At 40.6% G+C, this 72089-nt stretch overlaps 1 protein-coding gene and 1 non-coding gene across 2 annotated transcripts; one reads left to right on the top strand and one right to left on the bottom strand.

Annotated features, from left to right (window-relative positions):
- Positions 1-18744: 18744 nt before the first annotated feature.
- LOC148919348 (uncharacterized) lies at positions 18745-24205 on the top strand. The gene is given in 7 exon segments (XM_089048850.1): positions 18745-19184; positions 19245-20122; positions 20125-20172; positions 20175-21524; positions 21527-21656; positions 21753-22661; positions 22797-24205. Coding segments are annotated over 7 exon segments (4743 nt in total). The 3' UTR covers positions 23785-24205.
- Positions 18880-18986, bottom strand: LOC148919349 (small nucleolar RNA R71). Its single transcript, XR_016125728.1, has one exon. It is a non-coding gene; the product is annotated as a small nucleolar RNA R71 (small nucleolar RNA).
- Positions 24206-72089: the final 47884 nt, after the last annotated feature.

Raw genomic sequence — 72089 nt, 5'->3', positions numbered from 1 at the left:
ATAATATGGTGGGAGGAGTCTTTTGGTGGTTTTGAAGTGAAATCAATGGCTAAACTATACAATACACCAACCACTCTATTTAAGCAAAAGACTTCCTCTGAACTAGATTGTCGATTCATGGACCAATCGATATCAGATTGAGTCAAAACTTGGGAACATCGTAATATGGTGGGAGGAGTCATTTGGTTGGTTTTGAATGAAATCCAATCTCTAGAACTATGGAATACCATGGCTCCATTTGAACAGCTGAACAAGCTGCGTCGAACACACAGGTGTCGATTCATGGACCAATCGATATCGGATCAGTCAAAACTTAGGGAAAAACATAACATGGTGGGAGGAGTCTTTTCGGTGGGTTTTGAGTGAAATCCAATGGCTAAAACTATACAATACACGAACCACTCCATTTGAGACTTCGAACTTCTCATATTGTCCGATTTCATGGACCAATCGATATCGGATGAGTCATTTGTGGTTGAGGATACATAATATGGTGGAAGAAAACTCCACTTGAATTTGAGCGAACTTCTCTGAACTTAGATTGTCAGATTTCATGGACCAATCGATATCGGATTGAGTCCAAAACTTGGGAACATCATAATATGGTGGGAGGAGTCATTTGGTTGGTTTTGAATGAAATCCAATCTCTAGAACTATGGAATACACCAACCACCATTTCAAGCAGCGCACAAACGAACTGAATTGTCGATTTCATGGACCAATCGATATCGGATCGGAGTCAAAACTTGGGGAAAAACATAATATGGTGGGAGGAGTCTTTTGGTGGGTTTTGAGTGAAATCCAATGGCTAAAACTATACAATCACGTGAACCACTCCATTTCAGAACGAACTTCCCATGAACCTGAATTGTCCGATTTCATGGACCAATCGATATCGGATTGAGTCCAAAACTTGGGGAACATCATAACATGGTGGGAGGAGTCATTTGGTTGGTTTTGAATGAAATCCAATCTCTAGAACTATGGAATACCAACCACATCATTTCAATGAATGAACTGCGTACTGAACTTTTGTCAGATTTCATGGACCAATCGATATCGGATGAGTCAAAACTTGGGGAAAACATAATATGGTGGGAGGAGTCTTTTGGTGGGTTTAGTGAAATCAATGGCTAAAACTATGGAATACACCAACCACTCCATTTCAAGCAGACTTCCTCTGAACTTGAATTGTCGATTTCATATGGACCAATCGATATCGGTTGAGTCAAAACTTGGGGAACACATAATATGGTGGGAGGAGTCATTTGGTTGGTTTTGAATGAAATCCAATCTCTAGAACTATGGAATACACCAACCACTCCATTTCAGAACGAACAGCTGCATACGAACTGAATTGTCGATTTCATGGACCAATCGATATCGGATTGAGTCAAAACTTGGGAAAAACATAATATGGTGGGAGGAGTCTTTTGGTGGGATTTGAGTGAAATCAAATGGCTAAAACTATGCAATACACCAACCACTCCATTTTAACGAACTTCCATGAACTGGATTGTCGATTTCATGGACCAATCGATATCGGTTGAGTCCAAAACTTGGGAACATCATAATATGGTGGGAGGAGTCATTTGGTTGGTTTTGAATGAAATCCAATCTCTAGAACTATGGAATACATAACCACACCATTTAGCGTCACGAACTGGTTGTCCGATTTCATGGACCAATCGTATCGGATGAGTCAAAACTTGGGAAAAACATAATATGGTGGGAGGAGTCTTTTGGTGGGTTTTGAGTGAAATCAATGGCTAAACTATACAATACACAGAACTCCATTTGAAACAGGCTTAGCGTACAAACTGAATTGTCGATTTCATGGACCAATCGATATCGGATTGAGTCCAAAACTTGGGAAAAACATAATAATATGGTGGGAGGAGTCTTTTGGTGGGATTTGGTGAAATCCAATGGCTAAAACTCTACAATAAACCACTCCATTTGGAGCAACTTCCTCTGAACTTTAATTGTCCAATTCAGAACCATCGATATCGATTGAGTCCAAAACTTGAACATCGTAATATAGTGGAGGAGTCATTTGGTTTTGAAATCCAATCTCTAGAACTATGAATACACCAACACCATTTGAGCAGTGCGTCCGAACCTGAATTGTCGATTTCATGGACCAATCGATATCGGATGGAGTCAAAACAGGAAAAACATAATATGGTGGGAGGAGTCATTTGGTGGGTTTTGATGAAATCAATGGCTAAACTATGCAATACCAACCCTCCATTTAGACGGACTTCTCATGAACTGAATTGTCGATTTCATGGACCAATCGATGCTCGGATAGAGTCAAAACAGGAAAAAACATAATATGGTGGGAGGAGTCTTTTGGTGGGTTTTGAGTGAAATCCAATGGCTAAAACTATACAATACGAACCACTCCATTTCAGCAGAACTTCCCATGAACTTGAATCAGATTTCATGGACCAATCGATATCGGATCAGTCAAAACTTGGGAAAAACATAACATGGTGGGAGGGGTCTTTTGGTGGGTTTTGAGTGAAATCCAATGGCTAAAACTATACAATACACGAACCACTCCATTTCAGAACGAACTTCTCATGAACTTAAATTGTCCGATTTCATGGACCAATCGATATCGGATCGAGTCCAAAACTTGGGAAAAACATAATATGGTGGGAGGAGTCATTTGGTGGGTTTGAGTGAAATCCAATGGCTAAACTATACAATACACGAACCACTCCATTTGAGAACGAACTTCCCATGAACTGAATTGTCCGATTTCATGGACCAATCGATATCGGATTGAGTCCAAAACTTGGGGAAACATCATAATATGGTGGGAGGAGTCATTTGGTTGGTTTTGAATGAAATCCAATCTCTAGAACTATGGAATACACCAACCATCCATTTAAGCAGAGTACTTCCCTGAACACAATTGTCGATTTCATGGACCAATCGATATCGGATGAGTCCAAAACTTGGGGAAAAACATAATATGGTGGGAGGAGTCTTTTGGTGTTTGAATGAAATCCACTTAGAACTTGAATACACCAACCATCCATTTCAAAAGAATCTGCATTTAACTCAATTGTCCGATTTCATGGACCAATCGATATCGGATGGTCCAAAACTGGGGAAAACATAATATGGTGGAGGAGTTTTTGTGGTTTTGAGTGAATCCAATACAAACTATGGAATACACCAACCACTCCATTTGGAGCAGACTTCCCATGAACTGATTGTCGATTTCATGGACCAATCGATATCGGATTGAGTCAAAACTTGGGAACATCATAATATGGTGGGAGAGTCATTTGGTTGGTTTTGAATGAGCAATCTCTAGAACTATGGAATACACCAACCACCATTTGAGCAAATTGCGTATGAACCTGTATTGTCGATTCATGGACCAATCGATATCGGATTGAGTCCAAAACTTGGGAAAAACATAATATGGTGGGAGGAGTCTTTTGGTGGGTTTTGAGTGAAATCCAATGGTAAAACTATAATACGAACCACTCCATTTCATAACGAACATCCGTGAACTGAATTGTCGATTTCATGGACCAATCGATGCTCGGATTGAGTCCAAAACTTGGGGAACATCATAATATGGTGGGAGGAGTCATTTGGTTGGTTTGAATGAAATCCAATCTCTCGAACTATGGAATACACCAACCACTCCATTTGAGCAAACGTCTGAACACGAATTGTCCGATTTCATGGACCAATCGATATCGGATTGAGTCCAAAACTTGCAAACAACATAATATGGGGGAGGAGTCTTTTGGTAAGTTTTGAGTGAAATCAATGGCTAAAACTATACAATACACCAACCACTCCATTTGAGCATAAGAACTTCCATGAACTGAATTGTCGATTTCATGGACCAATCGATATCGGTTGAGTCAAAACTTGGGAAACATCATAATATGGTGGGAGGAGTCATTTGGTTGGTTTTGAATGAAATCAATCTCTAGAACTATGGAATACACCAACCACTCCATTTGAGCAGAATCTGAACTCCGTACGAACCTCAATTGTCAATTTCATGGACCAATCGATATCGGATTGAGTCCAAAACTTGGGAAAACATAATATGGTGGGAGGAGTCTTTTGGTGGTTTTGAATGAAATCAATGGCTAAAACTCTACAATACACCAACCACTCCATTTGAGCAGAACGGTTCCTACAAACTTAGATTGTCAATTTCATAGACCAATCGATATCGGATTGAGTCCAAACTTGGGAACAATCATAATATGGTGGGAGGAGTCATTTGGTTGGTTTTGAATGAAATCAATGTCTAAACTAAGAATACACCAACCACTCCATTTGAGCGAAGCTTCATCGAACTCAATTGTCGATTTCAGGACCAATCGATTTGGATGAGTCCAAAACTTGGGGAACAATCATAATATGGTGGGAGGAGTCATTTGGTTGGTTTTGAATGAAATCAATCTCTAGAACTATGGAATACACCAACCACTCTCATTTGAACGACAGCTCATTATGAACCCTGAATTGTCGATTTCATGGACCAATCGATATCGGATTGAGTCCAAAACTTGGGGAAAAACATAATATGGTGGGAGGAGTCTTTTGGTGGGTTTTGAGTGAAATCCAATGGCTAAAACTCTATGCAATACACCAACCACTCCATTTGAGCAGAACTTCTCTACGAACTTGAATTGTCCAATTTCATGGACCAATCGATATCGGATTGAGTCCAGAACTCGTTGGACATCGTAATATGGTGGGAGGAGTCATTCGGTTGGTTTTGAATGAAATTCAATCTCTAGAACTATGGAATACACCGACCACTTCATTTCAGAACAAACTGCATACGAACTTGAATTGTCCGATTTCATGGACCAATCGATATCGGATTGAGTCCAAAACTTGGGGAACAACATAATATGGTGGGAGGAGTCTTTTGGAGGGCTTTTAGTGAAATCCAATGGCTAAAACTATGCAATACACCGACCACTCCATTTCAGAATGAACTTCCCATGAACCTTAATTGTCCGATTTCATGGACCAATCGATATCGGATTGAGTCCAAAACTTGGGGAACATCGTAATATGGTGGGAGGAGTCATTTGGTTGGTTTTGAATGAAATCCAATGTCTAGAACTACGGAATACACCAACCATCCATTTCAGAACGAATCAGCGAAGCTATACAGACCTGAATTGTCCGATTTCATGGACCAATCGATATCGGATTGAGTCCAAAACTTGGGGAAAAACATAATATGGTGGGAGGAGTCTTTTGGTGGGTTTTGAGTGAAATCCAATGGCTAAAACTATGCAATACACCAACCACTCCATTTGAAGCAGGCTACATACGAACTCGAATTGGACCAATCGATATCAGTTGAGTCCAAAACTTAGGAACATCATAATATGGTGGGAGGAGTCATTTGGTTGGTTTTGAATGAAATCAATCTTAGAACTATGGAATACACAACCACTCCATTTGAGCAATTGCGTATGAACCTGAATTGTTCGATTTCATGGACCAATCGATTTCGGATCGAGTCCAAAACTTAAGGAACATCATAATATGGTGGGATGAGTCATTTGGTTGGTTTTGAATGAAATCAATCTCTAGAACTATGGAATACACCAACCACTCCATTTCATATGACGCGTCTGTTTAACTGAATTGTCCGATTTCATGTACCAATCGATATCGGATTGAGTCCAAAACTTGGGAAAAGCATAATATGGTGGGAGGAGTCTTTTGGTGGGTTTTGAGTAAATCAATGGCTCAAACTATACAATACACCAACCACTATATTTCAGAATAAACTTCTCGAACTTGGTTTGTCGATTTCATGGACCAATCGATATCGGATTGAGTCAAAACTTGGGAAAAACATAATATGGTGGGAGGAGTCTTTTGGTAGGTTTTGAGTGAAATCCATGGCTAAAACTCTATAATCACCAACCACTCTCATTTGTAACGAACTTCCTACAAACTGAATTGTCGATTTCATGGACCAATCGATATCGGTTTGAGTCCAAAACTTGGAACATCGTAATATGGTGGGAGGAGTCATTGGTTGGTTTTGAATGAAATCAATCTCTAGAACTATGAAATACACCAAGCCTCCATTTGAGCGACCTTAAATGCGAACACAACTTGAATTGTCCGATTTCATGGACCAATCGATATCGGATCGAGTCCAAAACTTGGGGAAAACATAATATGGTGGGAGGAGTCTTTTGGTGGGTTTTGAGTGAAATCAATGGCTAAAACTATACAATACACCAACCACTCCATTTGAGAATGAACTTCTCGAACTTGAATTGTCGATTTCATGGACCAATCGATATCGGATTGAGTCCAAAACTTGGGAACATCATAATATGGTGGGAGGAGTCATTTGGATGGTTTTGAATGAAATCCAATCTAGAACTATGAATACACCAAACCCATTTTTATAGATTTAATCAATTGTCCGATTTTCACGATATCATTGAGTCCAAACTTGGGGAACTCATAATATGGTGGAGGAGTCATTTGTTGGTTTTGAATGAATCAACCTAGAACTATGAATACACAACCACCATTTGTAAGAACTTCGTGAACCTCGATTTTGACTTATCGGATTGTCCAAACTTGGGGAACATCATAATTTGGGAGGCTATTGGTTGGTTTTGAATGACCAATCTTTAGAATGGAATACACCAACCACTCCATTTCGTAACAATCGCATTTAACTGATTGTTCGAGTCATGGACCAATCTTGATTGGTCCAAAATGGAACATCATAATATGGTGGGAGGAGTCATTTGGTTGGTTTTATGAAATCCAATCTCTAGAACTATGGAATACACCAACCACTCCATTTCGAAGCGAACTACGTCCACGAACTGATGTCGATTTCATGGACCAATCGATATCGGATTGAGTCCAAAACTTGGGGACATCATAATATGGTGGGAGGAGTCTATTGGTGTTTTGAAGAAATCCAATAGAACTTGAATACACCAACCACTCCATTTTGGAATCACAGATTTGAATGAAGTGGACCTCGGATTGAGTAGAATCATAATATGGTGGGAGGAGTATTTGGTGGGTTTGAACCAATACAATCTATGCAATACCAACCAATCGAACGAATCTCTCCTTGAACCGACATCCATTTGAGTCCAAAACTTGGGAAACATAATATGGTGGGAGGAGTCATTTGTTTGGTTTTGAGGAAATTCAATCTGAACGAATTACACCAACCCATTTCGAACAAATAATTACGAACTTGTTCGATTTCATGGACCAATCGATTTTGAGTCCAAAACTTGGAATCATAATATGGTGGGAGGAGTCATTTGTTGGATTTGAGTGAAATCCAATGGCTAAAACTATACAATACCAACCACTCCATTTAAGATCGAACTACGAACTTGAATAGTTTGATTTTGTGGGACCAATCGATTTCGGATGAGTCCAAAACTTGGGGACATCATAATATGGTGGGAGGAGTCATTTGGTTGGTTTTGAATGAAATCCAATCTCTAGAACTATGGAAAACACCAACCACTCCATTTCAAGAACGAACTGCGTACGAACTGAATTGTCCGATTTCATGGACCAATCGATATCGGATTGAGTCCAAAACTTGGGGAAATCATAATATGGTGGGAGGAGTCATTTGGTTGGGTTTTGAGTGAAATCCAATCTCTAGAACTATGGAATACACCAACCACTCCATACGTACCTGAACGACACATATTTGGATTTATAATATGGTCATTTGTTGGTTTTAAGTGGACTTGATTGTCCGATTTGTGGAGCAATCGATATCTGATGGTCAAACCTAGGGAACATCATAATATGGTGGGAGGAGTCATTTCGGTTTGGTTTTGAGTGAATCAATCCTAGAACTATGGAATACACCAACCACTCCATTTCGGAAACAACGTACGAACTTGAATTGTCCGATTTCATGGACCAATCCATATCGGATTGAGTCCTAAACTTGGGGAAATCATAATATGGGGGAGGAGTCATTTCGTAGGTTTTGAGTGAAATCTAATGGCTAAAACTATGCAATACAACAACCACTCCATTTAAGAACGAACTTCCTACGAACTCAATTGTCCGATTTCGTGGACCAATCGATGCATCGGATTGAGTCCAAAATATGGGGAACACCATAATATGGTGGGAGGAGTCATTTGGTTGGTTTTGCATGAAATCCAATCTCTCCAGAACTATGGAATACACCAACCACTCCATTTCTAAACGAACGTGCGAACCTGAATTTCCGATTTCATGGACGAAACGATATCGGATTGAGTCCAAAACTGGGGAACATCATAATATGGTGGGAGGACTCATTTGCTGTTTTGAGTGAAATCCAATGGCTAGAACTACGGACTACACCAACCACTCCATTTCAGAACAAACTCCGTACGAACCTGAATTGTCCGATTTCATGGACCAATCGATATCGGATTGAGTCCAAAGCTTGGGGAACATCATAATATGGTGGGAGGATTGTCATTTGGTGGGTTTTGTGTGGAAATCAATCTAATGGCTATGATGCAATACACCAACCAATACACCAACCACTCCGATATGGATTGATTTCAAATTTGTTGGTTTTGAGTGAAACCAATTCTGAACTATGGAATACACCAACCACCCGAAACTGATTTGTCCGATTTCGACCAACGATATCGGATTGAGAACTTGGGAATTCATAATATGGTGGGAGGATCATTTGGTGGGTTTTTGTGAAATCTAATTATTTGGTGGTTTTGGTGCAATACACCAATCACTCCATCTCTCAAAACGAACTATACAACACAACTCCATGTAATCTGACGATTTCATGGACCAATCGATATCGAGTCCAAAACTTGGGGAACAACATAATATGGTGGGAGGGGAATCATTTAGTTGGTTTTGAGTGAAATCAATCTCTAGAACTATGGAATACACCAACCACGCCATTTCAAAGGAATCTGTGTAATGAACCTGAATTCTCCGTTTCATGGACCAATCGATATCGGATTGAGTCCAAAACTTGGGGAACATCATAATATGGTGGGAGGAGTCATTTGGTGGTTTTGAGTGAAACTAATGGCTAAAACTATGCAATACACCAACCACTCCATTTCTGAACGAACTTCCTACGAACCTGAATTGTCCGATTTCATGGACCAATCGATATCGGATTGAGTCCAAAACTTGGGGAACATCATAATATGGTGGGAGGAGTCATTTTGTGGGTTTTGAGTGAAATCTAATGGCTAAAACTATGCAATACACCAACCACTCCATTTGAACGAACTTCCTCTGAACTGAATTGTCCGATTCATGGACCAATCCATATCGGTTGAGTCCAAAACTTGGGGAACATCATAATATGGTGGGAGAGTCATTTGGTGGGTTTTGTGTGAAATCCAATGGCTAGAACTATGCAATACACCAACCACTCCATTTCAAAATGAACTTCCTATGAACTGAAATTGTTATTTATGGATCAATCGATATAGGACCAAGTCCAAAACATGGGGAACAACATAATATGGTGGGAGGGAGAATCATTTAGTTGGTTTTGAGTGAAATCCAATCTCTAGAACTATGGAATACCAACCACTCCATTTTAGAACAAACTGCGTAGGAACCTGAATTGTCCGATTTCATGGACCAATTGATATCGGATTGAGTCCAAAGCTTGGGGAAATTTCATAACATGGTGGGAGCTGTCATTTGGTGGGTTTCGTAGTGAAATCTAATGGCTAAAACTATGCAATACACCAACCACTCCATTTCAAAATGAACTTCCTACGAACCTGAATTGTCCTATTTCATGGACCAATCGATATAGGATTGAGTCCAAAACATGGGGAACAACATAATATGGTGGGAGGAGTCATTTAGTTGGTTTTGAGTGAAATCAATCTCTAGAACTATGAGAAATATACCAACCACTCCATTTGAGCAGCACGTCACGAACCTGATTTCTCAGTTCATGGACCAATCGATATCGGATTGAGTCCAAAACTTGGGGAACATCATAATATGGTTGGAGGAGTCATTTGGTGGGTTTTGAGTGAAATAATGGCTAAAACTATGCAATACACCAACCACTCCATTTCGAGCAGACTTCCTCTGAACTCAATTGTCGATTTCATGGACCAATCGATATCAGATTGAGTCCAAACAACATCATAATATGGTGGGAGGAGTCATTTTGTGGTCTTGGTGAAATCAATGGCTAAACCTATGCAATACACCAACCACTCCATTTTGAGCGAGACTTCCTCCCAGACTGTATTGTCAGATTTCATGGACCAATCCATATCGGTTGAGTCAAAACTTGGGAACATCATAATATGGTGGGAGGAGTCATTTTTGGGTTTTGTGTGAAATATAATGGCTAAACTATGCAATACAACAACCACTCCATTTCAAAATGAACTTCCTCTGAACACTAGATGTCCTATCAGATCGACCCGATATAGGATGAGTTCAAAACGAACAACATAATATGGTGGGAGGAGTCATTTGGTTGGTTTGAGTGAAATCAATCTCTAGAACTATGGAATACACCAACACCCCATTTCAGAACAAACGGCGTATGAACTTGAATGAATGTCGATTTCATGGACCAATCGATATCGGTTGAGTTCAAGCAGAATATCATAATATGGTGGGAGAGTCATTTGGTGAGTTTTGTGTGAAATCTAATAGCTAAAACTATGCAATACATCAACCACTCCATTTCAAAATGACTTCCTACGAACTTCACTATTTCATGGACCAATCGATATAGGATTGAGTCAAAACAAGGGAACAACATAATATGGTGGGAGGAATCATTTGGTTGGTTTGAGTGAAATCAATCTCTAGAACTATGGAATACACCAACCATCCATTTGAGCGAGCAGTCTGAACACGTTGTCGTTTCATGGACCAATCGATGTGATTGAGTCAGCTTCGTCATAATATGGTGGGAGGAGTCATTTGGCATGGCTAAAACTACAATACCAACCACTCCATTTCAGAACTTCCTGAACTGAATTGTCGATTTCATGGACCAATCCATATCGAATTGAGTCCGAAACTTGACACATCATAATATGGTAGGAGGAGTCATTTTGGGTTTTGAGTGAAATCAATGGCTAAAACTATGACTCCATTTGGAGCAGACTTCCTCAACCTAATTGTCATTTCATGGACCAATCATATCAGTTGAGTCCTAAACTTGGGGAACATCATAATATGGTGGGAGGAGTCATTTGGTTGGTTTTGAGTGAAATCAATCTCTAGAACTATGGAATACACCAACCACTCCATTTTCATAGACGAACTTCCTACGAACTGAATTGTCCGATTTCATGTGACCAGTCGATATCGGATTGAGTCCAAAACTTGGGAACATCATAATATGGTGGGAGGAGTCATTTTGTGGGTTTTGAGTGAAATTTAATGGCTAAAACTATGCAATACACCAACCACTCCATTTCAGAACGAACTTTCCTACGAACCTGAATCGATTTCATGGACCCTCAATATATATTGAGTCAAAACATGAGGCAACATCATAATATGGTGGGAGGGATCATTTGGTTGGTTTTGAGTGAAATCCAAACTCTAGAACTATGGAATACACCAACCACTCCATTTCAGAGACGAACTGCGTCGAACACGAGATTCTCCGTTTCATGGACCAATCGATATCGGATTGAGTCCAAAACTTGGGGAACATCATAATATGGTGGGAGGAGTCATTTGGTTGATTTTGAGTGAAATCCAATCTCTAGAACTGTGGACTACACCAGCGACTCCATTTCAGAACAAAGCGTCACGAACTGAATTGTCCAATTTGGTGGACCAATCGATATCGGATTGAGTCCTAAGCTTGGGGAACATCATAATATGGTGGGAGGAGTCATTGGGTTGGTTTTGAGTGAAATCCAATCCCTAGAACAATGGAATACACCAACCACTCCATTTGAACGAAGCGAACGAACCTGAATTGTTCGATTTCATGGACCAATCGATATCGGATTGAGTCAAAATATGGGGAACATCATAATATGGTGGGAGGAGTCATTTGGTTGGTTTTGAGTGAAATCTAATGTTAACTCGCAATTGTACGGGCCAATTAGTAATATAGCAAGATAAGTACGAGGTCGTACCCATGAGGACTGAGAAGTTAAAATTAGTTATGTACTTAGATTACCAAATTCGAGAAAGTAGGACGTTAAGTCTAAAATAAATTTAAAGCAGAGTGATTGTAATTGTTGAACAAATGAGGCAAAACAAGATTTCAAACAAAACCAAAATGAGCAAATGTAACAAGAGTGTTTTTGTGGGCTAGAAAGCAGATTGGGAGACTAGGACATTCGATTCACCATAACAATTCAATTACGAGTTATAAGGAGTCAAGTGACAAGTCTAATTTGGATTCAAGATTGATTCTAGCTAAAGTATGATTAGGCCATGGTGTCTGGTCCTAACCTTGTGTTCCTAATTCCTAACTGGATCATTTGTTGTCTAACCAAAATTAAGCATTAGGAACCCATTAAGCATAGAAGAACATTTAAACAACCAAGCATGTATCTAATCCTTGTTGTCGAATGTCCATACATACTTTTCCTATTCATAGTTCAATTCGAATCAAAGCATGGTGTCTACTCTTGATTCAAACCAATATAGCTAATATACAAGTTTTAATGGTGATCAATCATCCAAACAAGCATATTCACTTATAAGCGTAATGAATAAGAACATGAATCATGAATCAAACTTGAAACTCAAAAATTCAACTTATAAACCTGAATATTCATGTTAGGTTACATGAAGTCCTAGTTATGATTAGCTACTCATAATGGAAATGAAACTTAAACAGAAATGAGAAAACATAATGAATGCAATAAAGAGTAGAAAAACCCATTTCAAGTTACTTGTGGTGTCTAAGGCTTCTCTAAGTGCTTCTCCCGCCTAATGCTGTCGCTCTAAGCGCTTCCTCACATCAAGTATGGCAACTAAAGAGGTGATTTGGGATGATTTTGGGTGAGTGGTGATGGCAGAGAAAGAGAAATTTGTAGGAAATAGAAGAAGCCTTGTTGGAGCTGTTTTTGTGATTTGGGACTGAATGGAGTGTTTGGGGAACGATGGGAGTGTTAGAGGATGGCTGAAGTGAATTTTAGGATGAATGGAGTGACTCCCCTTGAATGAGTGTGCATCTCTATTTATAGAGTGCATTTCGTGCTCCCCTTTGGCTGGTGAAGCACACACAAATTCCTTGCTCCCAATTGTCTGAGCTGCCTATTAGGTTCCCATGCTGCTTTGTCTCCCATGTGTGGCTGATTTGATGTGTAGCCCATGCCTCTAGGAATGTCAATGCCCATTCTTACGAGTTTCCATGCTGTCTTGTCTCCCATGTGGCTGATTTGATAGGCCCACGGTTGGGGTCAATTTAATCAATTAATACATTTAGTAGTCCATTTTGAATTTCAGACTCTCATCTTTCCAACCCAATTTATTTAGGCCAATCCAAGTTTGGAGAAAGGCGTTAAGGCAATGAGTTTGCTAACTACTGCTTATTTTGCACCATTTTGCATCTTTTCTTATCCAAAGGCACCATTGCTACCTAAGGCCCAATGAATGAATGATGTGAAAAGGGATTAAAATCACAAGTTTGACTCAATAACATAACCAAATCATAAGCTAGAAGGGTAAAAAATGATATGCAATTGTGAGAACTGATCAAATACCCCAGACCTAGATTTTGCTAGTCACAAAGCAAAACAAAAAAACAAAGTTAAAAACAAAACAAGAAGTTAACTAAACCACTTCTGCATGTAACTCGATTGCATTGAGCATATGCAACAAGCCTTTAAACCTCTAGGCATCCTAGTAGGAGGAGTTGTGTCTCCTGAGGTTTATGACAGCGATACCCACAAACGCATGGACTCTACAAAACAAAGGTTAGAAACTAACTTTGAAAACAACTAATGAAAATGAGAAACTTTAATCATACTTCCAACACCATAGAGTTTGCCAAGATAGGTGATCAATAAGTGTGTAAAGTGGAAGCTATAGCTCAAAGGCACACTGGCTTCAAAGTAAACATACTCAAATCTTGAAGGAAGAACATGCTTCAACTCTAATTCTCACATATAGCACTCAATCACTGGAACCTATGGTTTTATTCTCTCAAACAAGCATAAGTGAGTATATAAAATAGAAAGAGAATATTTGGTTAGATCTCATGAAGAATCAAATACTAAGAATGAGAGATACACACATACATACCAGCACCCATGAATACATCCTCAAAGATCAGCTAGGTCTTTCACAAGGTTGTAATGAAAGGCTAAGGTTAGGGAAATGGAAGAGTTGGAAGGAACACGATTAACTTAAGAACATACCAAGGTTGCATTCTTCATTGATCTGCAAGGTATCATTGATTTAGAATGGTATGGTTGCAACTTCATAGCATCATGGTATAGACCTTATATTTCACATTTAGATCAAATTGAAACACTTTCTCTTTATCTTTCTTATTTGCTGACTTGATCTACTTCTTCTTTAACTTCATATACAGATTCACACCAATTTACATTTAGGCATGTGGCAGCAACTTCCTTGCTTCAAACTTTATCTTGGCACACCTTGGTATATTTCTAAGCTACAGGTATGGCTATAATAGGTTAAATATCTCAGATTGAGATACAAGGTTAGGGGAATTATGAGGGTGATAGAAGAAAAAAGCTTGAAGTGTTTGCTGCAAGAGGCGATGGAACACACGAATGGTGTAGGGTGAAAGAAAGCAGAGAATGGTTATACACACAGCCTAGCATCACTTCAATCAGTTCATTCATGAATGAGAGCACGCACTGATATCCAAAGAGAATCATCCTTAGTATTCAATCAAATGGAACAATGAGATCATCTAAGGCAGCCATCACTTCTTGGAACTCCTGATTCATAGAGATCTTCCTATTCTTGTGTTAGGACCGCTTCTCACATCATTAGACTTTTTCTGCACAATTTCATGGACCAATCGATATCGGATTGAGTCCAAAACTTGGGGAACATCATAATATGGTAGGAGGAGTCATTTGGTTGGTTTTGAGTGAAATCCAACCTCTAGAACTATGGAATACACCAACCACTCCATTTTATAACGAACTTCCTCTGAACCTGAATTGTTCGATTTCATAGACCAATCGATAACGGATTGAGTCCAAAGCTTGAGGAACATCATAATATGGTGGGAGGAGTCATTTGGTTGATTTTGAGTGAAATCCAATCTCTAGAACTATGGAATACACCAATGACTCCATTTCGAACAAATGAACTGAATTGCGATTTCATGGACCAATCGATATCGGATTGAGTCCTAAACTTGGGGAACATCATAATATGGTGGAAGGAGTCATTTGGTGGGTTTTGAGCGAAATCTAATGGCTAAAACAATGCAATACACCAACCACTCCATTTGAGCAGACTTCCTACGAACTTGAATTGTGATTTTGGACCAATCAATATAGGACCGAGTCCAAAACATGGGGAACAACATAATATGGTGTGAGGGGAATCATTTGGTTGGTTTTGAGTGAAATCCAATCCCTAGAAATATGGAATACACCAACCACTCCATTTTAGAACGAACTACATACGAACCTGAATTGTCCGATTTCATGGACCAATCAATATCGGATTGAGTCCAAAACTTGGGGAACATCATAATATGGTGGGAGGAGTCATTTGGTTGGTTTTGAGTGAAATCCAATCTCTAGAACTATGGAATACACCAACCACTCCAATTCAGAATGAACTTCCTACGAACCTGAATTGTCCGATTTCTTGGGCCAATCGATATAGGACCGAGTCCAAAACATGGGGTTGGTTGGTTTTGAGTGAAATCTAATCTCTAGAACTATGGAATAAACCAACCACTCCATTTCTGAACGAACTGCGTACAAACCTGAATTGTCCGATTTCATGGACCAATCGATGTCGGACCGAGTCCAAAACATGGGTAACATCATAATATGGTGCGAGGGGAGTCATTTGGTTGGTTTTGAGTGAAATCCAATCTCTAGAACTATGGAATACACCAACCACTCCATTTGAACAAGCTGCGTCTGAACTCAATTGTCCGATTTCATGGACCAATCGATATCGGATTGATTCCAAAACTTGGGGAACATCATAATATGGTGGGAGGAGTCATTTGGTTGGTTTTGAGTGAAATCCAATCTCTAGAACTAGGGAATACATCGACCACTCCATTTCAACAGAACTCGTCTGAACCTGAATTGTCCGATTTCGTGGACAAATCAATATAGGAGTGATAAGGTCATAATTTCACACATTTGCATGCCTTCTTTGCTTAGTAATTTTGTTTAGCTTCTCTCTATTTTGAGTCTCTTACCTATGTTTGTGTGTTTTGTAGGTTAAGACAGCAAGAGATCACATTTGATGCAATCCACGCTTGTTAAGGGCTGATTGGGATAAGAGGAATATGGGCTTAAAGACAAACCCAATTTGGGCCACACTCCTTGTCAGTCCAGTTTCTTAGGTCATCTTGCAGGCCTCATGTCAGCAACTTACACAGGTCGGCTGAGGAGACATCGTTGATAGAAGTTGTTCCAATGTGTGTCTATTATAACATATCCAAATTTCAGCTCAATTGCATAAATCTGGGGCCCTTAGCACGTGAAAGACTGAACCAAGTTCACAGAAATGTCATGATTGGCTGCCATCACATCTACATCCCTAGAGCCATGTGCTCAGCATGGGCAGCCATACATGGGAGTCAAATCAGCTCAGGAACTCAGAAAGATGAATAAAAGTCATGCTTTCCATAAAGAAACCATACCAAAGCATGTATTTGGAAGCTGGAGATTGGCAAGTATGGGCGGTGGAGCAAGTGGCAAGCATGGCGAAGAAGGGAGCGTTAGGGAGGCTAAGAGAGGTGTGCTTCACCAGCCAAAGGGGAGGACGAAATTTCTCTCTATAAATAGAGAGCTGCTCACTCATTCAAGGGAGATAGACAGACACACACATTCACTTCATCCATTACTCTCAAACACACATTCAGATTCACCACAAAGAGAGAAGAGAGCTGGAGTGTCCAGGAAATCCTTGCTGCCATCATCTAGTTCTTCTCCTCTCTTTATCCTATCTATGTATTTCTTATTTTCTGTACTCATAGTTATGTCTAACTAATCCATTTAGTTAGGGCTTAGGATGAAGCCCTAGTCATGAATATTCAATGTTATGGATGATTTTATAGTTAATTGATTTCCTTGCTTTCATTACCAAGTTGTTAATCTCTAGTTTATTATGTGCTTGATGTATGTTTTCTTGGAGTAGCTAACTAAGATTTTATGCATCTAGCACAGGTTGGGAAGGGGTTTAGATTCACCAATTCTACTCTCCTTTCACAAGCAACACATGAATGGCCTAAGAATCATTCAAGGGGTTAATAACCATAGGTTGACTAGGACAGATACCATGTTTAGGACTTGTGTGATTATCATATTCTCAAGGAGCTTAATGACTATTGTATGCTTTATTCTAAGTAGATACCATGCTTAGGTTGCATATTAGAGATCACGTGTTGTGTAGATACCATGCATATTCACATGCCTTAGGAGAATCATGCATCCTGCACCTAGATACCATAGGCTTGTATGCAATAATCTATTGTTGATGAAGCTTGAGTCAATTTCTATGCATTCATAACTTGGATAGGAAGACTAGTGGTAGATTCCAAGGCTCTAACACCTCTCAATCTTTGTTTCACAACTTGTTGATTGCTGCCAGTGTTTACTTTGAGCACTTTCATTTCACGTTCTTCTTTTCATTTCAACAACAAAACCCCCCATTTCGAGTGCGTGTGTGGTGCTAGGATTCTGTCCTAGACCTTGAGTAATTAGCAAGAGGCATTGTTGAATTCGACCTTGCCTTTAGCTAGTTAGTCAGTTTCTTTGTTCTATGTTTTTCTAGCATTCTAAGTAATTTAACTTGGAACCAAGTTACCATTCTCTGTGGGATCGACCTCGTATTTACATAAGCTATACTATAAACGGTTCGTGCACTTGCGAGAATTAAAGTTGCTATTTTTAATAACTCATTTTAGTTGTTAGGAATTGAATCAACAAGTTTTTGGCGCCGTTGCCGGGGAACCGTAACGTTGGTGCTATAGTTAGATTACTTTGATTGTTTTGTTTTTGTTTGTTTCATTTGTTTCTTTTCGTTGGTTTTTCTTTTAGTATTCAGTTTTTGTATTTAGTTATTATCTCCATTGAAAGCACTGAATTGAGTTCCTTGGTGTGTGCATGTCCGAATCTGACCAGGAGCAAAGTTCACCTGAGCCACTTTCACCAAGAACCGCTGCTGTACATGCTGGTTTGAGGAGGAATTATAGTTCTTCAAGCACTGATTCTAAAAGTTCCGAATATGAAGGTTCAAGCACGATGGCAAAGATTCCGAACAACAACAATAATGTTGAAGGAGGTGGTGCGCTTGTTGTCCAACCTCGGAAACCCCTGCGTGAGTTTTCCATTCCCAAAGTCACCGATCAACCTTCGTGCATCGTCTATCCTCAACTCACAGTTGACAGGTTTGAGCTTAAAAGTGGTATGATTCATCTTCTTCCAACTTATTATGGTAATACCACTGAGGATCCTTACATGCATTAAGCAATTCTTTGAAATATGTGCTACGATCAAAATTCATGGCCTTGATGATGAGCAGATTAAGATGAGGCTATTCCCATTCAGTTTAAAAGATAAAGCTAAGTCTTGGTTATACTCTTTGCCTAATGCTTCAATTCATGCTTGGGAAGAGCTTTCTAATAAGTTTTTGCAGAAATTCTTTCCGGCTCAAAAGACTAACAAGATTAGAAAGGAAATCCTTGGTTTCACACAAAAGGAAGGAGAAGCTTTTCATGAATGTTGGGAGAGGTACAAGGAGATGATAAGTTCTTGCCCACACCACAACATAGAGAGTTGGATGCAAATGCAATCTTTCTATGAAGGTTTGCTTGATTCCGAAAGGATGATGGTAGATGCAACAAGTGGAGAAGGTGATGAACAAAACAGCAGAGGAGGCTTTACTCTCTTTGAATCCTTGAGTGCTAACTCTCAACAATGGAGCCATAATAAAGGAAGAGGAGCTCCTATGAAAGTTGTGGTCTCGAGGTAAGTACTAATAATGAGATTGCTGCAAAACTTGATGTTATGTGTTCTTTGCTTCAACAGCAGTGATGGCCCTCTAGGAAACAAAGTGGAAGTTCAAGACCAATCTTTTGCAGAGCACATGCTAGAACAAGCAAATGCCCTTCAAGCAAGGAATCCTAATAATGATCCTTACTCAAACACGTACAATCCGGGGTGGAGAAATCATCCTAATTTCAAGTGGAGCAATAACTCAAATGTTCAACAATCTCAAGGACCTCCCCCAGGATTTCAAATACAACAAAGGCAATTCCAGCAAGCTCCCCAACAAGTGCAAGAGCAAAGGGGTGATCAAATGGGAGAATTGCAAGACATGTTCAAGAAGTTCATGGGGCAACAGATGCAAACCAATCAGAATCTTCAAAATGCAGTGAACAAACTAGAAGTGCAAGTTGGGCAGATTGCATCTTCCATGAGCAATAGAGCATCCGGAACTTTCCCAAGCCAAACAGAGGTGAATCCAAGGCATCAAGAGCATGCTAAAGCAGTACACATCTTGAGAAGTGGTAAACAAGTTGATAACAAGGTTGGAGATGTCAATGAAGAGCAAGAAGATGGAGAAAACGTGGAGATCATTCAGCCACCACATGGGCAGCCCACGACTTCCAACAAACAGCCCCTCAATGCTTCAGGAAAGAGCACAGGCCCTAAGGTATCATTTAATGCTAATCAAGTTCCAATTTCAACTAATGCTTTTAGGCCTATTGCACCCTTTCCCAGCAGGTTATCAAAGTCAAAGAAAGATCAAGGCTTGGATGAGATAATGGAAACATTCAAGAAGGTGCAAATCAACATCCCATTGCTCAATGCCATTGCTCAGATTCCAAAGTATGCAAAATTTTTGAAGGATCTATGCACTAACAAGAGGAGATTCAAAGAGCATGAACAAGTTGCATTGGTGAAGAGGTAAGTGCAGTGTTACAAAGAAAGCTACCTCCAAAGCTAAAGGATCCAGTTCGTTTTCTATACCTTGCATAGTTGGTGATTTTAAGTTTCAAAAAGCTTTGCTTGATCTTGGTGCTTCTATAAACCTTATGCCATATCATGTTTATGAAAAACTTAACCTTGGTGAGTTGCAAGCCACATCTGTGAGCATTCAATTGGCAGATAGAACTATTAGGTACCCTAAGGGCATTCTAGAAGATGTTTTGGTGAAAGTGGAAGAGCTAATTTTGCCAGCAGATTTCTTGGTGTTGGAAATGGAAGAAGCACCAATTCATGACAATCAGTTACCACTCATTCTAGGTCGGCCATTCATGGCAACTGCCGGTGCTATTATTGATGTGAAGAAGGGTACATTGACCATGAACGTGTTTGATGAGACAATAGCATTCAAAGTGTTTGAAGCCTCCAAGTTTCCAAGTGATGAGCATGAAGTTTTCCAGCTTGATGCAATTGATACTATGGTGAAAGAAGCACTGCCAATGAGTTATTTGGAGCCCATTGAAGCATGCATTACACAAAGCATAAGGAAAGAAGAAGTGGACAGCTTAGAGGCTGTGATATCTCCTTTACTTCTTGAGCTTGTTTGCAGCATGGATAGCTACATAGAAGTTGGAAAGAGGTATGCAAACCAATTTGAATCATTACCCCCACCTACTAATAAGGTTTTACCTTCTATTGTGCAGGCACCAGAGTTGGAATTAAAGGAATTGCCAAAACACCTTAAATATGCCTATTTAGATGAAAATAAGACTCTACTTGTTATCATTGCCTCACATCTCAAACCAAATGATGAGAAGAAGCTTTTGAGAGTTCTAAAAGAGTACAAAACTGCAATTGGGTGGAGCATTGCAGATATCAAAGGCATAAGCCCAACACTATGCATGCACAAGATATTATTGGAAGACAATGCAATGCCTAAGAGGGATGCCCAAAGACGTCTCAATCCGAACATGAAGGAGGTGGTAAGAAAAGAGGTAATGAAGCTTTTAGATGTTGGTATTATTTACCCTATTTCTGATAGTAAATGGGTGAGCCCAGTGCAAGTCGTTCCCAAAAAGTCAGGTATCACAGTGGTGAAGAATGAAGCAAATGAGCTTGTTCCTACACGGGTGACCACGGGCTGGAGAGTTTGCATCGATTATAGGAAGCTCAACATAGCAACAAGCAAGGATCACTTCCCTCTTCCATTCATTGATCAGATGCTTGAGAGATTGGCTGGCCATAGCCACTATTGCTTCCTTGATGGATATTCAGGCTACAACCAAATTGCCATAGCCCCAGAGGATCAAGAGAAGACGACCTTCACATGTCCCTTTGGCACTTTTGCTTATAGGAGGATGCCTTTTGGTCTCTGTAACGCTTGACCACTTTTCAAAGGTGCATGATGAGCATTTTCTCCGACATGGTAGAAAGGTTCATTGAGGTATTCATGGATGACTTCTCTGTCTTTGGTGATTCTTTTGATCAATGCTTGCATAACTTATCTAAGGTGTTGGCTAGATGTGAACAGACTAACCTTGTGCTTAATTGGGAAAAATGTCATTTTATGGTTAACCAAGGCATAGTTCTTGGTCATGTCATCTCTAGTAAAGGAATCGAGGTAGATAAAGCTAAGATTGATTTGATTGCCTCCATGCCTTCACCTACTTCTATCAAAGAAGTACGTCCTTTCCTTGGCCATGCAGGTTTCTATAGGCATTTCATTAAGGAATTTTCTAAGATTGGAAGGCCTTTGTGCAATCTCCTTGCCAAGGACATGGATTTTGTCTTTGATCAAAACTGTGAGAATGCTTTCAATGCTTTGAAGAAGATGCTCACAACTGCCCCAATCATTATACCACCAGATTGGAGCTTGCCTTTTGAATTGATGTGTGACGCCTCTGATTATGCCGTTGGAGCTGTTTTGGGACAGCGAGTTGATAAGAAGCCACATGCCATCTACTATGCTAGTAGAACCCTCAATGATGCCCAACTCAACTATTCCACCACAGAGAAGGAGTTATTAGCTGTCATATTTGCTTTAGAGAAGTTCAGATCATATTTGATTACTAACAAGGTTATTGTTTACACTGATCATGCAGCATTAAAATACTTGTTAGCCAAGAAGGATGCCAAGCCACGACTCATTAGATGGATTCTCTTGTTGCAAGAGTTTGACTTGGAGATAAAAGATAAGAAAGGAAGTGAGAATGTCGTGGCTGATCACTTGAGTAGATTGGTACATGTATCTAACGAAGAGGAGGATTCATTGCCATTGCGTGAAAGCTTCCCTGATGAGCAACTCTTCTCCATTTGTGCTTTGAATTCCCTCAATCCATTGCCTTGGTTTGCTGATATTGTTAACTATTTGTGCACTAATGAACTCCCTACAGGGTTATCTACGTTCCAACGTGACAAGCTTAGGAAGCAAGCAAGATACTACTTTTGGGATGATCCATATCTATTCAAGCATTGCCCAGACCAAGTAATTCGAAGGTGTGTGCCTGAAGGTGATTTTAAGAGCATTCTAGAGTTTTGTCACTCCCATGCATGCGGAGGCCATTTTGGAGCAAAGAAGACTGCCAGCAAAGTGCTACAATCAGGTTTCTTTTGGCCTACCCTTTTTAAGGATGCTTATGCTTTTTGTGCTTCATGTGATAGATGCCAACGGATGGGTAATTTAAATGCTAGAAATCAGATGCCTCTCACTAATATCTTAATCATTGATATATTTGATGTTTGGGGAATTGATTTCATGGGCCCTTTTCCTACCTCTTATGGATTTGAATATATATTAGTTGCTGTCGATTATGTTTCCAAATGGGTGGAAGCCATTGCCACTAGGACGAATGATGCTAAGGTTGTGATTGGTTTTCTCAAAGGAAATATTTTTACAAGGTTTGGCACACCTAGAGCAATCATTAGTGATGGTGGCTCCCACTTTGTTAACCAAGCTTTTGCAGCACTCTTGAAGAAATATGGAATCACGCATAAGGTGGCAACACCCTATCATCCTCAAACTAGTGGGCAGGTTGAGATAAGCAATAGGGAGATTAAGTACATACTTGAAAAGACAGTGAACACCACAAGGAAGGATTGGTCCATGCGTTTGGATAATGCACTGTGGGCTTATAGGACTGCTTATAAGACTCCTATAGGTATGTCTCCGTATAGGCTTGTTTTCGGTAAACCTTGTCACTTACCAGTGGAGCTTGAGCACAGGGCTTATTGGGCAATCAAGGCCTTCAATTTTGATATGAAAGCTGCTGGTGAGAAGAGGAGGCTTCAACTCAATGAGTTGGAGGAGTTGCGACATGAAGCGTATGAGAACGCTAAGCTTTACAAGGAGAAAACAAAGCAATATCATGACAAGAAAATTCTTAGGAAGACGTTTGAGAAAGGGCAGAAGGTTCTCCTATTCAATTCACGCCTTAAGCTCTTCCCAGGTAAGCTTCGTTCTCGGTGGATTGGCCCTTTTGTTATTACTAATGTGTTTGATCATGGCGCAGTGGAGATTCAAAATATTAAGGATGGCAGCACCTTCAAGGTGAACGGACATCGGTTGAAACCTTACTTTGATGCCAACTTTGATGCCAATATTGAGTCTCAAGCACTCAAGGAGCCTCCACCACTCTCTTGAAGCTCACCAGTGTTTGGACGTCCGGCTGAAGACATAAAACTTAGCGCTTCTTGGGAGGCAACCCAAGGTGACGAGGAGAAGATAGAATATGCGAGGAAGCTTGCTTGCGTCCTAATTGCCTCAAAGGGGAGTTTTTCTGAACTCTAACCTTTGGTTATGTCTTTCCCTTATCTTCTTTCCTTTCATTTATGAGGCATTGCTTTTTATTACACTCTAGACATTGAGGACAATGTTTCATTTAAGTTTGGGGGGAAGGATTTAGTTATGTTGTTTCAAATTGTCAAAATTTTAAAAATTTTAAAATTTTGAGTGTGTCTAATGTCTAAAAACGCAGGATTTTGTGTCTTGTTTCGTTATCCTTCCAAACACCTATGATAAGACTTGGATCTAATACTAATATGGTTTCTCAGAGATTGATAGTCATTGTTTAAGGACTTTGTGTGGTTCTGAGTTAACTCTGTCTTGCATGCCATCCTTGCACTTATTGAGCACTTTGCCGAGTTAGTCCAATTTCTTGCTACTTGGAGATGTTATGCAATTCTACTTATCTCATGATCTTGGTTTCATACTCTAGAACTTATTTGAATATCTCTTGAGACATTTTGTTGCCATACAATGCTTAGGAAGTGATTTAGGCCATGTTTGAACCGTTTGAGCTTTTCTAACCATCCCTCTACATGTATTCATCCCTACTCAACCCATTTGAGCCTGCATTAAGCCTTTCTTTGTGTAAACCATTCCCACCATAATGAACCTCTGTTTTCTTATTCTTACTTATTCTATGAGAAATTAAAGTTATCTTCAAAAAAGAGTTTTAAAGAATGCAAGGTTTTTGGAGCAAAAGTGAATCATTAGTGCCATAACCCAAGTGTTGAAAAGAAATAAGTTTGGGGGCATTGGTAACTAATCAAAAGAGGTAATGAAGTGTGACCAATGTAGTCACGGCCCTAGGGTGTTATAAAAGAGAAGATCATGGTGATCTAGGGTAAAGAGCCACAAAATTAGGCCAAATAAACAGATATGAAGGTGCTGAAATTATGTTGAAAATCTGCTCATGTATGTGTTCCTTGCTTGTTACAAAGTTCAGTAATCTCTTATGCTCTTACCTACGCTTTAATTATGCTCAAAATATTGTATATCTCATATCCCTTCTTTCATTCAACCACTACCCTAAACCTCATTACTACCCTTGTAAAGTCCTTTTGATCCTTGGTGTTGCATGGTATTATGTGGAGAGCAGATTGGATAATGAGCTTATGGGGTTCGGAATTTTTGATTTTGCTCTAAGTGTGTGCGCATGTACTTATTTGAGTTGTAGGTGTTGTTCTGATTTGGCATTCACACACTACACTTAAGGATGTCATTGTGAGCCTTGGTTACCCTTGAATCATGTGTGGAACTTAGATTGTGATTGTTGTGTTTCTTTGGAACCATATATTTCGGTGATTCTTTGAGGATATTGTTTGGAAGGCTAGCAGCTTATTTCCTATTTTCTAAATGGTATATTTCCTTTGTTTTGCTCGAGGACTAGCAAAATCTAAGTTTGGGGGTATTTGATAAGGTCATAATTTCACACATTTGCATGCCTTCTTTGCTTAGTAATTTTGTTTAGCTTCTCTCTATTTTGAGTCTCTTACCTATGTTTGTGTGTTTTGTAGGTTAAGACAGCAAGAGATCACATTTGATGCAATCCATGCTTGTTAAGGGCTGATTGGGATAAGAGGAATATGGGCTTAAAGACAAACCCAATTTAGGCCACACTCCTTGTCAGTCCAGTTTCGTAGGTCATCTTGCAGGCCTCATTTCAGCAACTTACACAGGTCGGATGAGGAGACATCCTTGATAGAAGTTGTTCCAATGGGTGTCTATTATAACATATCCAAATTTCAGCCCAATTGGATAAATCTGGAGCCCTTAGCACGTGAAAGACTGAACCAAGTTCACAGAAATGTCATGATTGGCTGCCATCACATCTACATCCCTAGAGCCATGTGCTCAGCATGGGCAGCCATACATGGGAGTCAAATCAGCTCAGGAACTCAGAAAGATGAACAAAAGTCATGCTTTCCATAAAGAAACCATACCAAAGCATGTATTTGGAAGCTGGAGCAGTTGGCAAGTATGGGCAGTGGAGCAAGTGGCAAGCATGGGCAGAAGGGAGCAGTTGGGAGCAACTAAGAGAGGTGTGCTTCACCAGCCAAAGGGGAGGACGAAATTTCTCTCTATAAATAGAGAGCTGCTCACTCATTCAAGGGAGATAGACAGACACACACATTCACTTCATCCATTACTCTCAAACACACATTCAGATTCACCACAAAGAGAGAAGAGATTTGGAGCTGTCCTGGGAAATCCTTGCTGCCATCATCTAGTTCTTCTCCTCTCTTTATCCTATCTATGTATTTCTTATTTTCTGTACTCATAGTTATGTCTAACTAATCCATTTAGTTAGGGCTTAGGATGAAGCCCTAGTCATGAATATTCAATGTTATGGATGATTTTATAGTTAATTGATTTCCTTGCTTTCATTACCAAGTTGTTAATCTCTAGTTTATTATGTGCTTGATGTATGTTTTCTTGGAGTAGCTAACTAAGATTTTATGCATCTAGCACAGGTTGGGAAGGGGTTTAGATTCACCAATTCTACTCTCCTTTCACAAGCAACACATGAATGGCCTAAGAATCATTCAAGGGTTAATAACCATAGGTTGACTAGGACAGATACCATGTTCTAGGACTTGTGTGATTATCATATTCTCAAGGAGCTTAATGACTATTGTATGCTTTATTCTAAGTAGATACCATGCTTAGGTTGCATATTAGAGATCACGTGTTGTGTAGATACCATGCATATTCACATGCCTTAGGAGAATCATGCATCCTGCACCTAGATACCATAGGCTTGTATGCAATAATCTATTGTTGATGAAGCTTGAGTCAATTTCTATGCATTCATAACTTGGATAGGAAGACTAGTGGTAGATTCCAAGGCTCTAACACCTCTCAATCTTTGTTTCACAACTTGTTGATTGCTGCCAGTGTTTACTTTCGAGCACTTTCATTTCACGTTCTTCTTTCATTTCAACAACAAAACCCCATTTCGAGTGCGTGTGTGGTGCTAGGATTCTGTCCTAGACCTTGAGTAATTAGCAAGAGGCATTGTTGAATTCGACCTTGCCTTTAGCTAGTTAGTCAGTTTCTTTGTTCTATGTTTTTCTAGCATTCTAAGTAATTTAACTTGGAACCAAGTTACCATTCTCTGTGGGATCGACCTCGTATTTACATAAGCTATACTATAAACGGTTCGTGCACTTGCGAGAATTAAAGTTGCTGTTTTTAATAACTCATTTTAGTTGTTAGGGGAGTCATTTGGTTGGTTTTGAGTGAAATCCAATCTCTAAAACTATCGAATACACCAACCACTTCATTTCAGAAGCTGCGTCTGAACCTGAATTGTCGATTTCATGGACCAATCGATATCTAATTGTGTCCTAAACTTGGGAACATCATAATATGGAGGGATGAGTCATTTGGTGGTTTTTGAGTGAAATCTAATGGCTAAAACTATTCAATACACCAACCATTCCATTTGAACGAACTTCCTCTGAACCCGAATTGACCGATTTCGTGGACCAATTGATATAGGACCGAGTCAAAACATGGGAACATCATAATATGGTGGGGGGAATCGTTTGGTCGGTTTTGAGTGAAATCAATCTCTAGAATTATCGAATACACTAACCACCCCATTTGAAAGAATTGCGTATGAAGCGAATTGTCCGATTTGAGGGACCAATCGATATCGGATTGAGTCCAAAACTTGGGAACAACATAACATGGTGGGAGGAGTCATTTGGTGGGTTTTGAGTGAAATCTAATGGCCAAAACTATGCATTACACCAACCACTCCATTTGAGCGAACTTCCTCGAACTGAATGTCAATTTGTGGACCAATCGACATAGGACCGGGTCCAAAACATTGGAACATCATAATATGGTGGGAGGAGTCATTTGGTTGGTTTTGAGTGAAATCAATCACTAGAACAATGGAATACACCAACCACTCCACTTAAGAAATAGCAGTCTGAACATGAATTGTCCGATTTCATGGACCAATCGATATCGGATTGAGTCCTAAACTTGGGGAACATCATAATATGGTGGAAAGAGTCATTTGGTTGGGTTTTAGTGAAATCCAATCACTAGAACTATGGAATACACCAACCACTCCATTTCATAACGAACTTCCTACGACTGAATTGTCCGATTTCGTGGACCAATCGATATAGGATTGAGTCCAGAACATGGGGAACATCATAATATGGTGGGAGAAGTCATTTGGTTGGTTTTGAGCGAAATCAATCTCTAGAACTATGGAATTACCAACCACTCCATTTGAACAACTGCGTACGAACCTAAATTCTCCGATTTCTTGGACCAATCGATATCGGATTGAGTCCTAAACTTGGGGAACATCATAATATGGTGGGAAGAGTCATTTGGTTGGTTGTTAGTGAAATCCAATCACTAGAACTGTAGAACACACCGACCACTCCATTTCATATTGAACTTCCTGGGAATTGTCCGATTTGGGACCAATCGAGGTAGGCGGAGTTCAAAACGTGGGAACATCATAATGTGGTGGGAGGAATCGTTTGATTGGTTTTGAGTGAAATCCAATCTTTAGAACTATGGAATACACCAACCACTCCATTTGAGCAGCATGTATCAACAAGAATTCTCCGATTCGTGGACCAATCGATATCGGATTGTGTCCTAAACATTGGGAACATCATAACATGGTGGGAGGAGTCATTTGGTTGGTTTGAGTGAAATCAATCTAGAACCATGGAATACACCAACCACTCCATTTGAGCAGAACTCGTACGAACCTGAATTGTCCGATTTCATGGACCAATCGATATCGGATTGAGTCCTAAACTTGGGGAACATCATAATATGGTGGGAGGAGTCATTTGGTTGGTTTTGAGTGAAATCCAATCTCTAGAACTATGCAATAAACCAACCACTCCATTTGAACGAGCACTGTGTATGAACCTGAATTGTCCGATTTCATGGACCAATCGATATCGGACCGAGTCCAAAACATTGGTAAGATCATAATATGGTGGGAGGGGAGTCATTTGGTTGGTTTTGAGTGAAATCCAATCTCTAGAACTATGGAATACACAACCACTCCATTTCAGAACTCTGAACTGAATTGTCCGATTTTGTGGACCAATCGATATCGGATTGAGTCCAAGACATGGGAGAACAACATAATATGGCGGGAGGAGTCATTTGGTTGGTTTTGAGTGAAATCCAATCTCTAGAACTATGGAATACACCAACCAACCATTGTAGAACAAACTGCGTCTGAACTGAATTGTCCGATTTCATGGACCAATCGATATCGAACCGAGTCCAAAACATTGGTAACATCATAATATGGTGGGAGGGAGTCATTTGGTTGGTTTTGAGTGAAATCCAATCTCTGGAACTATGGAATCAACCAACCACTCCATTTCAGAACTCACAGTCGAACCTGAATTGTGCGATTTCGTGGACCAATCGATATCGGATTGAGTCCAAGACATGGGGAACAACATAATATGGTGGGACGAGTCATTTGGTTGGTTTTGAGCGAAATCCAATCACTAGAACTATGGAATACACCGACCACTCCATTTCAAAACGAACTTCCTACGGGTGGGAGGAGTCATTTGGTTTGTTTTGAGTGAAATCCAATCTCTAGAACTATGGAATAAACCGACCACTCCATTTACGAGCAGCTGCGTCTGAACTGAATTGTCGATTTCATGGACAAATCGATATCGGACCGAGTCCAAAACATGGGTAACATCATAATATGGTGGGAGGGGAGTTATTTGGTTGGTTTTGAATGAAATCCAATCCCAAGAACTATGGAATACACCAACTAATCCATTTGAGCAGAACTTCCTCGAACTGAATCGTCAGATTTCGTGAGACCAGTCCATATGGGATGAGTCCAAAACTTGGGGAACATCATAATACGGCGGGAGGGGAGTCATTTGGTTGGTTTTGATTGTAATCCAATCTCTAGAACTATGGAATACACTAACCACTCCATTCCAAAACTTGGGGAACATCATAATATGGTGGGAGGAGTCATTTGGTGGGTTTTGAGTGAAATCTAATGGCTAAAACTATTCAATGCACCAACCATTCCATTTCAGAACGAACTTCCTACGAACCCAATTGGACTGATTTCGTGGGCCAATTGATGTAGGACCGAGTCCAAAACATGGGGAAAATCATAAGATGGTGGGAGGGAAATCATTTGGTTGGTTTTGAGTGAAATCCAATCTCTAGAACTATGGAATACACTAACCACTCTATTTGAACGAATGCGCATGAACCCGAATTCTCCGATTTCATGGACCAATCGATATCGGATTGAGCCCAAAACTTGGGGAACAACATAATATGGTGGGAGGAGTCATTTGGTGCGTTTTGAGTGAAATCGAATGGCTAAAACTATGCATTACACCAACCACTCTATTTCAGAAGAACTTCCTCTGAACTGAATCGTCCGGTTTTGTGGACCAATCGATATCGGACCGAGTCCAAAACATGGAGAACATCATAATATGGTGGGTAGGAATAATTTGGTTGGTTTTGAGTGTCATCGAATCTCTAGAACTATGGAATACAACAACCACTCCATTTTAGAATGAGCAGTCTGAACACTGAATTGTCCGATTTCATGGACCAATCGATATCGGATTGAGTCCAAAACATGGGGAACATTATAATAATGTGGGAGGGGAATCATTTGGTTGGTTTTGAGTGAAATCCAATCTCTAGAACTATGGAATAAACCAAGCCACTCCATTTACAGACAGGCGCTTACGAACTGATTGTCGATCTCGTGGACCACTCGATATCGGACCGAGTCAAAATGTGGGTAACATCATAATATGGTTGGAGGGGAGTCATTTGGCTGGTTTTGGCGAAATCAATCTCTAGAACTATGGAATACACCAACCACCCCATTTGAGCGAACATCTGAAAATTGTCGATTTCATGGACCAATCGATATCAGAGTTGTGTCCAAAACTTGGGGAACAACATAATATGGTGGGAGGAGTCATTTGGTGTGTTTTGAGTGAAATCGAATGGCGAAAACTATGCATTACACCAACCACTCCATATCGAGCGAACTTTCTACGAACTGAATCGTCGGTTTCGTGGACCAATCGATATTGGACCGAGTCCAAAACATTGGGAATATCATAATATGGCGGGAGGGGACTCATTTGGTTGGTTTTGAGTGAAATCCAATCTCTAGAACTGTGGAATACACCAATCACTCCATTCCAAAACTTGGGGAACATCATAATATGGTGGGAGGAGTCATTTGGTGGGTTTTGAGTGAAATCTAATGGCTAAAACTATTCAATGCACCAACCATTCCATTTCAGAACGAACTTCCTACGAACCCGAATTGACTGATTTCGTGGGCCAATTGATGTAGGACCGAGTCCAAAACATGGGGAAAATCATAAGATGGTGGGAGGGAAATCATTTGGTTGGTTTTGAGTGAAATCCAATCTCTAGAACTATGTAATACACTAACCACTCTATTTGAGCAACTGCGCATGAACCCGAATTCTCCGATTTCATAGACCAATCGATATCGGATTGAGCCCAAAACTTGGGAACAACATAATATGGTGGGAGGAGTCATTTGTGGGTTTTGAGTGAAATCGAATGGCTAAAACTATGCATTACACCAACCACTCTATTTCAGAACGAACTTCCTCGAAACAATCTGTTTGTGGACCAATCGATATCGGACCGAGTCAAAACATGGGAACATCATAATATGGTGGGTGGGAATAATTTGGTTGGTTTTGAGTGTAATCGAATCTCTAGAACTATGGAATACACAACCACTCCATTTTAGAATGACAGTGTCTGAACTGAATTGTCGATTTCATGGACCAATCGATATCGGATTGAGTCCAAAACATGGGGAACATTATAATAATGTGGGAGGGGAATCATTTGGTTGGTTTTGAGTGAAATCCAATCTCTAGAACTATGGAATAAACCGGCCACTCCATTTACGAGCATACGAACACGATTGTCGATCTCGTGGACCACTCGATGTCGGATTGAGTCCAAAACGTGGGTAACATCATAATATGGTTGGCGGGGAGTCATTTGGCTGGTTTTGAGCGAAATCCAATCTCTAGAACTATGGAATACACCAACCACCCCATTTGAGCTAGAACTTCCTCTGAAAATTGTCCGATTTCATGGACTAATCGATGTCAGATTGTGTCCAAAACTTGGGGAACAACATAATATGGTGGGAGTAGTCATTTGGTGTGTTTTGAGTGAAATCGAATGGCCAAAACTATGCATTACACCAACCACTCCATATCAGAACGAACTTTCTCTGAACCTGAATCGTCCGGTTTCGTGGACCCGATCGATATTGGACCGAGTCCAAAACATTGGGAATATCATAATATGGCGGGAGGGGACTCATTTGGTTGGTTTTGAGTGAAATCCAATCTCTAGAACTATGGAATACACCAACCACTCCATTTCAGAGCAAAGCTGCGTCGAACATGAATGTTCGATTTCTGGACCAATCGATATCGGATTGAGTCCTAAACTTGGGGAACATCATCATATGGTGGGAAGAGTCATTTGTCTGGTTTTGAGTGAAATCCAATCTCTAGAACTATGGAATACACCGACCACTCCATTTCATAACGAACGTCCTCGACCTGAATTGTCCGATTTCGTAGACCAATCGATATTGGACCGAGTCCAAAACATGGGGAACATGATAATATGGTGGGAGGGAAATCATTTGGTTGGTTTTGAGTGAAATCGAATCTCTAGAACTATGGAATACACCAACCACTCCATTTCAGAACGAACTTTGTACGAACCTGAATTGTCCAATTTCATGGACCAATCGATATCGGATTGTGTCCTAAACTTGGGAACATCATAATATGGTGGGAAGAGTCATTTGGTGGTTTTTGAGTGAAATCTAGTGGCTAAAACTATTCCATACACCAACCATTCCATTTCAGAACGAACTTCCTACGAACCGAATTGACCGATTTCGTGGACCAATTGACATAGGACCGAGTCCAAAACTTGGGGAACATCATAATATGGGTGGAGGGGAATCGTTTGGTTGGTTTTGAGTGAAATCCAATCTCTAGAACTATGGAATACACAAACCACTTCATTGAAGAACAGCTGCGTCTGAACTGAATTGTCCGATTTCATGGACCAATCGATATCGGATTGAGTCCAAAACTTGGGGAACATCATAGTATGGTGGGATTAGTTGTTTGGTTTTTTTTTTAAGTGAAATCCAATCTCTAGAACTATGGAATACACCGACCACTCCATTTCATGACGAACATCCTACGACTGAATTGTCCGATTTCATGGGCCAATCGATATAGGACCGAGTCCAAAACATGGGGAACATGAGAATATGGTGGGAGGGAAATCATTTGGTTGGTTTTGAGTGAAATCCAATCTCTAGAACTATGGAATAAATGACCACTCCATTTAAAAAGCGTAAGAACACAGATTATCCGATTTCATGGACCAATAGATTTCGGACCGAATCCAAAACATGGGTAACATCATAATATGGTGGGAGGGGAGTCATTTGGTTGGTTTTGAGTGAAATCCAATCCCTAGAACTATGGAATACACCAACCACTCCATTTGAACGAACTTCATACTGGACCAATCGATATTGAATTGAGTCCAAAACTTGGGGAACATCAAAATGTGGTGGGGGGAGTCATTTGGTGGTTTTGATTGAAATCCAATGGTTAAAACTGTGCAATACACTAACCACTCCATTTACGATCAAACATCGTCGAACCTGAATTCTCTATTTCATGGACCAATCGATATCGGATTGAGTCCAAAACTTGGGGAACATCCAAATATGGTGGGAGGAGTCATCTAGTGGGTTTGGATTGAAATCAGCAGTTAATCTTGTGCAATACACCATCCACTACATATCGATCGAACTTCATACGAACTGAATTGTCCGATTTCATGGACCAATCGATATTGGATTGAGTCCAAAACTTATGGAACAACATAATATGGTGGGAGGAGTCATTTGGCAGGTTTTGATTGAAATCCAATGGTTGAAACTATGCAATACACTTACCACTCCATTTAGAGCGAACTTCGTATGAACTGAATTGTCCGATTTGAGGACCAATCAATATCGGATTGAGTCAAAACTTGGGAACATCAAAATACGGAGGAGGAGTCATTTGGTGGGTTTTGAGTGAAATCAATCTCTAGAACTATGCAATACACCACGACTCCATTAAAGGGCGAACTTAAGAACTGAATTATTCGATTTCGTGGACCGATCGATATGCAGTGAGTCCAAAACTTGGGAACATCAAAATATGGTGGGAGGAGTCATTTGGTGGGTTTTGATTGAAATCAATGGTTAAAGCATGCAATACACCAACCACTCCATATCGATCGAACTTCGTCTGAACACGAATTGTCCTCTCTCATGGACCAATTGATATCGGATTGAGTCCAAAACTTGGGGAACATCAAAATATGGTGGGAGGAGTCATTTGGTGGGTTAAAACTGTGCAATACATCAACCACCCCATTTGAGCGAACTTCATACGAACTGAATTGTTCGATTTCATGGACCAATCGATATCGGATTGAGTCCAAAATTTGGGTTACGTCAAAATATGGTCGGAGGAGCCATTTGGTGGGTTTTGATTGAAATCCCATGGCTAAAACTATGCAATACACCAGCCACTCCATTTCATAATGAACTTCATACGAACATGAATTGTTCGATTTCATGGACCAATCGATATCGGATTGAGTCCAAAATTTGGGTAACATCAAAATGTGGTGGGAGGAGCCATTTGGTGGGTTTTGATTGAAATCCCATGGCTAAAACTATGCAATACACCAGCCACTCCGTTTCAGAATGAACTCCATACGAACCCAATTGTCCGATTTCATGGACCAATCGATATCGGATTGAGTCCAAAACTTGGGGAACATCAAAATATGGTGGGAGGAGTCATTTGGTGGATTTTGAGTGAAATCCAATCTCTAGAACTATGCAATACACCAACCACTCCATTAAAGGACGAACTTCACGAACCTGAATTGTTCGATTTCGTGGACCGATCGATATTGGATTGAGTAAAAAACTTGGGGAATATCAAAATATGGTGGGGGGAGTCATTTGGTGGGTTTTGATTGAAATCCAAAGCCTAAAACTAAGCAATACACCAACCACTCCATTTCAGAATGAACATCATACGAACCTAAATTGTGCGATTTCATGGACCAATCGATATTGGATTGAGTCCAAAACTTGGGGAACAACAAAATATGGTGGGAGGATTCATTTGGTGGGTTTCAATTGAAATCGAATGGTTAAAACTGTGCAATACACCAACCACTCCATTTCTAATCGAACTTCGTATGAACCTGAATTGTCATATTTTATGGACCAATCGATATCGGATTGAGTCCAAAGCATGGGGAACATCATAATATGGTGTGAGGAGTTTTTTGGTGGGTTTTGAGTGAAATCCAATCTCTAGAACTATGCAATACACTAAGCGCTCCATCAAAGGGCGAACCGTACGAACTGAATTGTTCGATTTATTGGACCGATCGATATCAAATTGAGTCCAAAACTTGGGGAACATCAAAATATGGTGGGAGGAGTCATTTGGTGGATTTTGAGTGAAATCCAATCTCTAGAACTATGCAATACACCAACCACTCCATTAAAGGATGAACTTCGTACGAACTGAATTGTTCGATGTCGTGGACCGATCGATATCAGATTGAGTCCAAAACTTGGGGAACATCAAAATATGGTGGGTGGATTCATTTGGTGGGTTTTCAATAAAATCCAATGGCTAAAACTATGCAATACATCAACCACTCCGTTTGAACGAACTTCATACGAACCTGAATTGTTCGATTTCATGGACTAATCGATATCGGATTGAGTCGAAAACTTGGGGAACAACATAATATGGTGGGAGGAGTCATTAGGTGGGTTTTGATTGAAATCAATGGTTGAAATGCAATACACTCCATTAAAGGAAAACTTGTCGAACTGAATTGTTCGATTTCATGGAGCAGTCGATAGCAGATTGAGTACAAAACTTGGGGAACCACAAAATATGGTGGGAGGAGTCATTTGGTGGGTTTTGATTGAAATCCAATGGCTAAAACTATGCAATTCACAGCCACTCCATTTGAGAAGGAACTTCATCTGAACCTTGAATTGTCAGTTTCATGGACCAATCGACATTGGATTGAGTCAAAACTTGGGAACATCAAAATTTGGAGGAGGAGTCATTTGGTGGATTTTGAGTGAAATCCGATCTCTAGAACTATGCAATACACCAACCACTCCATTAAAGGGCGAACTTGTGAACTGAATTATTCGATTTCGTGGTGATCGGTATCGGATTGAGTCAAAAACTTGGGAACATCGAAATATGGTGGGAGGAGTCATTTGGTGGGTTTTGATTGAAATCCCATGGCTAAAACTATGCAATACACCAGCCACTCCATTTAAACGACTGACCCAAATTCCACTTTGGAATCGGGTGAATCTGTAAAATTGACACCTAGTGCATGTGGGTCGTAAATGACCAAAATGCCACAGGCGATAACACAAACTACGGGGCCCTATCTGGTAGCTGCGCACAGTAGCGTAAATTGCCTCGTACCCTTTACGAGGATCAAGCCACCGTGGTTCTTTCACCTGCCCCGACACATGGCTGGTTCAATTATCAGTAAAACATACTCTAGGGCTGGCGTTTGCGGAGTATCAGGACTCCGTTTTCACGATCCGCTAAATACTATACGATCTGGAAAAACCTAGATCAACATACGAAGTTGACTACGATCCAGCGGTTCAAACATATAGAACCGGAAATCGCATACTAGGCGAGATCCGTTAGAGTTCAAGCGGTATCCGAATTAAGATCGCGAATTTCTACGCTCATGGCGACCAAGGACCATTCAGGGCGGAATGGGGTCTCGACCAATCTGCTCACGCTCGCCACCTTGCGGCGTGCGTGGGTGTCCTAGCGATAACGCCTTGCCAGAAAAACTCAACATCTAAGCTCATGCTCCTATCCTAGGTATAACACCTATTTGGAACCACTTTTGTTCTTGGACCTACCCCAAAAGCTGGCGGAAGTGGCGGAGCGATGACCAAAACCTGCTGAAACCTGGCTCGTAAATCGAGCTATCTCGCTGAAATTTCTGAAATTCTACCCAACCAGCAGCTAGAGCACGAAAAATAGCTAGAAAACCATACCTCACTCGTCTGAAGCGATGGCGGAGGAGGAGAATGAGCTCACGAAATACCGTCAAGCTGTCCAAACATACTGTTTCGTGGCGGTTTCCGCTATCGCGGTGAATCGAGACTGAGATGGGCTGGGACTGGAAGAGGAAAGTGTGGTGGTTCTAACGTGACAGGTCTTGCCTGAATCGGTGACGGAGGTGGGAGAAATCGACCAGGAAGCTGGTGGTGAGCCCGAAACCAGAAATTTCTGGGTTTATATAAACTGAAGTTTGAAATATTTACGGTTATGCCACTGAACTTCTTTTAATCGTAACTCCTTCGTTACAACTCCGATCTGAGTCCACTACATGTCTACGAACTCGTTTCGTCGCGCTCTCAATGGTACAACTAAAATCCCCAAATTCCTTCCCGGTAAAAAAGTCAACTTTTAAACTAATAAAATATTCTAGGGGTATTTTTGTCTTTTTTCAAATAAATTAGTAATTAAATATCAACTCTAACGGAGGGGGTGAGTACTGGACCCACAACTGCTACTAGTTTGTAACTATAAGCCTGAGTATCTGCATCTATAATTCAAATAATAAAATCCGAGAGCAACCTATTTATATCTGTCTACCCTCACCTTTTCGAGTGATGGGTACTAAGCCTACATCTGTTACCCGGGGTTCTCAAGTCTGTCCCTCTAGTACTATACTCACTACTTGCATCTCAATAACTTTATATATAGGGTAATCAATAAAATCTGAGGGCCACACATTTATATATGAATACTTGTCTTTGCATAAGCAAGAAATATAAAACTACGAAAAGATCATTAATTAAGCTGAATTTCTAATAAACTTAAAACTCTGCTGCCATTAATCTGGTATTTAGCTAAAATTATTTATGAGTGTTCGACACAGCTAATCTTGGGCACAAAGACTAATTTGCCCTTTTAAGCTGAAATTAAGAAATTCAAGTGTGACTTCTCAGAAAATTAAGTGAGAATCTCCACATGTGAACATTCCCCAAAACATTCTACCTGTAAAACAAGTATGTATATTTATATAACTCATCTGCCATCATGCATCAAATCATACTCAAGTAATCAAACATCATAATATTTTGGCATCAGGTACAACAATTCAAATAATTCGATCTACTAATGCAATTCATGTCAACTTTTAGATTAGCAATGATACTCTGACAATCTTAAACATCCTGACTCATGCATGACTTATCAAATAGTAATTCTGCTGAAAAACACTGAATGTATAACTCATCATGTTACTGTAATCTGTTTGGACTCGGAGACATCTGAGTCAACTTTGATCAGCAATTACAGCTCTCACGATGCGGATAAGCTGTAAGATTAAGTAGGGCAAAATATACTAGAAATACTTGAACTGTTTAATATCATAACCAACAATAAAAATTACTATCAACAATTTAAATAACATAAAATAAGATAACGTAAAGCACCCTGGATAAAAATAAAATGAAATAAACAAACTTTGAATAAACTTGCATCGAACTCATTTAAAATTCATAAGTAACCATGTGTGTGTATATATACATATATAGATGTAATGCTTAAGAAAATAATGGTAACTGTATAAAATCCTCTCCACCTAGGCGTACCCCATATCTGATCCGTCAATTCACGATATTAGTCAATTCCTGTTATCAGTCAATTCCTCTGCAGCGGTCTCGGTGACACAAAGTCAGCGAGCCCATGGCAGCGAGACTCGAGGGGTAGTCGGCTGATCATAGCTGGCGGTCTCGGAGACAACCTCTCAATCAGAGCCGCGGCACAGCACCTGCGGTCAGGCGTCCCGAACTCGTGGGCAAAATAAGCATCTCAAAAGCAGCTGGGGGGTACCCTCACTTGTGGGTTTGAAAACCATAATCTGCTATTTTCACAATTCCCAATAAATTGGTGTTCAACTGAGCTTAAAATATATTCATATATACATAATTATATACATATATTTATATATACCAAAATCTGATGAAAACCAAAAATTAAATTTCTTCCTTTTCAACCCCTGAATATATGCATCAACTACTTAGCTAGTTGGTTAACCACCTTACTCTCTGCTGAGCATATAATTCCAATAATAAATTTATACCCTTACAACACAATTAATCATAAGAACAAATATAGATAATTAAATACTGATCTTGCTAAACCTCAGTTCTCGACATATAAGCATATAATAACATGTATAACAAGTTTCTCAAATGAAAACCTTAAAAAAATTTCAAATCATTCTGGATATCTGTTTTCTCCGTCACACCAATGCAATAAATAAAATAACAATATAAAATAACAATTGAAATAACAATTGGAATAAAACAACCTAATAATTGTCCAGCAATTCTGAAAATACGGATGCACAGTAATGCGGTGTCTCGGAAGTTAACCTAATGCTCGTACCAATTGAAGCGACGGCCCAAATTCCACTTTGGAATCGGGTCGAATCTGTGCAAAATTGACACCTAGTGCATGTGGGTCGTAAATGACCAAAATGCCACAGGCGATAACACAAACTCGGGGCCCTATCTGCGTAGGCTGTGCTTGTGTGCCTATGTACCCTTTACGAGGATCAAGCCACGTAGTTTTTCACCCACGACACATGGCGGTTCAATTATCAGTAAAAACATACTCTAGGGCTGGCGTTTGCGGAGTATCAGGGACTCCGTTTACGATCGCTAAATACTATCGATCTGGAAAAACCTAGATCAACATACACGAGTTGACTACGATCCAGCGGTTCAAACATATAGAACCGGAAATCGCATACTGGCGAGATCCGTTAGGGAGTTCAAGCGGTATCGAATTAAGATCCATGAATTTCTACGGCGCTCATGGCGACAAGGACCATTCAGGCCTGAATGGGGTCTCGACCAATCTGCTCACGCGCCGCCGGCCCGTGCGTAGGTGTCCTAGCGATAACCCCTTGCCAGAAAAACTCAACATCTAAGCTCAAGACTCCTATCCTGGGTATAAAACCCTATTTGGAACCACTTTTGTTCTTGGACCTACCCCAAAACTGGCGGAAGTGGCGGAGCAGTGACCCAAAACCTCTGAAACCTGGCTCGTAAATCAGGCTATCTGCAAATTTCTGAGATCCTACCCAACCAGCAGCTAGAGCATGAAAAATAGCTAGAAAACCATACCTCACTCGTCTGAAAGCGATGGCGGAGGAGGAGAATAGGCTCACGAAATTTAGTCAAAAGCTGTCCAAACCCTGTTTAGTGGCGGTTTCCGGCTATCACGACGGCAGATCGAGGCTGAGATGGGCTGGGACTGGAAGAGAAAGTGTGGTGGTTCCTAACGTGACGGTCTTGCCTGAATCGGTGACGGAGGTGGGAGAAATCGACCGAAAGCTGGCTGGTCAGGCCCGAAACAGAAATTTCTGGGTTTATATAAACTGAAGTTTGAAATATTTACAGTTATGCCACTAAACTTCTTTTAATCGTAACTCCTTCGTTACAACTCCGTTTTGAGTCCACTACATGTCTACGAACTTTCGTTTAAATCGCGCTCTATAGCAGTGCAACTAAAATCCCCAAATTCCTTCCCGGTCAAAAAGTCAACTTTTAAACTAATAAAATATTCTAGGGGTAACATCAAAATATGGTGGGAGGAGCCATTTGGTGGGTTTTGATTGAATTCCCATGGCTAAAACTATGTAATACACCAGCCACTCCATTTCAAAATGAACTTCATACGAACCCGAATTGTCCGATTTCATGAACCAATCGATATTAGATTGAGTCCAAAACTTGGGGAACATCAAAATATGGTGGGAGGAGTCATTTGGTGAATTTGGAGTGAAATCCAATATCTAGAACTATGCAATACACCAACCACTCCATTAAAGGACGAACTTCATACGAACCTGAATTGTTCGATTTCGTGGACCGATCGGTATCGGATTGAGTAAAAAACTTGGGGAATATCAAAATATGGTGGGGGGAGTCATTTGGTGGGTTTTGATTGAAATCCAAAGCCTAAAACTAACTAATACACCAACCACTCCATTTCAGAACGAACATCATACGAACCTGAATTGTGTGATTTCATGGACCAATCGATATTGGATTGAGTCCAAAACTTGGGGAACAACAAAATATGGTGGCAGGAGTCATTTGGTGGGTTTCAATTGAAATCCAATTGTTAAAATTGTGCAATACACCAACCACTCCATTTCTAATCGAACTTCGTATGAACCTGAATTGTCATATTTTATGGACCAATCGATATCGGATTGAGTCCAAAGCATGGGGAACATCATAATATGGTGTGAGGAGTTTTTTGGTGGGTTTTGAGTGAAATCCAATCTCTAGAACTATGCAATACACTAACCGCTCCATCAAAGGGCCGAAATGCGAACTGAATTGTTCGATTTCTGGACCGATCGATATCAAATTGAGTCCAAAACTTGGGGAACATCAAAATATGGTGGGAGGAGTCATTTGGTGGATTTTGAGTGAAATCCAATCTCTTGAACTATACAATACACCAACCACTCCATTAAAGGACGAACTTCGTACGAACCTGAATTGTTCGATGTCGTGGACCGATCGATATCCAAAACTTGGGAACATCAAAATATGGTGGGTGGATTCATTTGGTGGGTTTTGAATAAAATCCAATGGCTAAAACTATGCAGTACATCAGCCACTCCATTTCAGAACGAACTTCATACGAACCTGAATTGTTCGATTTCATGGACTAATCGATATCAGATTGAGTCCAAAACTTGGGGAACAACATAATATGGTGGGAGCAGTCATTAGGTGGGTTTTGATTGAAATCCAATGGTTGAAACCGTGCAATACACTCCATTAAAGGAAAACTTTACGAACCTGAATTGTTCGATTTAGTGGAAGCAGTCGATAACGGATTGAGTCCAAAACTTGGGGAACCACAAAATATGGTGGGAGGAGTCATTTGGTGGTTTTGATTGAAATTCAATGGCTAAAACTATGCAATACACCAGCCACTGTATTTCAGAAGGAACTTCATACGAACCTTGAATTGTCCGTTTTCATGGACCAATCGATATTGGATTGAGTCCAAAACTTGGGGAACACAAAATTTGGAGGGAGGAGTCATTTGGTGGATTTTGAGAGAAATCCAATCTCTAGAACTATGCAATACACCAACCACTCCATTAAAGGATGAACTTCTTACGAACCTGAATTTGCTCGATTTCGTGGACCGATCGGTATCGGATTGACTCAAAAACTTGGGGACATCGAAATGTGGTGGGAGGAGTCATTTGGTGGGTTTTGATTGAAATCCCATGGCTAAAACTATGCAATACAGCAGCCACTCCATTTCAGAATGAACTTCATACGAACTTGAATTGTCCGATCTCATGGACCAATCGATATCGGATTGAGTCCAAAATTTGGGTAACATCAAAATATGGTGGGAGGAGCCATTTGGTGGGTTTTGATTGAAATCTCATGGCTAAAACTATGCAATACACCAGCCACTCCATTTCAAAATGAACTTCATACGAACCCGAATTGTCCGATTTCAAGGACCGATCGATATTAGATTGAGTCCAAAACTTGGGGAACATCAAAATCTGGTGGGAGGAGTCATTTGGTGGATTTTGAGTGAAATCCAATCTCTAGAACTATGCAATACACCAACCACTCCATTAAAGGGCGAACTTCATGCGAACTCAGATTGTTCGATTTAGTGGACCGTCGGTATCGGATTGAGTAAAAAACTGGGGGAATATCAAAATATGGTGGGGGGAGTCATTTGGTGGGTTTTGATTGAAATCCAAAGCCTAAAACTAAGCAATACATCAACCACTCCATCACAGAACGAACATCATACGAACCTGAATTGTGCGATTTCATGGACCAATCGATATTGGATTGAATCCAAAACTTGGGGAACAACAAAATACGGTGGGAGGAGTCATTTGGTGGGTTTCAATTGAAATCCAATGGTTAAAACTGTGCAATACACCAACCACTCCATTTCTAATCGAACTTCGTATGAACCTGAATTGTCATATTTTACGGACCAATCGATATCGGATTGAGTCCAAAGCATGGGGAACATCATAATATGGTGTGAGGAGTTTTTTGGTGGGTTTTGAGTGAAATCCAATCTCTAGAACTATGCAATACACTAACCGCTCCATCAAAGGACAAACTTCGTACGAACCTGAATTGTTCGATTTCTTGGACCGATCGATATCAAATTGAGTCCAAAACTTGGGGAACATCAAAATATGGTGGGAGGAGTCATTTGGTGGATTTTGAGTGAAATCCAATCTCTAGAACTATGTAATACACCAACCACTCCATTAAGGATGAACTTAAATGCGAACTGGGTGTTCGATGTCGTGGACGATCGATGTCAGATTGAGTCCAAAACTTGGGAATATCAAAATATGGTGGGGGGAGTCATTTGGTGGGTTTTGATTTAAATCCAAAGCCTAAAACTAAGCAATACACCAGCCACTCCATTTCGAGAGCGAACATCATGTACGAACTGGAATTGTGCGATTTCATGGACCAATCGACATTGGATTGAGTCCAAAACTTGGGGAACCACAAAATGTGGTGGGAGTAGTCATTTGGTGGGTTTCAATTGAAATCCAATGGTTAAAACTGTGCAATACACCAACCACTCCATTTCTAATCGAACTTCATATGAACCTGAATTGTCATATTTTATGGACCAATCGAAATCGGATTAAGTCCAAAGCATGGGGAACATCATAATATGGTGGGACGAGTTTTTTGGTGGGTTTTGAGTGAAATCCAATCTCTAGAACTATGCAATACACTAACGCTCCATCAAGGGCGAACTTAAATGCGAACTGAATTATTCGATTTAGTGGACCGATCGATATCAGTTAGTCGAAACTTGGGAACATCAAAATATGGTGGGATGATTCATTTGGTGGGTTTTGATTAATATCCAATGGCCAAAACTATGCAATACATCAGCCACTCCATTTCAAAGCGAACTTCATCTGAACTGAATTGTCGATTTCAAGGACCAATCGATATCGGATTGAGTCCAAAACATGGGGAACAACATAATATGGTGGGAGGAGTCATTTGGTGGGTTTGGATTGAAATCCAATGGTTGAAACCGTGCAATACACTCCATTAAAGAAAAAATTCGTACGAACTGAATTGTTCGATTTCATGGAACGGTCGATAATGGATTGAGTACAAAACTGGGGTAACATCAAAATTGGTGGGAGGGGTCATTTGGTGGGTTTTGATTGAAATCCAATGGCTAAAACTATGCAATACACCAGCCACTCCATTTCGGAAGGAACTTCGTGCGAACTGAGATTGTCCGATTTCATGGACCAATCGATATTGGACTGAGTCCAAAACTTGGGGAACATCAAAATATGGTCAGAGGAGTCATTTGGTGGATTTTGGTGAAATCCAATCTCTAGAACTATGCAATACACCAACCACTCCATATGTGATCGAAATTTGTACGAACCTAATTTGGTCGATTTCATGGACCGATCGGTATCGGATTGAGTCAAAAACTTGGGGAATATCAAAATATGGTGGGAGGAGTCATTTGGTGGGTTTTGATTGAAATCCAAAGCCTAAAGCTAAGCAATAAACCAGCCACTCCATTTCAGAAGACAATATGAACTGAATTGTCAGATTCATGGACCAATCGATGTCAGTTAGTACAAACCTTGGGGAACAACAAAATATGGTGGGAGGAGCCATTTGGTGGGTTTTGATTCAAATCAATAGTTATAACATGCAATACCAACCACTCCACTTTTAATCGAACTTATGCAGACACAGAAATGTCCTATTTCATGAACCAATCGATATCGGGTTGGGTCCAAAACTTGGAACATCATAATATGGTGGGAGGAGTCATTTGGTGGGTTTTGAGCGAAATCAATCTCTAGAACTATGCAATAAACCAGCCACTCCATTGAGGCGAACAATCGTGCAGGTTGCGAGGATAGGGATGGAGAAGTTCATCTGACCTCAATCAATGGCAAATAGTTAAAGTTTTATCAACCATGTGGGATCGTGTTTTGTACAAGCAGACCGGGATAGACACAAGAATTACACTAGAAATCTTTGGTTCCCTTCAAATTACCCTTTTTCTACTTCTGTCTTTTAAGTTTGTCCCTTTTTTGTTGTACTTCCATACATCTTTAAGTTTGTCCTTTGTTTCTACTTCTTTTTAAGTTTGTCCTTTGTTTCTATACATCTTTTAAGTTTGTCCTTTTTATTGTACCATACATCTTTAAGTTTGTCCTTTGTTTCTACTTACATCTTTGAGTTTGTCCCTTTGTTTGTACTTCTATACATTTAAGATTAGAGAGGAATTTACCATGTAATTAATGGCCATATCATTTAAATGCAGCAACGTTCCAAAAGCGATTCAAACTTAGGGGCATTGTTTGGGCAAAAATTGACACATCCATTGAGGCCATCGAACAAACAAAGGTGAGGTTGGGCCTCCAGGCTAACATAATAGGAAGAAAGTCAGGACGAGAAGAGGAACAATCCCACATGGCAGCCTACAGGATAAAAAGTCGGCAATGGCAGATCGTGAGGATGAAAAGTCGGCAAAGGCGACTCTGAAATGAAAAAGTCAGCAATAACAAGCTGCCATAGAAGAAGTAGTGAAGGGTTCGTGACATCAGAAGGCGAAGATTAAGTCCCCCTTATATATGTATATCTGAGAGATTTTTGTCTTTTCAGAAGGTAAATCTCCCAGATATGAATCACAGCGAGTTACAATCTCGGAGAGGATAAGCGAGGCGAGGGCTGTCGAAGGGCAGCTAAAAAAGCAGTGATCACCTATCGAAAGCCTATCGGCGGGGTGAAGAAGAGAGAGGAGAAAGGGAAAATATCTTTGCAGCCAATAAAACACAATCACCCTACTCGGAGAAGAAAGCAGTTTTCTATAAATACAAGGAGGAGTGGGCGGGGTAGAGACACTCAAAAAACCAGAAAATCAATCAAAAACAAAAACTCAAAATGACTTCAAAAACAAAGCGAAGCTCATTGAGCCAAGACACAAACAAACAACTCGGCCCGAAGCTTGAATTCAAGTGAAAACCAACTTTAGATTAAATTCCCAGGTTGGACTTAGAAAATAAGTCATTCAAATTTCCATGGTCACGATCTCTAGCCTTTGAAGTCTCGAAACGACCATACGCCCAGAAGCGCGATTCACCCCTCGAAGCTTCACAAAGCTTAAAAGTACATGGCTGCGCGAACCAACCTTTGGTATCGATTTAAAGTTGAAACTTAGTAATGAGTTGTCAACATTCCGATCCAGCGGACATTTCCAATCGGCCGGGCGATTCCGTCGGCCGGACATTTCGATCCGGCCGAGCGAGCCTCCCATCGAGCGAAGATAGGTTCAATTGTATCTTCATCTCTCTAGCATGAGTATTTATTATTATAGTTTTGTAAAAGCGATTACGCTAAAAAGCGATTCAAATTCCATCGATTACGCCTAAGCGGTTTAAATCCCATCGATTCTGCACAGCTTGATTTAAATTCCATCAACCATTACGGCGAACAGCTGTTTATCTTGAGATAAATTATTAAAGTCCTCACTAGTCTGAGGCAAGAAAAGAACTTACTTAGGAGATATTCCTCACCCCAAATTCTGTCGTTTGTTTAGAAATCGATAACTTAGGCGCAAGTTATCTACTCCAAACTAAATCTGCTAGAATTTGTTTTGCTAGCGATGTACCTTCGCACACAAAAAGTGACTTGTCAACAGATTTATAGTTCTCAAGGCGGGAGTGGGAACTTTGCCCTTCCATCACGAGGTGAGCATAAAGCGGGCAAACAATTTGCTTGCGCCAGTGGGACTTCTCGGTATACATTGTTCTTTACCGGTCCATGAATCACGGAAGCTCTAGCAGAACCCACACCCACGACATGAAATAAACCAAGTGGCCCTCGGGAAGGATTGGAATCGGAGAAAGTGATGCGGCATTGGCTACATGGCAGCGCGAGGCGAGAGGTCGGGGCCGGCTCCGGAAGGATGAACGTCCGATACGGGACTGCGTATTCACGGCGGAGGTCACAACACAAAGAGCCAGAGACCCTAGATAATATGGCGTAGCCATGATGCAATGGCGGTCAGCGAGCAGTCGGGAAGGATCGGGAGGCTGCCATGGCGGAATTCCCAATCCTAATGAGGTGGTCGGCAACTAGACCTTCCCTGGTCCCCACCGGAGTTGGCATGGCCATGTCGAGAATCCTCTCGGTGCAGGTGGCGAGGATGCGAGGCGGGGAGAAATCAGTGGACACGGGAAGTGGTTGTTCTGGCCAAGCGTATAGCTATCACGGCCGGAAGTTCTGCGCCCGAGACAAGTCCCATGAATCAGCGAGACCACGGCTTTTCACTGGCGGCCCCAAGATCTCCTATGGCAGTGCTGCAGGCAGGCGACAATATTATACAGGCTGGAAGGATGGACTAATCCATTCCCTCCACACAGAAGGAAGGAGGCGGAGAAGTATCCTTATGCCAATAGCAGCAAGAAGCAGGCGAGAGCAAAGCTGGGACACCACCAAGAGGTGGAAGGCCAGGAAGACCACGGGGAAGAGTTACGCCTAGACCATAGAGGCGAGAACCACGATTTGCTCGGCCCGAGCGAGAGTTTGCTCGGCCCGGAGCAGGAGAGCAGGAGAACCTCCTCCCGTTAATGCTCTAAATAGCGTGGGGGCATTGCGAGAAATGATCAGGAGATGATGGAGCTGAAGCGGGGAGGAAGGCCCACCTATAGGAAGCCATATCCACCTTACATCGATCAAATACCCTTGTCCCGGGTTTTAAAGTACCAAACTTCACTTTATTCAATGGAGAGGATCCTCATGCTTCATCGATTGAGCATGTAGGCGAATTTTCCACCAATGCATAGCCATAGAGAATAACCCATTGCATTAAAGCTAAGACTTTTTGGGAACTCTCTCTCTGGACAAGCTTTCACTTAGTACACTAACCTGCCATCAAATTCTATTCAGACTTGGGAGCAAATGGAAGTGTCTTCCATGACTACTATTACGAGATCAGCGAAGTCACCATCATGGTGACCTTCTTTGCTCTCAAGCAGTGAAGATAGACACTTGAATTTTATAAGCGAGTTGAGAAGCTCAAAATGAAGTGACGCATCCCCATCGAAGAAAGACACTTCATCCAAATGGCTCAGCTGCCCTCAAAATTTCTTTGAGAAAAGATTTGATGGGATGTTGTTTGGAGATCTGGCTGAGGCTGGCGAGACAAAGCGTGAAATGCGAGGAATTGCTCGGGAGAGCAGCAGTGAGAAGAGGAACTCTTCCAAAGGCACGTATTACAAATCCCCTTCTTCCTCAATACATATGATTGAAGTGGAGTCAGAAGAAGATGCAAAGGAATCGGAGGAGAGAGAGGTTGCTGTTGCGGAAATGGCAAGATTAAAGCACCCCATTAGTTGTAAAACCCTTACAAAGCCTCCAAGGATCAAAGCGCCACCATTCACAGGAGGGTTCGTTCCAAACAAACCCATGCAGAACAAGGTGTATTCTTTCGATCTGACCAAAGTAGATGCTTTGTTTGATGAAATGTTGCTACAGAAAGCAATAGAGATGCCTCACGAGATGCCCAAACGAGAAGAACTCAAGAGCGAGCAGTATTGCGGATGGCACAATTCTTGGAATCATTCTACCAATAGTTGTATTGTTTGGAGATGTTACTCTGAGGAAGGAATAAGGCTTGGGAAGGAAATGAAGCTAGCAGAAGAAAAGCCTCCATCCGTCACCACAGTCCTCAGTTTTATTGATTGCCTTATAATTCTGATTGTTGAGATGCAATTGGTAAGTGCGATTTCAAAACAGACTTGAGAATCAAAATGCAATCTGAGCTTAGTACCCTCACCTTTTTTGAGTGATGGGTAAGTAAATTCGAGACGAAATTTTTTTAAGAGGTAGATTGTAATAACCCAAACCTAAAATTAATATTTAATTATTAATTTATTTGAGAAAAGACAAAAATACCCTAGAATATTTTATTAGTTTAAAGTTGACTTTTGGCCAGGAAGAATTTGGGGATTTTAGTTTTGCCGTTGCGTGAGCGCGTGAAACGGGTTCAATGACTTATAGCAGGCTCAAATCGGGTTATGCGAAGGAGTTCTGATCAAAAGAAGTTCAGTGGCATAATCGTAAATATTTCAAACTTCAGTTTATATAAACCCAGAAATTTCTGGGTTTGGCGGCTCGACCAGCCCGACTTCCGGGCGATTTCTCCACCTCCGGTCACCGATTCAGGCAAGACCGGTCGCGTTAGAACCACCACACTTTGCTCTTCCGGTCCCAGCCATCTCAGCCTCGATCTGCCGTCGTGGTGGCGGAAACCGCCACGAAGCGGTGGTTTGGACAGTTTTTGGCGGAATTTCGTGGGCTCGTTCTCCCTCCTCGGCCATCGTTTCAGACGAGGGTATAGTTTTCTAGCTATTTTTCGTGCTCTAGCTGCTGGTTGGGTAGGATTTCAAGAAATTTCAGCGTAGATAGCTCGATTCTGAGCTAGGTTTCCAGCCGGTTTAGTCCTTTATTCGACCATTTCGGCCACTTTTTGGGGTTGGTCCAAGAACAAAGTGGTTCCAAATAGGGTGTTTACTTAGGATAAGTCTTGAACCGAGATGTTGAGATTTTCCGTGGCGTTATCGCTTTAGGCACCACCTTGTTGCCAGTGCTGTGTGGCGACGTGGGCAGCAGGAGTGAGGACCGCAGTCAGTTCTAAGTGATCTCCTAGTCCTCGCGCAGCGCATAAGTTTCGCGGATCTTAGTCGGATACGTTTGAACCTGGCGGATCTCGCCTAGTGTATGTGATTTCCGGGTTCACTAGTTTTGCACCGTTGGATCGTAACAATTTTCAGGTATGTTGATCTAGGTAATTCGAGGATCGTATAGTATTTGACGGATCGTTAAGCGAGTCGGATACTCAGAAAAGCGTCAACCCTAGAGTATGTTTACGGTTAATTGGACCAATTGCAGTCGAGGGGCGGTGAAAGAACTACGTGTGGCTTGATCCTCGAAGAAGTCGTGGCGGCCTACGATTACGGGCGCAGCCGCAGATAGGAGCCGAGTTTGTGTTTTACTTCCGAGCATTTTGGTCATTCGATCCACGATTACAGTGTCGATTTAAAAGCGGGATTGGCCCAGTTTCAAAGTGGAATTTGGATCGAGTCGTTTCAATTGAGTATCGAGCATTAGGTTAACTTCACTTGAGAATACTGCATTACATGCATCCAGTATTTTAATTCTTTGGACAATTATTAAGTTGTTTTATTCAATTGCTATTTCAATTGTTATTTTATATTGTTATTTTATTTATTGCATTGGTGTGTGGAGAAAACAGATATATCGGAAGGATTTGAAAAATTTATTAAGGTTTCATTTGAGAACTTGTTATACATGTTATTATATGCTTATATAGAGCTGAGTTTAGCAAGATCAGTATTTAATTATCTATATTTGTTCTTGGAATTATATGCTCAGTGGAGAGTAAGGTGGTTAACCAACTAGCTAAGTAGTTGATGCACATATTGAGGTTGAAAAGGAAGAAATTTAATTTTAGTTTCCAAGATTTTGGTATATATAAATATATGTATATAATTATGTATATATGAATATATTTTAAGCTCGATTGAACACAATTTATTGGAAGTTGTGAAAATAGCGATTATAGTTTCAAACCCCTTTTGAGTACCGATTGCCTTAGAGCAGTTATTTGCCCCACGAGTTGGGGCCTTTGAGCAGTGTGGTGTCGATGTCTGATCGATTATTTTGCCCCACGAGTTCGGGGGCCTTTGGCCGTGTAGTGCGAATTCGGCTTCAGGATTGAAGGTTGTCTCAAAGACACGCGATTTGCGGATCAGTGACTACGGTCCTGAGTCACGCGATTCGGCTGGGTTGGCTTTGTATCACGAGACTGCGAAAGTAGCGGATACCTCGATTTGCGGCTCGAGTTGATTTTGTATCCTCGAGAGACACGCGAAGAGTGTGATTATCGAGGAATTGATGGATATCGAGGTGTGGATCAGGCTATGAAGTACCTAGGTGGAAAGGATTTTATCTGATTATCATTATTTTCTTAAGCATTACATCTACTTATATATATATATATATACATACATATACCACACATGATTACTTATGAATTTTAAATGAGTTCGATGCAAGTTTATTCAAAGTTTGTTTATTTTATTTTATTTTCATCAGATTGCTTTAATTTATCTTATTTTGTATTATTTAGATTGTTGGTTGACATGTAATTGTGTGGATATGGTATTAAACAGTTCATTACTTCTAGCATATTTTGCCCCACGAGTCTTCGATTATCGGACCGTAGGAGCAGGATGGATCAGGTTGACTAAATGTCTCTGAGTCAGGCAAGATTACAAGCAGGATGAATTATATATTCAATGTTTTTTTCAGCAAGAGTATTGCTTAGTAAGTTATGTATAAGCAGGAATGCATGAGTTCAGTATCTTATTATATGCTTTTAAATATTTTTAGTTACAGGCTGTTGAATAAGATTACGAGTTTATGTTTGATCTAAGGTTGAGATGAATTTTATGAGCAAGTTCATTTATTTGAATTGTTGCAACCTGAGGCTTGAGTGTTATGATCCTTGATTCCTTTTGGATATAATTCGATTATCTTGTGATTGTGATATAGATATATATTTAAACATATATACTTGTTTCACGGTAGAAATTTTTGAAATGTTGATTCTGAGGAGACTAGCGAATTTTTAAGTAGAAGTCACATTAAAATTTATTTAAATTGGTTAAAGGTAAACTAGTCTTTTACCCGACGTGGCAGTGTCCGACACTTTCCCGAGAGGAAAAGGGATTTGGCTAAATCTTAGAGTCGAGGACATAGTTTAAATTTATCGGAATGATTATTTATCAGATCTTTTGAGCTTTATATTCCTTAAGCCACCTCAGGTATTCAGACATAAATGTGTGACCTCGGTTTTATTGTTGCCTTATAGTTCTGATTGTTGAGATACAATTGGTAGTCTGATTTCAAAAGAAGCAGGACTTGGAAGTAAGTATGCGGATCTGGGCTTAGGTACCCTCACCTTTTTGAGTGATGGGTAAGTAAATTTCGAATAAATTTTTAAAGAAGTAGGTGTAATAACCCAAACCTAAAATTAATATTTAATTATTAATTTATTTGAAAAAGACAAAAATACCTAGAATATTTTATTAGTTTAAAAGTTGACTTTTGACCGGGAAGAATTTGGGGATTTTAGTTGTACCGTTCGCGTGAAGCGCGACAAACAGTTCATAGACTTATAGCAGGCTCAAATCGGAGTTATGCGAAGGAGTTCGATCAAAGAAGTTCAGTGGCATAGCAGTAAATATTTCAAACTTCAGGTTTATATAAACCCAGAAATTTCTGGGTTCGGCAGCTCGACCAACCGACTTCGGGCGTTCTCTCACCTCCGGTCACCGATTCAGGCAAGACCCGGTGCGTTAGAACCACCACACTTTGCTCTTCAGTCCCAGCCCATCTCGGCCTCGATCTACCGTCGTGGTAGCAGGCTGCGCCGAAGCAGGGTGGTTTGGACAGTTTTGTGAATTTCGTGGGCTCGTTCTCCCTCCTCGGCCATCGTTCCAGACGAGGAGGTATGTTTTCTAGCTATTTTTCGTGCTCTAGCTGCTGGTGGTAGGATTTCAGAAATTTCAGCGTAGATAGCTCGATTCGAAACTAGTTTCAACGGTTTCAGTCCTTCATTCGGCCATTTCGGCCACTTTTAGGGTTGGTCCAGAACAAAAGTGGTTCCAAATAAGTGTTTTACTTGGGATAGGAGTCTTGAACCGGATGTTGAGATTTTCCGGCGGCGTGGGCAGCAGGGTGGGGACCACGATCGGTTAAGTGATCTCCTAGTCCTCACGGCGCGCCGGATTTCGCGGATCTTGGTCGGATCCGTTGAACCCGACGGATCTACGCCTAGTGTGTGATTTCGGTTCACTAGTTTTGCACCGATTGGATCGTAACAATTTTGGTATGTTGATCTAGGTAATTCTAGGATGCATATAGTATTTGTGGATGCGTTAAGCGGAGTCGGATACTAAAGCGTCAACCCTAGAGTATGTTTCACGATTAATTGAACCAGTACAGTCGAAGGCGGGTGAAAAAGACTACGTGTGAAGATCCTCGAAGAAAATGCGTGGCCCTCTGATTGCGGCGCGACCCGCGAGATAAGGCCGAGTTTGTGTTTCCTTCCAGGCATTTTTGATCATTCACGATCCTGATTGCAGTGTCGATTTAAGCAGGATTGACGGTTTCAAGTGGAATGGGTGGGGTCGTTTCACTTTAAGTGGAAGAAACGGCACCACAAACTTTTGAGAAATCAAGCATTACCTCTCAAATCCTGATTGTCCCCACCAGGAGAAGCGGAGACCACTCCAACTCTATATATCGCATCAAGTATCCATTGAGTTTATTGGTTGGAGATAACAGGAAGGAAAGGCAGTTTATTACCTGGCGAACTACAGCAGTGGGAAGAAAATATTCTGCAATTGAAAGACTTTGCCTAACCTTGTACTTCCTTCTTTTTGTAAGCTCAGACATTACATGTTTGCCATACACCATCTATATCATTGCCAAGCAGATCTGATCAAATACATGTAAATCAAGACCAATGCTTTGAGGCGAGGAATTGCAAATGGACCTTGGCCTTGTGGAACCTTGAGATATATTCCTCAACAAATCAAAGGACAAGTGCCAAGCGAGACTTCGCGAGATCATCCGGAGAGAGGTGAAATATGGACTCTCTAGACACTTAGCAAATGCGAATCTATTGACGAGCTCACACACTCCAACAATCCTATCTACTCGATTCATCTTGCACCTTGATTATACTTTGATGGATCAAAAGCGTATAACCGAGGCGGGGTGTCTCGGAAGAACCACTTGGAATCGAACGCGCTATTCTTTCCAATTGGATTCCAATGCACCAACAGGAGCGAATATGAGGCTTTAATCATTGGCTTGAAATCTGGTAGAACTGAATCAATACATGAAGTGCAGGAGATTCCATGCTAGTTTGAAACAAATTCTTTGGAGAATACAAGTGCCTAAGCCCTTCTTTGGTTTGTCTACTTGGTGGCGACTAGGAATCTTCGGTGGGTCAGAAAGCCTGAAGACATATCCCAGGAAGAAAATTTGCGGCCAATGGGTGGCGGTAACATGGTGTACAAATACCCAGGCCCATGTACAAAGAATCATCGGTAGGAGAAAAAAGCCTACCATCATTACGGCAGGAGGATGGAGATAGATGTCAGTTACCTTTGCAATTCATGAAGATGATTGAGAAATCTATCATGACCTATCTGATATCCCAACTTTGCCCTCTGAGAAGAATTCAGTCATGGCTTTAAACTACCTTATGTGGAATGAAGATTTGGTCCGAAAGAGCAAGGATGAGGGTGCTTTTAGGTGCCTGGGAAGGAAGAATACATGAAAGTTATGGGAAACCCATGAAGGAATGCATGGAGCACATCAAGGTGGGGAGAAAAATGTCTTTGGTTAATTAGGAGATATGGCTACTTCTGTAAGCCATGATGAAAGATGCGTGCTATTCAAGGGTGTGAATCTTGCCGAAAAGACACGGTCGATCCGAGCTCCATCGGTTCCATGAATCCGGTGGGTAGAGCCATGGCCCTTTAGAGGATGGGCAATGGATCTCATTAGTAAGATCTATCCGCCGGCAGCGCAACCTTTGCTTTCATTGTTACCACGGACTATTTCACTAAGTAGGTGGAAGCCAGGGCATTAAATCTACTACATCTCAAGAATCATCACTTTCATAGAAAGGCAGATTATCCAAGATTTGGCATCCCAGAATCAATCTGGCGATAGAGGATCTTCCTTCATATCGGAAATCTTTGGACATAGCGAGCATTCAAATTGACTTGCTCAATCCACTCCTTATTATGCGGGCCAATGGACTGAGTGAGAATCAAGCAACAAAGTGATCATCAACATTATCGGGAAAATGCTTGAGAAGAATAAAACAATGGCATGAAGGTATACATGGGAAACTCTGTGGGCATATAGAACTTCAAAGAAGAAAGCGGCCGGCATGACTCTATCACGTTAACCTACGGTCATGATGCAATTCTGCTATGGAGATAGTTGTTGATCCCTAAAATTGCTCACCAACATGACTTAGTAGGAAAACTACTCCCGAGCTATCTTCTTTAGGCTGGAAGGATTGGATTGAGGCGAATAGACACTCTCAACAAACTCCTGGCGGGAGAAAGCGGTGTGTATCAGGGCCTACAACAAGAGAGTAGAGGACAAAGTTTTGAAGAAGGGAATGAGTGCGAGGCGATTACGCCCCTCCCGGAACCATGTGGTGGTGGAAATGGTCACCTACATGGAAAGCCCTTTCATAATCAGCAGATCCTCGGGGGAGGGCATACAGGTGCGGGATAAGGATAGAAGATTCATACGGCTTCAATCAATAGCAAATGGTTAAAAAGTTTTATCCAACCATGCAGGATCTTGCGAGGTGTACAAGCAGACCGGGATAGACAAAAATTACTAAAATCTTTAGTTCCTTGAATTACCCTTGTTTCTCACTTGTCTTTTAAGTTTGTCCTTTTTATTACTTCCATACATCTTTAAGTTTGTCCTGTTCTATACATTCTTTAGTTTGTCCTTTGTTTCTACTGTCTTTTAAGTTTGTCCCTTTTATTGTACTTCCATACATCTTTAAGTTTGTCCTTTGTTTCTACTTACGTCTTTGGGTTTGTCCCTTGTTGTACTTCTACTTCATTTTCCGTTAGTGGGGGTACAATGCCAATTTAATGGCCATAATATTTAAGTCTGAAACAGTTCAAAGCGATTCAAACAAGGGCATTATTGGGCAAAAAATGACACATCGACCAGAGCCATCAGAACAAACAAAGTGAGTTGGGCCTCACAATTAACATAATAGGAAGAGAGTCCAGACAGGAAGAGGAACAATCCCACATAGCAGCCTACAGGATAAAGTCAGCAATGGCGAAGTCGTGAGGATGAAAAGTAAACAAAGCTGACCTCTAGAAGAAAAAGTCAAATAACAAGCTGCCATAGAAGTGGTGAAGGGTTCGTGACATCAAGAAGAGCTGAAGATAAGTCCCCCTTATATATGTATATCTGATTTTTACGTCTTTACAGAGAAAGGTAAATCTCCCAAGATAGATCTGTGAGTTACAATCTCGAGAGAGGATAGCGGAGGCGAGGGGCATCGGAAGGCGGCTAAAAGCAGTGATCACCTATCAGCCTATCGGCGGAGTGAAGAGAGAGGAGGAAAAGGGGAAAATATCTTTGCCGCCCAATAAAAAAACAATCACCCTACTCGGAAGAAAGCAGTTTTCTATAAATACAAGGAGGAGTGGGCGGTGAGGACCTCAAAAAACGATCAATCAAAACAAAAACTCAAAATGACTTCAAAATCTTAGGCATTAAAGCTCATTGAGTAAGACACAAACAAACAACTCAGCCCAGCTCACTTGAATTCCAAGTGAAAACCAGACTTTAGGTGGGAATTCCAAGGTTGGACTTAGAAAATAAGTCATTCAAATTTCACGGTCGATCTCTGGTGCACTTGAAGTCCTCGAAACGACCATACGCCCAGAAGCACGCGATTACGCGCCAACTTCTGGCAAAATACATTGTTCTGCCAGAACCAACCTTTGGTATCGATTTAAGTTGAAACTTAGCAATCGAGTTGTCAACATTCCATCCGGCCGGACATTTCCAATCGGCCGAGCGAGTTCGATCCGGCGGACATTTCGATCCGGCCGGAGCAGAGCCTCCCATCAGGCGAAATGGAGTTCAATTGTATCTTCATCTCTCTAGCATGGTATTTATTGTTATAGTTTTGTAAAGCGATTACTGCCTAAGCGATTCAAATTCCTCGATTACGCTAAAAGCAGTTTAATCCCATCGTTACACACAAGCAGTTTAAATTCCATCAACCATTACGGCGAGCGGCTGTTTATCTTGAATGGAATTATTAAGTCCTCACCCGTGCGAGGCAGAAAAAGAACTTACTTAGGAATGTTCCTCACCCAAATTCACAATCGTTTGTTTGCAGTCATTGGCAGAGCAAATTATCTACTCCCAGCTAAGTCTGCTAGAATTTGTTTGCTAGCGATGTATTTACTTTTACAGAAAGGTGACTTGTCAGCAGTTTATGGTTCTCAAGGCAGTGGGAACTTTCCCTTCCATCATAGTGAGCATAAAGCAGACAGCAAAACAATTTAGGGAACATCAAAATGTGGTGGGAGGAGTCTTTTGGAGGTTTTGATTGAAATCAATGGTTAGAGCATGCAATACAACACTCTATATCGTCGAACTTCATATGAATGAATTGTCGATTTCATGGACCAATCAATATCAGATGGAGTCCAGAACTTGAGGAACATTAAAATATGGTGGGAAGAGTCATTTGCTAGGTTTTGATTGAAATCAATGGTTAAAACTGACAATACACCAACCCTCCATATCACATTCGAACTTCATATGAACTGAATTGTCCAATTTCAGGGACCAATCGATATCGGATTGAGTCCAAAACTTGGGGAACATCAAAATGTGGTGGGAGGAGTCTTTTGGTGAGTTTTGATTGAAATCCAGTGGTTAAAACTATGCAATCCACCAACCACTCCATATCAGTCGAACTTCATACGAACCTGAATTGTCTGATTTCATGGACCAGTCGATATCGGATTGAGTCCAAAACTTGGGGAACATCAAAATATGGTGGGAAGAGTCATTTGGTGGGTTTTAATTGGAATCCAATGGCTAAAACTATGCAATACACCAGCCACTCCTTTTCAGAACAAACTTCATCGAACACAGATTATGCGTTTCATGGACCAATCGATAGCAGATTAAGTCCAAAACTCAGGGAACATCAAAATATGGTGGGAGGAGTCATTTGGAGGGTTTGGATTGAATCCAATGGTTAAAATTGTACAATACACCAACCACTCCATTTCAGAACGAACTTCATACAAACCTGAATTGTCCGATTTCCTGGACCAATCGATATCGGATTAAGTCCAAAACTTGGGGAACGTCAAAATATGGTGGGTGGAGTCATTTGGTGGGTTTTGATTGAAATCCAATGGCTAAAACAATGCAATACCCCAGCCACTCCACTTCAGAACGAACTTCATACGAACTCAATTGTCTGATTTCATGGACCAATCGATATTGGATTGAGTCCAAAACTTGGGGAACATCAAAATATGGTGGGAGGAGTCATTTGGCTGGTTTTGATTGAAATCCAATGGCCAAAACTATGCAATGGACCAGCCCCTCCATTTCAGAACGAACTTCATACAAACCTAAATTGTTCGATTTCATAGACCAATCGATATTGGATTGAGTCCGAAACTTAGGGAACAACAAAATATGGTGGGAGGAGTCATTTGGTGGGTTTTGATTAAAATCCAATGGCTAAAACTATGCAATACACCAGCCACTCCATTTCAGAATGAACTTCATACGAACTTGAATTGTCAGATTTTTATGGACCAATCGATATTGGATTAGTCCAAAACTTGGGGAACATCAAAATATGGTGGGAGGAGTCATTTGGTGGGTTTTGATTGAAATCCAATGGTTAAAACTGTGCAATACACGAACCACTCCATATCTGATCGAACTTGGACGAACATGAATTGTTCTATTTCATGGACCAATCGATATCGGATTGAGTCAAAACTTGGGGAACATCAAAATATGGTGGGAGGAGTCATTTGGTGGGTTTTGATTGAAATCTAATGGTTAAAACTGTGCAACACACCAACCACTCCATATCTGATCGCACTTCGTATGAACATGAATTGTCCTATTTCATGGACCAATCGATATCGGATTGAGTCTAAAACTTGGGAACATCAAAATGGTGGGAGAGTCATTGGTGAGTTTGGTGAAATCAATCTGGAACTATCACAACCACTCCATTAAGGGACGAACTTGTCCGAACCAATTATTATTCGATTTAGTGGACCGTCGATGCTCGGTTGAGTCAAAACTTGGGAACATCAAATATGGTGGGAGAGTCATTTGGTGGGTTTGATTGAAATCAATATTTAAAACTATCAAATACAGGCCTCTCCATTTGGAGCAGAACTTCATCAGCCCAGTATCGGACTTCATGGACCAATCGATATCGGTTGAGTCCAAAACAGATAACATCAAAATATGGTGGGAGGATCATTTGGTGGGTTTTGTTGAAATCCAATAGTTAAAACATGCCAATACGAGCGAACTTCATGAACAAATTGTCGATTTCATGAACCAATCGATGTCGATTCAGCCCAAAACTTAGGAACATCAAATACGGTGGAGGAGTCATTTGGTGGGTTTTGGTGAAACAATCCTAGAACTATGCAATACCAACCACTCCATTAAGGACGACAGGAGGAACTGAATTGTTCGATTTCGTGGACCGATCGGTATCAGATTGAGTCCAAAACTTGTGGAACATCAAAATATGGTGGGTGGAGTCATTTGGTGGGTTTTGATTGAAATCCAATGGTTAAAACTGTGCAATACACCAACCACTACATTTCTGATCGAACATCGTACGAACCTGAATTGACCTATTTCATGGACCAATCGATATCGGATTGAGTCCAAAACATGGGGACATCATAATATGGTGGGAGGAGTCATTTGGTGGGTTTTGAGGAAATTCACTCTAGAACTATGCACACACCACTCAATCGAAGGACGAAACTCGCATTTAACTCGAATTGTTCGATTTGGACGATCGATACGATTGAGACAAAACTTGGGGAACATCAAAATATGGTCTGAGGAGCATTTGGTGGGTTTTGATTGAAACTGATGGCTAAAACTATGCAACGCACTCAGCCTTCTCCATTTCTGTAACGAACCATACGAGCTGAATTGTCCGATTTCATGGACCAATCGATATCGGATTGAGTCCAAAACTTGGGGAACAACATAATATGGTGGGAGGAGTCATTTGGTGGGTTTTGAGTTAAATCCAATCTCTAGAACTATGCAATACACATTAAAGGAAAACTTCGTACGAACCTGAATTGTTCGATTTCGTGGAACGGTCGATAACGGATTGAGTCCAAAACTTGGGGAACATCAAAATATGGTGCGAAGAGTCATTTGGTGGGTTTTGATTGAAATCTAATGGCTAAAACTATGCAATACACCAGCCACTCCATTTTAGAATGAACTTCATACTAACCTTGAATTGTCCGATTTCATGGACCAATCGATATTGGATTGAGTCCAAAACTTGGGGAAGATCAAAATATGGTGGGAGGAGTCATTTGGTGGGTTTTCAGTGAAATCCAATCTCTAGAACTATGCAATACACTAACCCCTCCATTAAAGGACGAACTTCGTACGGAACCTGAATTGTCCTATTTCATGGACCAATCGATATCGGATTGAGTCCAAAACTTGGGGAACATCAAAATATGGTGGGAGGAGTAATTTGGTGGGTTTTGATTGAAATCCAATGGTTAAAACTGTGCAAGACACCAACCACTCCATATCTGATCGAACTTCGTATGAACATGAATTGTCCTATTTCATGGACCAATCGATATCGGATTGAGTCTAAAACTTGGGAACATCAAAATATGGTGGGGGGACTCCTTTGGTGGTTTTGAGAAATCCAACCGAACTATGCAACTCACTCCATTAAAGGACGAACTGCACTTAACCTTAATTATTCGATTTCGTGGACCGATCGATATCGGATTGAGTGCAAAACTTGGGGAACATCAAAATATCGTGGGAGGAGTCATTTGGTGAGTTTTGATTGAAATCCAATGGCTAAAACTATCAAATACACCAGGCACTCCATTTCGTAATCTAACTTCATAATAACTGAATTATGAGACTTTATGGATCAATCGATATCGAATTGAGTCCAAAACTTGGGGAACATCAAAATATGGTGGGAGGATCATTTGGTGGGTTTTGATCGAAATCCAATGGTTAAAACTGTGCAATACACCAGCCACTCCATTTCTGAACGAACTTCATATGAACAAAAATTGTCCGATTTCATGAGCCAATCGATATTGGATTAAGTCCAAAACTTGGGGAACATCAAAATACGGTGGGAGGAGTCATTTGGTGGGTTTTGAGTTAAATCCAATCTCTAGGACTATGCAATGCACTCCATTAAAGGAAAACTTCGTACCAACCTGAATTGTTCGATTTCGTGGAACGGTCGATAACGGATTGAGGCCAAAACTTGGGGAACATCAAAATATGGTGGAAGGAGTCATTTGGTGGGTTTTGATTGAAATCCAATGGCTAAAACTATGCAATACACTAGCCACTCCATTTCAGAATGAACTTCACATGAACCTTGAATTGTCCGATTTCATGGACCAATTGATATTGGATTTAGTCCAAAACTTGGGGAAGATCAAAATATGGTGGGAGGAGTCATTTGGTGGGTTTCCAGTGAAATCCAATCTCTAGAACTATGCAATACCCCAACCACTCCATTAAAGGACGAACTTCGTACGAACCTGAATTGTTCGATTTCGTGGACCGATCGATATCGGATTGAGTCTAAAACTTGGGTGATAAGTTCATAATTTCATACATTCGCATGACTTCTTTACTTTGTGTCACTTACCTCTTTTTGTTTGTTTTGGGCCACACTCCTTGTCAGTCCAGTTTCGTGGGTCATCTTGCAGTCCTCATTTCAGCAGCTTACATTGGTCGGATTAGTAGACGTCCTTGTTAGAAGTTGTTCCAATGGGTGTCTATTGTCACATATCCAAATTTCCGCCCAATTGGATAAATCTAGAGCCCTCAGCACGTCAAAGACTTAACCAAGTTCACAGAAATGTCATGTTGGCTGCCATCACATTTCAATGTGTCTACATTCCTAGAGCCATGTGCTAAGTATGGGCAGCCACATATGGGAGTCAAATCAGCTCAGAAACTCAGAAGGATGAACAAAAGTCAAGTATTCCATTAAAAAACCATACCAAAGCATGTGTTTGGTAGCTGGAGCAGGGGTGCAAGGGTCACGGAGTTGTTGAGCAGCTAAGAGAGGTGTGCTTCACTAGCCAAAAGGGAGGGTGAAATTGCACTCTATAAATATAGGGCTGCACACTCATTCAAAGTTATAGACAGTCAGATACACATTTTCACTTCACTCATTACACTCATACACAAATTCAGATTCACCACAAAGAGAGAAGAGAGCTTGGAGCTATCCTGGGAATTCCTGGCGCCATCATCTAGTTCTTCTCCTCTCTTTATCCTATCTATGTATTTCTTATTTTCTGTATTCATAGTTATGTCTAACTAATCTATTTAGTTAGGGCTTAGGATGAGGCCCTAGTCATGAATATTCAATGTTATGGATGATTAAGTTAATTGATTTCCGTGCTTTCATTATCAAGTTGTTAATCTCCAGTTTATTATGTGCTTGATGTATGTTTTCTTAGAGTAGCTAACTAGGATTTTATGCATCTAGCACAGGTTGGGAAGGGGTTTAGATTCACCAATTCTACTCTCCTTTCACAAGCAACACATGAATGGCCTAAGAATCATTCAAGGGGTTAATGACCATAGGTTGAATAGGACAGATACCATGTTCTAGGACTTTTGTGATTATCATATTCTCACTGGGATCGACCTCGTATTCACATAAGCTATACTATAAACGTTCATGAATCGAGAATTAAAGTTGCTGTTCTTAATAACTCATTTTAGTTGTGAGGAATAGGCTCAACAATGGGGAACATCAAAATATGGTGGGAGGAGTCATTTGGTGGGTTTTGATTGAAATCCAATGGTTAAAACTGTGCAATACACCAACCACTCCACATCTAATCGAACTTCGTATGAACATGAATTGTCCGATTTCATGGACCAATCGATATCATCCAAAACTTGGAGAACATCAAAATACGGTGGGAGGAGTCATTTGGTGGGTTTTGAATGAAATCCAATGGTTAAAACTGTGCAATACACCAACCAATCCATATCTGATCGAATTTCGTATGAACATGAATTGTCCGATTTCATGGACCAATCGATATCGGATTGAGTCCAAAACTTGGGGAACACCAGAATGTGGTGGGAGGAGTCTTTTGGAGGGTTTTGATTGAAATCCAATGGTTAGAACTGTGCAAGACACCAACCACTCTATATCTCATCGAACTTCATATGAACCTGAATTGTTCGATTTCATGGACCAATCGATATTAGATGGAGTCCAAAACTTGGGGAACATTAAAATATGGTGGGAAGAGTCATTTGCTGGGTTTTGATTGAAACCCAATGATTAAAACTGTGCAATACACCAACCACTCCATTGATCAACATCGTACGAACCTGAATTGATCTATTTCATGGACCGATCGATATCAGATTGAGTCCAAAACTTGGGGAACATCAAAATATGGTCGGAGGAGTCATTTTGGTGGGTTTTGATTGAAATCCGATGGCTAAAACTATGTAATGCACCAACCACCCATTTTGTAACGAACTTCATACGAACCTGAATTGTTCGATTTCATGGACCAATCGATATCGGATTGAGTCCAAAACTTGAGGAACAACATAATATGGTGGGAAGAGTCATTTGGTGGGTTTTGAGTGAAATCCAATCTCTAGAACTATGTAATACACCGGCCGCTCCATTAAAGGACGAACTCCGGAGGAACCTGAATTGTTCGATTTCGTGGACCGATAGATATCGGATTGAGTCCAAAACTTGGGAAACAACAAAATATGGTGGGAGGAGTCATTTGGTGGGTTTTGATTGAAATCCAATGGCTAAAACTAGGCAATACACCGGCCGCTCCATTTCAGAACGAACTTCATACGAACATGAATTGTCCGATTTCATAGGCCAATCGATATCGGATTGAGTCCAAAACTTGGGGAACAACAAAATATGGTGGGAGGAGTCATTTGGTGGGTTTTGATTGAAATCCAATGGTTAAAACTGCAAGACACCAACCACCTGGTCGAACTTCGTACGAACATGAATTGTCCTATTTCATGGACCAATCGATATCGGATTGAGTCTAAAACTTGGGGAACATCAAAATATGGTGGGGGGACTCCTTTGGTGGGTTTTGAGTGAAATCCAACCTCTGGAACTATGCAACCACTCCATTAAAGGACGAACTTCGTACGAACCTTAATTATTCGATTTCGTGGACCGATCGATATCGGATTGAGTGCAAAACTTGGGGAACATCAAAATATCATGGGAGGAGTCATTTGGTGAGTTTTGATTGAAATCCAATGGCTAAAACTATCAAATACACCAGGCACTCCATTTCAGAACGAACTTCATACGAACCTGAATTGTAGACTTATGATCAATCGATACCGGATTGAGTCCAAAACTTGGGGAACATCAAAATATGGTGGTAGGATCATTTGGTGGGTTTTGATTGAAATCCAATGGTTAAAACTGTGCAATACACCAGCCACTCCATTTCAGAACGAACTTCATATGAACAAAAATTGTCCGATTTCATGAGCCAATCGATATTTGATTAAGCCCAAAACTTAGGGAACATCAAAATACGGTGGGAGGAGTCATTTGGTGGGTTTTGAGTGAAATCCACTCTCTAGAACTATGTAATACACCGCCGCTTCCATTAAAGGATCTAACTGAGGAACTCGAATTGTTCGATTTCGTGGACCGATAGATATCGGATTGAGTCCAAAACTTGGGAAACAACAAAATATGGTGGGAGGAGTCATTTGGTGGGTTTTGATTGAAATCCAATGGCTAAAACTAGGCAATACACCGGCCGCTCCATTTCAGAACGAACTTCATACGAACATGAATTGTCCGATTTCATAGGCCAATCGATATCGGATTGAGTCAAAACTTGGGAACATCAAAATATGGTGGGAGGAGTCATTTGGTGGGTTTTAGATTGAAATCAATAGTTAAAACTGTACAATACTGCCACTGTTTAAATGATCGAACATAAATGCGAACTGAATTGATCTCGATTTCATGGACGTCGATATCAGATTGAGTCCAAACTTGGCAGGAACATCAAAATATGGTGGGAGGGAGTCATTTGGTAGGTTTTGATTGAAATCAATGGCGAAAACTATACAATACTAGCCACTCCATTTCGGAAAGCGAACCATCGAACTGAATTGTTCGATTTCATGGACCAATCGATGTCAGTTGAGTCAAAACTTGAGAACAACATAATATGGTGGGAGAGAGTCATTTGTTGAGGTTTGAGTGAAATCAATCTCTAGAACTATATAAATACACGGCCGCTCCATTAAAGGGCGAACTTGGAGGAACTGGGTTGTTAAGGTTCGTGGACGATAGATATCGGATTGAGTCCAAAACTTGAAACAACAAAATATGGTGGGAGAGAGTCATTTGGTGGGTTTGATTGAAATCAATGGCTAAACAAACAATACACCCAGCGCTCCATTTGAGCGAACTATCTGAACATAGATTGCTCGATTCATGGACTGTCGATTATCGGATTGAGTCCAAAACTTGGGAACAACAAATATGGGTGGGAGGAGTCATTTGGTGGGTTTTGATTGAAATCAATGGTTAAAGAGAAGCTGTACAATACCAACCACTACATTTGATTCGAACATCGTCTACGAACCTGAATTGATCTATTCCATGGACCAATCGATGTGATTGAGTCAAAACTTGAGAACATCAAAATATGGTCGGAGGAGTCATTTGGTAGGTTTGGTTGAAATCCGATGGTTAAAAACCTGCCAATGCACCACCACTCCATTTAGTGAACTATCCCCAGACTGAATTGTTCGATTTCATGGACCAATCGATATCGGATTGAGTGAGAAACAACATAATATGGTGGGAGGAGTCATTTGGTGGGTGGACCGATGAATATCGGATTGAAACAACAAAATATGGTGGGAGGAGTCCAATGGCTAAAACTAGGCAATACACCGGCCGCTCCATTTCAGAACGAACTTCATACGAACATGAATTGTCCGATTTCATAGGCCAATCGATATCGGATTGAGTCCAAAACTTGGGGAACAACAAAATATGGTGGGAGGAGTCATTTGGTGGGTTTTGATTGAAATCCAATGGTTAAAACTGTACAATACACCAACCACTACATTTCTGATCGAACATCGTACGAACCTGAATTGATCTATTTCATGGACCGATCGATATCAGATTGAGTCCAAAACTTGGGGAACATGAAAATATGGTCGGAGGAGTCATTTTGGTGGGTTTTGATTGAAATCCGATGGCGAAAACTATGCAATGCACCAGCCACTCCATTTCTGAACGAACTTCATACGAACCTGAATTGTTCGATTTCATGGACCAATCGATATCGGATTGAGTCCAAAACTTGAGGAACAACATAATATGGTGGGAGGAGTCATTTGGTGGGTTTTGAGTTAAATCCAATCTCTAGAACTATGCAATACACTACATTAAAGGAGAACTTCGTACGAACTGAATTGTTCGATTTCATGGAACGGTCGATAACGGATTGAGTCCAAAACTTGGGGAACATCAAAATATGGTGGGAGGAGTCATTTGGTGGGTTTTGATTGAAATCCAATGGCTAAAACTATGCAATACACCAGCCACTCCATTTCAGAATGAACTTCATACTAACCTTGAATTGTCCGATTTCATGGACCAATCGATATTGGATTGAGTCCAAAACTTGGGGAATATCAAAATATGGTGGGAGGAGTCATTTGGTAGGTTTTCATGAAATCCAATCCTAGAACTATGCAATACCCCAACCACTCCATTAAAGGACGAACTTCGTACGAACCTGAATTGTTCGATTTCGTGGACCGATCGATATCGGATTGAGTCTAAAACTTGGGTGATAAGTTCATAATTTCATACATTCGCATGACTTCTTTACTTAGTGACTTTGCTTAGTTTGTCCTTATTTTGTGTCACGTACCTCTTTTTGTTTGTTTTGGGCCTCCTTGTCATTCCACATGGGTCATCTGCAGTCCTCATTTCAGCAACTTACACTGGTCGGATGAGTAGACATCCTTATTAGAAGTTGTTCCAATGGATGTCTATTGTCACATATCCAAATTTACCCCCAATTGGATAAATCTGGAGCCTCGTACGTCAAAGACTTCAAGTTCACAGAAATGTCATGTTGGCTGCCATCACATTTCAATGTGTCTACATCCCTAGAGCCATGTGCTAAGTATGGGCAGCCACATATGGGAGTCAAATCAGCTGAAACTGGAAGGATGAACAAAGTCAAGTTTTCCATTAAAAAACCATACCAAAGCATGTGTTTGGTATTGGAGCAGTGTAAGTATGGGCTCGGAGTTGTTGGGAGCAGCTAGAGAGGTGTGCTTCACTAGCCAAAAGGGAGGCGTGCACTCTATAAATATAGGGCTGCACACTCATTCAAAGTTAGAAGTCAGATACACATTTTCCTTCACTCATTACACTCATACACAAATTGATTCACCACAAAGAGAGAAGAGAGCTTGGAGCTATCCGAATTTCCTGTCGCCATCATCTAGTTCTTCCTCTCTTTATCCTATCTATGTATTTCTTATTTTCTGTATTCATAGTTATGTCTAACTAATCTATTTAGTTAGGGCTTAGGATGAGGCCCTAGTCATGAATATTCAATGTTATGGATGATTTTATAGTTAATTGATTTCCTTGCTTTCATTATCAGTTGTTAAATCTCTCCGCTATTATGTGCTTGATGTATGTTTTTAGAGTAGTTAACTAGATTTTATACATCTAGCACAGGTTGAGAAGGGTTTAGATTCACCAATTCTACTCTCCTTTCACAACAACACATGAATGGCCTAAGAATCATTCAAGGGGTTAATGACCATAGGTTGACTAGGACAGATACCATGTTCTAGGACTTGTGTGATTATCATATTCTCAAGGAGCTTAATGACTCTTGTATGCTTTATTCTAAGTAGATACCATGCTTAGGTTCTATGTTTTTCTAGCATTCTAAGTAATTTAACTTGGAACCAAGTTACTATTCTCCATGGGATCGACTCGTATTTACATAAGCTATACTATAAACGGTTCATGCACTTAATTTGTAGAATTAAAGTTGTGTTCTTAATAACTCATTTTAGTTGTTAGGAATAGGCTCAACATTGGGGAACATCAAAATATGGTGGGAGGAGTCATTTGGTGGGTTTTGATTGAAATCCAATGGTTAAAACTGTGCAATACACCAACCACTCCATATCTGATCGAACTTCGTATGCGAACATGAATTGTTCTATTTCATGGACCAACCGATATCGGATTGAGTCCAAAACTTGGGGAACATCAAAATATGGTGGGAGGAGTCATTTGTGGGTTTTGAGTGAAATCCAATCTCTAGAACTATGCAATACACCAACCACTCCATTAAAGGACGAACTTTAGAGGAACCTGAATTGTTCGATTTCGGGGACCGATCGATATCGGATTGAGTCCAAAACTTGGGGAACATAAAAATATGGTGGGAGGAGTCATTTGGTGGGTTTTGATTGAAATCCAACGGCTAAAACTATGCAATACACCAGCCACTCCATTTCAGAACGAACTTCATACGAACCTGAATTGTCCGATTGGACCAATCGATATCGGATTGAGTCCAAAACTCGGGGAACACCAAAATATGGTGGGAAGAGTCATTTGGTGGGCTTTGATTGAAATCCACTGGCTAAAACTACGCAACACCCCAGCCACTCCATTTCAGAACGAACTTCATACGAACCAGAATTGTCAGATTTCATGGACCAATCGATATCGAATTGAGTCCAAAACTTGGGGAACATTAAAATATGGCAGGAGGAGTCATTTGGTGCGTTTTGATTGAAATCCAATGGTTAAAACTGTGCAATGTACCAACCACTCCATATCTGATCGAACGTCGTACGAACATGAATTGTTCTATTTCATGGACCAATCAATATTGGATTGAGTCCAAACCTTAGGGAACATCAAAATACGGTGGGAGGAGTCATTTGGTGGGTTTTGAGTGAAATCCAATCACTAGAACTATGCAATACACCAACCACTCCATTAAAGAACGAACTTCGGAGGAACCTGAATTGTTCGATTTCATGCAATCCAAAACTTGTGGAACATCAAAATATGGTGGGTGGAGTCATTTTGTGGGTTTTGATTGAAATCCAATGGCTAAAATTATGCAGTACACCCGCCACTCCATTTCAGAATGAACTTCATACGAACCTGAATTGTCCGATTTCATGGACCAATCGATATCGTCCAAAACTTGGAGAACATCAAAATATGGTGGGAGGAGTCATTTGGTGGGTTTTCATTGCAATCCAATGGTTAAAACTGTGCAATACACCAACCACTCCATATCTGATCGAACTTCGTAATGAACATGAATTGTCCGATTTCATGGACCAATCGATATCGGATTGAGTCCAAAACTTGGGGAACATCAAAATATGGTGGGAGGAGTCTTTTGGAGGGTTTTGATTGAAATCCAATGGTTAGAACTGTGCAATACACCAACCACTCCATATCTGATCGAACTTCATATGAACCTGAATTGTCCGATTTCATGGACCAATCGATATCGGATTGAGTCCAAAACTTGGGGAACATCAAAATATGGTGGGAGGAGTGATTTGGTGTGTTTTGATTGAAATCCAATGGTTAAAACTGTGCAATACACCAACCAGTCCATATGTGATCGAACTTCGTACGAACATGAATTGTCCAATTTCATGGACCAATCGATCTAGGATTGAGTCCAAACCTTGGGGAACATCAAAATGTGGTGGGAGGCGTCTTTTGGTGGGTTTTGATTGAAATCCAATGGTTAAAACTGTGCAATACACCAACCACGCCATATTTGATCGAACTTCATACGAACCTGAATTGTCCGATTTCATGCACCAGTCGATATTGGATTGAGTCCAAAACTTGAAGAACATTAGACTATGGTGGGAGAAGTCATTTGGTGGGTTTTGATTGAAATCCAATGGCTAAAACTATGCATTACACCAGCCACTCCATTTCAGAACAAACTTGATACGAACTTAAATTCTATGATTTCATGGACCAATCGATATCGGATTGAGTCCAAAACTTGGGGAACATCAAAATATGGTGGGAGGATCATTTGGTGGGTTTTGATTGAAATCCGATGGTTAAAACTGTGCAATACACCAACCACTCCAGATCTGATCGAACTTCGTACTAACATGAATTGTCCGATTTCATGAACCAATCGATATCGGATTGAGTCCAAAACTTAGGGAACATCAAAATATGGGGGGAGGAGTCATTAGGTGGGTTTTGAGTGAAATCCAATCTTTAGAACTATGCAATACACCAACCACCCCATTAAAGGACGACCTTCGGTGGAACCTGAATTGTTCCATTTCGGGACTGATCGATATCGGATTGAGTCCGAAACTTGTGGAACACCAAAATATGGTGGGTGGACCAGCCATTACATTACAGAACGAACTTCATACGAACCTGAATTGTCCGATTTCGTGGACCAGTAGATACCGTCCAAAACTTGGAGAACATCAAAATATGGTGGGAGGAGTCATTTGGTGGGTTTTGATTGAAATCCAATGGTTAAAACTGCTGTAATACACCAACCACTCCATATCTGATCGAACTTCGTATGAACATGAATTGTTCGATTTCATGGACCAATCGATATCGGATTGAGTCCAAAACTTGGGGAACATTAAAATATGGTGGGACGAGTCATTTGTTGGGTTTTGTTTGAAATCCAATGGTTAAAACTGTGCAATACACCAACCACTCCATATCGATCGAACTTCATATGAACCTGCATTGTCCAATTTCATGGACCAATCGATATCGGATTGAGTCCAAAACTTGGGGAACATCAAAATGTGGTAGGAGGAGTCTTTTGGTGAGTTTTGATTGAAATCCAATGGTTAAAACTGTGCAATGCACCAACCACTCCATATCTGATCGAACTTCATACGAACCTGAATTGTCTGATTTCATGGACCAGTCGATATCGAATTGAGTCCAAAACTTGGGGAACATCAAAATATGGTGGGAAGAGTCATTTGGTGGGTTTTAATTGGAATCCAATGGCTAATACTTTGCAATACACCAGCCACTCCATTTCAGAACGAGCTTCATACGAACCTGAATTGTCTGATTTCATGGACCAATCGATACTAGATTAAGTACAAAACTCAGGAAACATCAAAATATGGTGGGAGGAGTCATTTGCAGGGTTTTGATTGAATCCAATGGTTAAAATTGTGCAATACACCAACCACTCCACTTCATAACGAACTTCATACAAACCTGAATTGTCCGATTTCCTGGACCAATCGATATCGGATTAAGTCCAAAACTTGGGGAACATCAAAATATGGTGGGTGGAGTCATTTGGTGGGTTTTGATTGAAATCCAATGGCTAAAACAATGCAATACCCCAGCCACTCCATTTCAGAACGAACTTCATACGAACCCTAATTGTCTGATTTCATGGACCAATCGATATCGGATTGAGTCCAAAACTTGGGGAACACCAAAATATGGTCGGAGGAGTCATTTGGTGGGTTTTGATTGAAATCTAATGGTTAAAACTGTGCAATACACCAGCCACTCCATTTCAGAACGAACTTCGTATGAACCAAAATTGTCCGATTTCATGAACCAATCGATATCGGATTGAGTCCAAAACTTAGGGAACATCAAAATACGGTGGGAGGAGTCATTTGGTGCGTTTTGAGTGAAATCCAATCTCTAGAACTATGCAATACACCAACCACTCCATTAAAGGACGAACTTCGGAGGAACCTGAATTGTTCAATTTCGTGGACCGATCGGTATCAGATTGAGTCCAAAACTTGT

The sequence above is a fragment of the Prunus mume genome, linkage group LG3, assembly GCF_029339155.1.
Source record: "Prunus mume cultivar Tortuosa linkage group LG3, ASM2933915v1, whole genome shotgun sequence".
Taxonomy (NCBI): Eukaryota; Viridiplantae; Streptophyta; class Magnoliopsida; order Rosales; family Rosaceae; genus Prunus; species Prunus mume.
This window is presented reverse-complemented; position numbering and strand designations above follow the sequence as displayed.